The following is a 72089-nucleotide window of genomic DNA, read 5'->3' as shown; positions in this document are numbered from 1 at the left end:
ACCGCGTACTTTGTTCTTGGAGGCATCAGCTTCCATTCATTACTAGATACTAGTAGTAGTACTTGTGGGCGTATGTGATGTGTCTCGTCCATTTACAGAGCTGAAATTTGGCAGAAAGCATGGACTAGATTTTATGTGCCCTTGTGAATTCCGCATCCTTTTTACAGCACCTGTCGAAAAGGAGCTCCTGTGGGACGCAAGAAAGATGATAACCAATGAACAGCTGGATCAGTACAACTCGGTTGCCGAAACTGTCCTGTGAGTGGAAGGAGGTGCCTTGTTCGCCCATATTGATAGTTGTTTTTTCTGTTTGTTTGTCTGTTAATTATCATTCTGTCTATTATCGATCTATGAATTAATTTTTTATGCCCCGCAACGAAGTGGCCGGAGGCATTATGTTTTCGGGTCGTCCGTCCGTCCGTCCGTACGTATGTCCGTACGTACATGTACGCGTACGTCTGTACGTACAGTTTTTACGTCCGTCCGTCCCGTTTTGTTTTTGTCGATATCTCAAGAACCATGTGGTGGTTTTACATGTACATCAAACTTGGTATGAGGGTATATCCTTGGGGGATAATACTTTGTGTGGATTTTAGGGTCACAGGGTCAAAGGTCAAAGGTCACAGGTTATTTTGTGAAAAAAAAAATTGAAATTTCATGTTTTTCTCCATATCTCGCAAATGGTTCAAGGTATCTTCATGGAACTTAGTATATATGCTTGTACCGATGGGCAGTGATTATCTAGGGAAGTTGGGGGTCATGGGTCAAAGGTCAGGGGGGTCAAAGGTCAAGGTCAACTCCTCAAAATATCACTGCTTTCCTTATATTTATGCAATGCCTGAAGGATTTTTTTTAACTTGATGTATGCATGTATAACCCAATATATATTCTGTGGGAAGTTTCTTGCCAAAAGGTCAAAGGTCAAAAGGTCAAAGGTCGAGTGAAAGTGCTAAATTGCACTTCTTCCTCCATATCTCAAAAGTAACTCAAGGTATTATCATGAAACTTACATATTTATGCATGTTCTACCTAACAGTGATTCTCTTTGGAACTGTGAGGTCAAAGGTCAAAGGCCAGGTTTAGATAATACTATTTTACCATTTGATACTGAAATTATACTTTTTCTCAATACCTTGAAAATTACTCAATGCATAAACTTATAAAAGGGTCAAAAGTCAAGTAAAAATCATCAGTTCCCCCAAATACCTGCACTCTGACGTTTTAATCATTCATCCAATTTAACCTAGTTCTAGGAAAGTGAACATTCAGCACATTTGTGGCAAACCTGTCATTTTAATATTTTGCCAATTGTGTGAAACTTTCATCACACATTGTCAAGACATTGTACTATAGACCTATTAGGAGAACCATGCATTATGGCGGAGGCATACACCAGTCGCCGTAGCGACATTTCTAGTTTTTTCTATTTATTTGTATCCATCTTATATCGTTATAGCTGCATGTGTATATGTCTGTCCATTTATTTGTCTTTCTGTATGTACATTGTATCTATCCATTAATTTTATCCATCTACACTCTCTATTCATCTGTCTATCTATCTAGATCTATCTATCTATCTATCTATCTATCTATCTATCTAATCATCTATCACCCCTCTTCCCTTTCCTTTTTCTCTGTTTCTGTGACCTTGAGTCAGGATATGTACAATGTAAGTCTTTCTACAGTCTGTATATTAACAGTATATGTTTTCTCTTCTCCCTTGTTTTGTCTTGTCGATGCAGAGCTGACACCCATGTCCATATGTGGCATTCATCCGTTACCATAGCAACAGGGACAAGGAAAGAAACTGTAGATGGGCTCCATTTGGCTGACCAGCCTATTGGTGATGTAAATTGACTTCTTACTTCTGCTTCTTCTTTTTGATGACATGGTATCTGCTTCTGCTACATTTGCTCCGGTCTCATTTTCTCCAAGGATTTCGGGTTAGGGTTGTGATAGGATTTTAGGTTTAGTGTGATGTGAGGATTAGGATTAGGGTTAGGGTTATGTTTGTGGGTAGGTTTTATGTTTGGCTTAATGTGCAGATATTTCATGGGAGCAATTGTCGCAGGAGTAGATGTTATGAAACCCTTCTTTTTCCTTCTTATTTGCTCTACAAGCTATCCAATTGTAGGAATCCATGAGTCTTTGCACGGTGAGAGAATTTTAATCTGCGCAGATTCAGAGTGTATCAAAACAACTGTCACTCGTAGACAAGGCCTCTTTATTACACTAATAAGTTTCCCAAACTGTGAGAGCTGTATGTGTTCTTCTGTTGTCAGTTTCATTCTGCCAGATCTTTAACAGATTTGGACAACAACCTTTCGCCATGTGTCTTCAAATGAGGTGCAATGTTAACGTGTTTGCAAACATTTGCAGAATTGATCCATGTACCCTCACCAATGAAATTTCATTTCTCTCCTGCAATTTTTGTCTGGCAAATGAATTTCGAGAGTCAACCAGAAGAATACGGATAGACATTTCTGGATATAAAAGACATTACCTAAAATGCCCAGGGTGACTGTGAGTGACAATCCTCTTGGAGTAGTGACAACTTCTTGCCCTCCCTTGCTCCCCCTTCTCACTCACACATACCATCTATACTTTTCTCTTCCCCTCTCTCTTTCTTTTCTACTATCTCTCTCTCTCTCTCTCTCTTGTTCTCACATGCTCTTAATTTGTCTCTCCGTCCCATTTTCCTTTTTTCTTCAATCTCTATCATCATTTTTATCATCATCACCATTATCATCACCATCGTTACTAACACTGTCATCATCACCATCATCATCGATACCAACATCATTACCACCATCATTATCATCATCATCAACATCCCCGTCAACATCACCATCATCATCACCATCAATATTTTCATGATTTTACCACCATCATCATCACCATCATCATCATTGCTATCGTCGTTATCATCATCATCATCACCATCACTGTCATCACCACCATAATCTTCATCACCACCACCATCATCATCACCACCATCATCGTCATAATCATCACCATCATCATTACCACCACCATCATCATCACCATCATCATCATCGCCATCACCATCATCCCCATCATCATCACCATCATTATCAACACTGTCATCATTTATACCAACATCAACACCACCATCATTGTCATCATCAACATCGCCATCATCATCTTACCATCTTGCAGGATGTGCAAATACTGCTGAATAGATTCTGCAATAAACAGGTCAACCCAAGTGATGCCACATGCTGCGTGGATTCAAGCGCTGAAATGAATTTCATCCAACAAGCAACGTTTTGCTTCTTTCTGATTATGTAAGTTAATCACAGGTTGATCACTCCTCTATAAGATTGAAAGCAACCATTGACAACAGTAAATCAAAATCCAATATTGACCGTGCATCACAAAACCCACAAAAAGTCTCACAGGTTGATTTTTTTTTTTACATGTACGCCTGAAAAAAACATACATGTGTGTTAATACAGCTGATTTGGTTATACTGTTTCTTCTGACAGAATAACACTTTTCCAATCTGTATTTGAAGTTTGTTTGCATAATACTAGCTGAAATAGCATGTTTGTTTTAACATTTTGTTTTATTTAATTTCTTTTTTAATTTCAAGTATGTTTTCTCCATTTTCCACCTACGAAGTGGCATGAAATTGTCACTTAAAAACCCCACAGAGGCTTTCAAAATAGTCAGTAGTAGCTTTCACACTTGACGTAATTGTGAATAGAATGTTCCTAAACGAGTCTACTATAGTTATGGGTTAATCTGATAATCCCTCAACGTTGGTTGCAAGAAGGTTTTAATCTCATTCCTCTTGAGCTTGATTTTCCATCAGCTATTTTTGGCAAGTTAGGAACGACAAGCTTGATTAATTGTGCATCACTTCAGGGTTGAGAATCTCCTCTTTTGGAATATGACCTTGTCTCAAAAATCTCATCTGTTACTTTTCTTTGAGTGTCGCCATGCAGGGTCACATTGATCTACGAATATATTCAGATCGGTTTTGGAATCAAAAGATAATTAAGTGAATTTTGAGGTGTTAATTCATCATTAAGCGCACTTTGTTCTCTAGGTTTGCAAGTGGGAAAAGTGTCCCAAGTCAATAGAATTTCTTCTCAGGCTTGGTCCACAATCCTTAGTCATGACCATTGTGATTACGTGTACTACTATGAAATAAACCAAGCAGCTTTCTATCATTTAAAATTTATTCATGCCTTCTAACAACAACATAGCATGCCAAGGATTTGCCAGGTATAGCAACAAGTACAATGTGCAAAGTAGATTTCAGATGTTGAAATACATTTTGTATTTGTTGCCTGATGGGACACAGCTGAGCAAGTGATTCTTGTATATTTCTTTGGGAATTATAATTCAAAATAGTGTAATGGTACTTTATGGTAGTTTTGTGCATCAACTGATATTTGCCAAATTAAGAACATGCCAAAGTATTGTCTCCCATAACATGAATGCAATGTACTGTAAAACTAGAAACATTTGCCACATAGAAACTTTCACGAATTGGAGCTGATGGCCTTTTTTGCTGCATGAAATTATCAGGAATTGCCACTTGCGTTAAATGTATTGTGTAGACAGACACTGTCATGTGCATTCCACTTTCAGAAATCTTGGCTCCTCGCGAAATTTACAAAAGTTTCATGCTCACAAAAATTTGTTTCCACAGTACAGTATATTATCTTGGAATTGTGTGTCTAGATCTCGCCAACATCATTTTACAGTACCCTTTCAGGATAAATCATGCTCTATGATTTGCGGGTCAGCAGTAATTTGGAGCTGCATGTCAGTCCGATTGAGACTGCTGAATTTCTTTTTCTCTGCTTGGGCGCAGGTTTATCTTTGCAGTGTTCCTCAAGATCCAGTCCCTTCGTAGGGAGAGACTGCTCAGGTCTTCGTCGCTTAGCAACGCAGATGCCGAGGCAGCCAATCAGGTGGCAGAGGAGGGCTCGGCGAGCAAGAAGGAGGAGCCGCACTGGGTCGACACGTGGTACACCTGCACGAGTCACCTGGCGAGATACGGTGTTGTCATGGCCTACTTCTACATCTGTGACAGGTTGGTACCTTTGTGTCTTTGAGCCTAGCACGAATTCATTTTGATAAGGATGTGTGCTTAACCTGTTCCATACTGAATGTTGAAACCCCTATAGACTTAATACAGAGGTCACCAAGTTCCTGTATGGAACCAGTTAACAATGTTTGTGTGTCCCTTTTGCCACCCTGAAAATTAGATACCTTTCATAAGCTGGTACAATAGAGGTAGGTAATTTCAGACCTTTCCGTTTGAATGATAAAACAGAAAATGTTTTTATGATGGGCGGGGGGAGGGGGGGGGGACACTGCTACACATTTCTGGTGAATTTATTCGAATTCTGAAAAAAATTCCAACTGTTATTCTTGGTACAAAAGGGGAGGGAATTCTCAAGTGACGTGGGGTTAGTTTTCCATTTTTATTTTGAACACTCTGAGGTGTATTGCAGTAAGATTTTATACGCAATGTTGGGAGATGTTATTCTTCAACCATGCAAAATTTAGTGACGTTTGCAAAATGAATATTCAACCTTTAAAGGGAAAATGTGTATGCATGTGTACTTAATTTATAACTAATTCTTAAATTCTTTAAATTTTATAGGACTAAAGTTTGTGTCTCCCTCTCAAATCAGCAAGTTACCTTGTAGATGTAGATGCCGTAGCTCTCCTTCCTCTTTCTTCCTCTTTGTTTTTTGCAGCTTTAGTGAATTATGCTACTTTCATCTAATCATTCTCCAATGGAAGATATGGAGTGAAATTTAGAGATGCCATTTTGATGAAAATTTTGCTGGTGTGTTCTACTTATATTTCTGCATTCACTCAATCCACATATGTATTTGGGTTTCATCCCCCATTAAACACATCAGGTCATTTCATTTTGTCTCAGGTGTTAAGGGATAGTTTTCAAATTAATATCTGATACTTTGCTTGCCTTTTCTTTTCTTTTTTTCTTTGGTTTACATAGGACAGATCTGTTCCCAAAGAGGCAGAAATATTATTCCAGCAACTATTTCTTCTTTTCTGTCTCTGTGGCATTCCTGCTTTGCGTGTTCTTTCATAAAACCACCAAAAAGGTGAGATGGCCCCTCTCAGATTTTGTATATTGTTTGCTTTGAGCAAGAAAGGTGTTAACTCAGTTTTGTAGATATAGTTTTGTTGCTAAGTTATGGTAACTAATGTGTCCTCAACACATGCAGTGAATAAGGAGAAAAATGTTTTTGCATATTTCATATCAAATTTGCAGTACAACGTGTAGGTTCTGATGATAGCAGTAATGATAATTGTAATTAAATTAATGATTGTGATTATGATAACAACAGCGTATAATGTAAAGTATTTTTACAATGCAGTGATAGAATTGTCGTACAGTGTATGTATTAAATCTTAGATTAATCCTCTGATTATTTGAGCACAAAATTCATATGGCCATAAAGTGCCAATATGTGTAGTCCCACATGCATGATTAATTTGGGGGTTTTCTGTCTCTGCTTTGATTCACAGCCCAGTATTTTAAATCTGGACCAAACTAAGGAGTGGAAAGGATGGATGCAAATTTGCATCCTCATCTATCATTATTGTGGTGCAAGCAAGGTGAGATACCTACTGTATACGCCATATATTTAGCGAGTCTAAATTTTCGCGAGTCGGGACTTCCCAACGATTTCGTGAGTGGTTAAATTCGCTATCGTGGAGTACTGCACTGAACTGAGAAATGTATACCGGTACGTGTGCGTCACATTGAATATCAGGATCAGAGTCATTATTTTCGTGAGTCTTTAAATTCGCAAATAGCACCTGACTCGCAAAATTCATGAAAATGAAAACCTCGCGAAATATTTGGCGTATACAGTATTTTGGCCTCCGCCGTGAAGTGTCACCAGAGGCATTATGTTTTCGGGTTGTCCATCCATCTGTCTGTCCGTCCTTCTGTCCTTCCATCTGTCTGTCCTTATTCAATTTTGTTGACAGTGTAACTAAAAAACTGTTTGAGGTAGCCTAATGAAACTTGGCACATATACATTGTATGATTGATGAGTGGGCGAAATTGTGCCTTACAGCTTTTTGGGACACATGCTCAAGGTCAAAGGTTAATGTCAAATGCTCAAAATTTCACTATTTCCCCCCAAATCTATGCAATGCCTGCAGGTTTTTTGTTTGAAACTTAAGTGTATTCATGTATTACTAGATAGAAATTCTGTGGGAAAGCTTTTAGCCATAGGGTCAAAGGTCAAAAAGGTTAAAAGTCGGGTAAAAATGCTTACCTAATATTACTTCTTCCTCCTTGTCTCGGAAGTGGCTCAAGGTATCATTATGAAACTTCATACGTACAATGTACAAATGCATGTGCTGCCTGAAAGTGATTCAAAGAGTCAAAGGTCAAGCAAAAATTCTCCAATCCCTGAATACTGTATACGCTGTAATTTTCGCGTACATAAATTTTCGCGAATTGCCGCTGTCACACATTTTCGCGAGTGGTTAAATTCGCGATTGGGGGACCAGAGAAAATATGAAGTGGCAAAGAAAGTGTGAATTTTCAACTTACTAGCAAATAAGAATGATACAAGTTATACACTGCATGAAAAAAAACTTACCAAACTCTGCGAACTAGTAAGTTAGAATTCAACATTTTTGAAGTGGTTAAGTATATCGCACTAGATTTCTGACGAGTGGTACGACGGGTACGAGTAAATTCAGCAGCAACCAGTTGGAGCATACGAAGCCCCGGCCCCTAAAGTTGACATACAGTACTTGTAAAGACGTAGCGGCATGCAAACGCAAGAGCTATAGCGCACATGTAATAAAGGGTGACACGCCGCGCGTTTGTAACGTTGTGGTGCAATGAAAAAAACAGAAACAACAGAAAGTGGAATTTCTGGCAGAAATAGTATTGCGCCGTCTACTGTGCTGTGCGAATGCTACTTACAGCGACTGGGCTGTGTATACTAGTAGTTCGATGTGGACGTGCTATATGTACGTAAACAAGCTTAGCCAGTTTATATGGTCTGTTTGGTAAGCCGTGACATGGTATACTAGTACTGAAATGTTCGTATCATCAAGGCAAGGGATTCATTTTGGAAGGTAATATTTTTGCGTGTTGTTAATTTTGCGAATAGCTCCCGACTCGCGAAATTCACGAAAATAAAACCCATGCGAAATATATAGCGTATACAGTACCTGCTCTCTTAAACAATATAGCCATTCATCCAAATCAAACCTAGTAGACACTCAGTACATTTGTGACAAACATGTCTTTTAATTTTTTTTTTTTTTTTTTGCCAGTTGTGTGAAAGTGTCATCACACATTGTCAAGACGTATACAGACCTACTGGGAGAACCATGCATTATGGTAGAGGCATACCAGTCGCCATAGCGACATTTCTAGTTTTTTCCTTTCTCCTTATCTTAACTTTTTTTTTTCTTCCTCCATGGGTCAAATGATATGGCAAGCTCTTGTCATGATGATTTTCTCATGAACACACGCTATTAGAACAATAAGCACAATTTTCAGAAAATTATTACAATGCTTGTTGAATGGAAATATGTATTCATTTTATTGTATGTTTTACATTATGTATTTACTTTCAGTTCTTATCTTTCAAATGTACACTTTGTGTGTGAAGATGTGTATGTGAGAATAATTTGTACATAAGTGCATTACCGCTGTACTTGTGGTTACAGTGGTGTAACTCAAGCTTCTGGATGCGTAATCACCCAGTACTGTATACGCCATATATTTCACGAGTCTAAATTTTCGCGAATCGGGAATTCCCGACGATTTCGCGAGTGGTTAAATTCACGATCGGGGAGTCCTGTACTGAACGGAGAAATGTAAATGCGTACGTCACATCCACATTGGGATCAGAGTCAATATTTTCGTGAGTCTTTAATTTCGTGAATAGCACCTGACTCGCAAAATTCGCGAAAATAAAAACCTCGCGAAATATTCGTTGTATACAGTTTATCAATTTGAGTATCAATAATTAGGATACAGCAGTGCTGTTGTTGTTTTGATTACACGTGTGTATACATTTTTGGCAGCTTTGATACATATGTCTTTGTAAAGAGTACCAGGCATTTTTTCTCCTTGAATGGATGGTGGTATGTGATTGTATGGTCACCCTAGGTTTAGGTACAGTACTCGTGTGATAATTAGGAATCGCTCAGGGAAGAGCCCTGCAGAAGTGTTTTTTAAATGTAACAACATTTTTACTTGTCAATTTCACAGCTCAGGGAGAACTACAACATGCTCAATGCAGACAAATGTTGGCTGAAAATACTGTCACTCATTAATGTCTAAAAATGATTACAAAAATCCAGAGAATTGATCACGAGGATTTCATTATTCTGTCAGAATGTTTGTTTTCCAAGCAATTCCAGATAGATTCTGCCAATTGTGCAACCAAAATATTCACAGTAGAACTTAGTCCATGGGAGTACACTGTAAGGTGACATTCTGCTGGCAGTAATGTTGAACACCTCAGCTTCTATTTACGTACCTCTTTTTGTATTACTGCTTTGTCTGCTGTAAGATATCATGTATACCTGTTGTCATGGATATCAATTGGTACAGTAAATGTGCAAGTGTAATTGGTTTAATAGTGAAATATGCATACACCAATTGGTGTGGGGCAATTTAAGCAGGGACTTATGCTGAAACAGGAGAAAAACTTGTTTTCCTGACTTCTGCCTATTTGAGTGTAGGCCACTATGGGGTATAGACTTCAGTGTTAAATGAACACTATTCGAAGATAGACAACCAGTCACAATAGAAGGTTTATCTTTATTATGCTCACACAACACAAACTGCTGTAGGAGAGGGAATATGGCTGTAATATCCCCTCCCACGTCCTCCTGCTTTGTCTCCTTCTACAGACTTTCTACACTTCTCTGATTGACAAATTTCCAGATATTTTCACAGCAATAGTGTTCACCATTCATTGAATTTCAGTTCTAGAAATGAAAAAGCTCCCTCGAATATGGGAGGGGTATCTTGCCACCTTTAATTCCTGTATTTTTCTCCTTTTTTGGGGGGGGGGAGGGGGGCTGGAAAAAATGTTTAAGTATTTTACCAAAAGTTTGCTCCAGATGACTGAATTTGAGGTCTAAAAATGCAAAATCACCCTCATGTGGGAGGAGAAGTACAGTTGTACCCCTCCTCCTACATCCTCATTTTCATGCCTTTCTGTTTGATTGCTTAACAGACAGTGTTCTTGATAATTATTCCCTGTTACAATTAATACAAGAAAATTACATAGATTATAACATTTTTATATGCACATTGTTCTATAATAATCTACATTAAAATACTGCTTCCTTACTAAACCAATGGGACTTTTTCGAGTTGATAAAACATGCAAAACATGCATCAAATTGCACCATTTACAACATCAAAGTGCAAAAAGTCCTCACTGCAGGAGGGGGGACACCCCCCCCCCCCCACACACACACACCCTCTCCCCACCCCAAGATCAAATCCTGGCTACACCATGGTCATACATACAATGTACTTCTCAAACATGTCCTGTAAGAGGGCAGCATAACACACTGGCCCTACTGCTGGTGGTGGAGTTGTCTCCAAAACAACATGTCTCTCCTCATAAGATTATGATGCAATATTAAATTGTACCCTGGGGTACCAAATTAAAATTTACCATTTCGTAGAATTATTAATTTTTTTTAGCGTTGTACCCTGGGTTACCAAAAATGTGTAAAAATAATTTTTAGTATTATTATGTGCAAAAATGTGTCCTTCTTTGTGATTTTGCAACAATTAGTGCATGCAAATAACAACTTTTTTCTCATTGACACGCTCTTTTGTAGTCTTCACTGTTAGATATTATTGTACATCTTATTGTATATACTGATTTTATTGTGTTGACATTGAATGAGATTGGAAATTAAATTTTCTTTATTATCCAAGAAGTGTCAGTTTCTTTCACAAGTTGACATGGAAGGAAAATTGGCATTGGGATCATTGTTGTCGTGCCGATTTATGCTGGTGCTGATGATGAGAAAACAGTCGCCATGACAACATTGCTCAACTGTATGAGAATGGACACAAGATGATACAATGCAATGCCATACTTCGGGTTACAATGGTACCCCGGGGTACGGCGTGCTGAATCATATCTCTATGTTGTTGTCTTGTATTACTGCCAACTTTCCTCATATTCCCTATTTTTAACCAAAAAAAAGAACGAAAAAAAAAATACCTGCATGAAACATGTATTCCTGCATCATCTTCTCATACTAGAAGAACAGATCTTCCCATTACTTTGGTACAAAGGAGCACAATGTCAGAAGTCAGAGTAGGTAGATGTGAAGGTGACTTTCAGAGGATAGGAAGAGTTTGAGGATGTAGCAGAGACTCCAACTCTCCCGCTTTCGACGGGAGATCTCCCGCCGAAAGCCCATTTTCACAAACTCTCTCATTCTCCCGCTTGAGATTAAATTTCCCCCGCCCCCGGCTCTGTGTCTCCCGCTTGTGTGGTTTTGTAGATGCCAATCAATTTTATATGCATGCAAAATATATGATTTGAATCATTGATTTATCACTCACCTGTACAGTACTTTGTGCCATCGTATTGTGAAAAATAAGCCTGAGATACATGAGAGAGCTTCTAGAACCCTATTAACCCAAGGGACTTCGCACTTCTTGCACATCAAGTTGGAGTCTCCAGTTTGCGAGGGGTTCAGGTGGGAGAATTCCCAGATCAGAAGGTGCTTGGGGTTGTAGTCTCTGATGTGGGCATGTGTGAGAATTGTCCAAGGCTGTGCTGAAAGAGCAAGAACAGCCTTGGACAGTTCTCACACATGAATACGTCTTGGGTTTGGTGAATACCAGTCAGCAGTTGAACGAACTTGATCACATGAGGTTGAGCATCTGTTATGTCTGCCCACGGGCAGAGCTTTTTGTTAGCTATGTTCTGCTTTGGGAGAACACTAAATGTATGTACTGTAAATGTTTGTCATTTTTGCACGATTAAATTTTTGCACTCAATGGCTCAAAAACATTACTGTAAAATGGGGGAATGTTCGCGTGCATTTTAATTTCACAAATTTCGCGAGAACAAAGATTCACGAAATTAAAATGTACACAAAAGCTCTTGTATGCACCAGGGAGGTGGGATCTACTTCCCACTTCCCTGTCTACACTTGCCATAAGCACTTTGCGAAAATTTCATGCCGTGAAAAAGGCTATCGGCTCAAATTCGTGAAAAATTCTTGCCGCTAAAATACAGTACTGTATCATGTTTTACTGTATTTAAGGGTCCTAAATTTATGCTGCACATTTGCCCCGCTCTAATGTTTACTTGTATTTCACAGAAGAAAAAGATTGAATTTGATTTTACATTTCCATGCATCAAAATACATATGTAGATGTATTACTTAATTGCGAAACATGCATACCGATGTACATGTACACATATCATGCCTCACTTTAGCCAAGTACACCTGTACACATTACATACGTGTACACACATACATACACATATACATAAGTGTCAAGTACACACATATAATTTCAATATGCACATAAACAATCCATTCAAATTTACGCCTGCACAGAAAGCTACATCTGTACTTATTGCGTACACATATCAGTACATGCCCAAATGAATACTAGGAAACACACACGCACACATACACACCCAGACACACACATACAGTTGTATTACTACTAAAGTAGTATTTGTCAGCTGGCGAAGTACCTGATTCAATCTATTTGAAATGTGCATAAGAAAGGAGATATTTTCACAGGTTTTGAAATTCATGGTAGCCAAAAGTCGCACATAATCTGCAAAAGTTAACGTGCCACAAATATTTCTGCATAACAGTGAATAAAAAAAAAAGCAGCGACAATAAAGCTAGCACCTTGATGGAAGGTAGTTTTTGTATTCTGTGCAATGATAAAAATTAACATATAATTCATGGCACGTTCCAAGATGTGATATGAGAATATTAGTGGCACTTTGAAAATTGTAGACTATAAGGCCTGATAAGGCACATGTGCAAAAGCTGTTCTGTGAAAAAGCTTCTCCTTGTGGGGAGGGGGGAGGGGGGGGGGGGGTGTTCAAATGCTATGTCAGGGAGATAATGAATCCCATCTGTAAACCTTGTTTTGGGATTTGTGTCCTCTTTTCAAAAGCATTTGTGAAGTATGCTGGGAATCTTTGACCATACCATAGAAGTTACATTCACACGCAGTTGCCAAACGTGAAGTTTAGGTCGAAAACTTAACTGTCAATGATTAGCTCCACTTGTGAATTCATGATGCGAGTTAACACGCGCACATTACAACTTGTGAGCGAATCCCACTAGATGATTACACCAGAAGTGCAAAGTCTTTACTAGATGGCCTTATGCCCATACAAAATGGCGCAGCTGGAGGTTGACCTGGACGTGAATGAGAAGCGAGGTTCACGCTAATTCACAAGCTCATTGATTATTGTGTCCACACGGAGTGAAACTACAAGTGGGGACCCCCTGTGGCTCGTGGAGAGAGCATAAACCATAGGATGTCTTGTGGTTCTAATCATCGATTAAACTTTAAGATTGCTAACTTTCAAGTGTGTCTACAATGTGCTAAACTACAAGCTTATCATTGAGAGTTAAGTTTTCGACTTAAACTTAAATTTTAGGAACAGCGTGTGAACCTAACTGGAGACAGCACACAAAAATCTGTAGCACAAGGACGACAATGGATGCATTTGAACAGTCCAGTTTATTCTAACAGGCATGAACAGAGTTTTTTTTTCCCCCCCATTTCTGACCATCAGTCTCTCGTTACACGATTTGCCCCTCTCTGCTAAAAATGTAGAAATGTGGCAACCTCAGGAAGACTGTGATTGTTTAAAATAAAACAACAACAACAACAAACCAGTCGCTGGGTGACGAGGAAATAGAAAAAGATGAAAAATAACGGAAGCAAATAGTCAAGGTTTGAGGACATGTTTGAGCACAGTTTCCACACATTCAGCTTTCTGCCATTTGTACTTTTTCTTTTTTTTTTCTATGGCAGTAGGTGCCAAAACACAAGAAATGACCAAAGTGAGGTATAACCTTAACATAACACACACACACACACACACACACACACACACAACCCAGGTGCCCTATTGCATTTAAATATGTGCACATATATGTTGATCGCCTAAATGAACACGTTATCAAAAAATTACACAGAATTTTATAGTGCAAAAATATTTTGAGAAAATATTTTTTTAAAATCCTGAAGCACAATATACCTTCTCAAAAAATGAAAGAACATAAATACATAAGCAACTACTGATCTGAAGTAACTGCATAATCTAGCGTACAAAAAAAACCCTGAAAAAAGCGCTGTTCTGAGTGAAAATTATAGAAGATTTCACTATTCAGGGCCTCGTTAAAATATAATAATTTTTAGCAGGTGCTGTATATCAATATATAAAGATTCTTTTATAATTCATATATCTCTATCAGTTTATAGCTGTATATATTATTTTATATTTCAGTGCCTTGTACCTATATCACATAAGCATACCCTGCACCTATATCTCACAAGCATTCATATCCTTCGTACACCTCTATTTTCATTGCATATATATTGTAGATTATTGGTTTGTTATGTACATAGTATGAATATTAACTTCTTTTTTTTGTTTTTTTGGCTTTCAATTAAAATGCAAACTAAGAAAACTGCATAATTACGCATAAGACTGCACAGACTTTCTCCTCATCCCTCAGGCATGTGCATAGAGGTGTTTGTTATCAGCCTCTTGTCATTTCAAAACAAAATCCCCAGAACTAATTTATTTCACCAAAAAAAGTCTCTCCCTCTGCAAAATCATTACAGACTTGGAATATAGTCATCATGCAGTCTTTTTAGGGGGTTTGAAAGCAGATTTCACCTGAGTGCGTAATCCTGTTAAATTTCTGGCCAATCTGTAGATAGCCAGTGTTACAAAATGCCACTTAATCACAAGTCTGTGCCAGACTAAGCCTCAATATGAAATAGACACATAAACAAGATACCCGTAATATAAACATACATTTGTAGGTATGTTATCAGAGCCCAGTTGTATCAAAACTGATAATCAATTATAAGTCCTGGAAATCACTGATAACACTCGCTTGAAAAAACGGGGTCCGATTATACCATAGCACACTGAGAAAAACTTACAGATGATAAACATATTGCATGAAGGAATACTGAAAGAACCTACTAGACAGTACTAATTGCTTCCTGTCACCCGCGCATGGTTTGTGTTATTGATAGCTTTGGTCATTAGCCCGACAGGCACTTTGTGCAAAAATATGAATGGATCTGGATGATTTCTTCAAAGAAGGCCAAAAATGGGGGCAAGGCACGGAAATGCCTTTTTTTTTTTTTCATGATGCTATTTGTTCATTGCCTGACCCTTAGAGTGTTTTTCTTGGCACATCTTCTATTTCTTTGGGCTAGATGTGACCTGTATAGGAGAGAGTGTTGATGGTGGGTTTTCTGTAAGAGATAGCTGGCCTACAAGTAGACTTTCTTCTTGAGGTGGGCCTGTGGTGATTGGTGGGCAGGCAGCTTTCGTGGGCTGGTTCAGTTCAGATGTGTCCTCATCTTGCTCACTCATTGGAAGAAAATTGCACCTCCTCATCTTGCAGTCTGCACCGTTGCCATGTTGACCCATCTGTAAGCTGCATTGCAAAACATATAGAGAAAGCCCTATGGGTGAGGTTTCTTCATCGACTCCCCAACAGTCAAAAGAAAGATGTGTCTTGAAAATACACAATAGTACATGCACATGTACAGCAATTTTGAAATGTCTCCTTCATGGTTTGTACGTGCATCTAATGTTAACTGCCAGTGAGCTACTGTGTACACCATGTACAATGTACATGTAGACCTACTTAATGAGTCTAATTTTCTGTGGATCGGGACTTCCCAACAACTTCACAAGTAGTTAAATTTGCATACATAGAGTACAGTATTATACTAGGTGTTACAAAAAACATTTCCCTCTTTTGATTCTTAAAAGTTCGAAAACTACATATCAGATAAAACTGTCATTGATATGAGTAATAGCTGAATAGTGTACGATTTAGTTGGAGGTGATTTGAATATGAAAGCCTATATTAGTTTCATGAAGTCAATGATTTATTTCAATGTTAGGTTCCAGATTTTGATAAAATTTTAACCCTCTGTACAAAACTTGAACTTTACACTGGAACCAATGATGTGTATGTGAGTGTGTGCTTACAATGAACCTGAACAATGGACATGGCTACCACCTGTCCAGAGCTTTGCTCCAAGGCACATGAATGTTTTGTTAATTATTCATGTGGATTGTCCTGAGCACTGCTAGTCTAAATTCATGACAAAGGGTGAAATGCATACACATGAGATAAGTAAGCACATGTTCCATATGCTTGCATACACCACATTTCAGAATGAATAAAGACTAGCTGTGATAGTGGAATTCCTCATGAATATGTACATAGTAGAGCATTCCAATCCTGGTCATTGTCCAGGACCATTGTCTGGGTATCAACAACACACTCCCATACACACCAATAACCACTGTGCAAAGTTGAAGTTTTGTACAGAGGGTTGAAAATAGAGCAAAATCTGAAAACAAACTGAAAAACTGATGTTGAATTTAACGAAACTGAATCATGCTTTCATTTTCAAATTACCTCCAACAAAATTGTACACTATTCAGCTATTGCTCATATCAATGTTAGTGTTATCTGACATATAGTTTTTGAACTATAAAGTATCAAAAGTGGGAAATGTTTTTTGTAACACCTAGTAATTCTCCTTGTTCATGTATTGTGTACAGTACTACATTTATAGTATAGAATGCGACATGCATGCGTACACATTTCATTCATGCTGTGTGCGTGCGTGCCCATCACAATTCATGTCAGGATCAGAAGTTATGTTTTTACATGTTCAATTTGAGAATAGCACCAGACTCAAAATATTCACAAATAAAACCCTCTGATCTGTGAAATAATTGATTACAAGGGTACAGCTGCCACCGCATAATCGGGCTGTGGAAATACACGATAGCAATGCTGTATAGATGGGACACTATGTACATTGTTGTACTACCTAACAGCAACTTTTCTGAGGCCCTTTTTTTGTACTATATAAATGTTAAATTATATTGTGTTTAAGTTTGGGGGCATAATTGCTCTGTGTGTGTGTGGGTAGAGAGTGGCTGGAGGTTTGAGTATATGTCATACATGATATTATAAATGTCATACAAACATGTAAATTTTATATTCCACATAAATATGTTTGACCAATGGGATTACTTGAATTTGAAACAGGTGACCAAGAGATGTTTTTCTCTCAACATCGATGCCATGGTACTATCACATACATTCGGTATTATAAAATGGGTGCAAGAATGTAGCCAATTGGAAGCGCTGAAATGAGTCACGTGTGCGTGCATTAATTTTTTAGTAAATGCACTACTAGAAGAGTCTCTCTTCCACCTCCCTGGCCTGACGTACGTCACAATGTTTACACTAGCAGTGCGCACTCAATCAGTTGTTACAAGTGCGTCACGCGCTACTATACGCGCTGTCAATCCTGTAAACAACTTCTAGTTCGGGCCGCGGGCTGCCACAACAGCCGGCGGCCTTTCTTGTGCATAACACGTGGCGTACGTATACTCTTATACGTACGTACGTGTACAGTACTTATGTGCGAGATTTCCGAGTGCGACGTGCGTAAATGTTTGGGACGAACATCTTCGGACATCTTGACTTTTGAGCGAGTGCTACATGTAGCTGACTGGTATTGACCCACAAAGGTACGTGAATAATGCTGTTAGTTTTCGACCCATTTTATAAAACAAATGATGCACAGGATTATTTCGTGGCGTTAGTGAAGGTGCGGCGCACTCTCGAGTATTTACAACGGTTGCAAACATGCACTCGGCTGCGCCTCGTGCATGTCGCACCATTGTCAATACTCTCGAGCGTGCCGCACCTTCACTAACACACTCTATCCTGTGCATCATTTGTATACTATCACATACAATGTATGTGATAGTCTTTTTCGTTAGCACTTTTTGCATACCCACGACTGAAATCAATAAAGGTATCGCTCACATCTATTGGTCATGTGAGTAGCTAGCAAGTTCTAGAGGCACACATCCGTGCACATCTCACAGTTATTGACATGAGCATCATCTGTTTTGTAGAACGGGGGTGGGGGCACTTACTTTTGCCAGAAATCAATTCTTCGATACTATACCCCAATGACAAATATGCTAGATGGATATCTTTTTGGCTTGGCGTGCATCCAGTAATTACTGGATGCCTAGTAAATTCACTGGATGTATGGTCGGTTAGCTAGCCTAAAGGCTTCTCGTAGTGAATGCGCAAATACCTGCTATTACACATACAAGTGTGCGATAACATGTTTACTCTCAGGCTCTACTGTCAGTGAGGCAATGTGCAGCCGGTCAGTAAGAATCAACATACAGTTCTTGACCAATAAGATCAAAGGATTATCGCTACCTGTTCTATCATGCCCATATGCACTTTCGTGGACAATACCCATCCCCTCCCCAGTGACCACTGTACTGAATTAGCACCTATTTTTGGTGATAGTTCACATACATATGCAGAATTGCTGGTTATCAAACCTCAACAATTAGATACCAAAATATAGTTGGCAGCTTAGCATTGGTGGATGTTTTGTTTTTACCTGAGGTCAGTTTCCCCCACTCGCTGGTGTCCATCAGCAGTTCCGTTTGGTGGAGCAGTGGTGTTGATGATTACAGTATTGTTGACAGAACAACAATTCCCCATCTTTGGTGTCTATTGTAAACAACAGTGAGAGAAAGAGAGCTAGTGGTATGTGTGAGTAAATTGTCTCTTCCATGTGTGCATGTGAATATTTCATTGCCCTTGATTTGCTCTGTCCATTTTAACATAGTACAGACATGCAAATTGTCCTTTCAATCACCATTATCTTTGCTGAATACTCTCCACAGTGATATGAGCAGATTGAAAACTAATCTTTTGATACATTACATAAGCTTTTGAGGAACTGTAGATTAAACAGCAGTAACTAGAAAGAGTGTATAGAAACCCCTCCCCCATAAAAAAAAAAAAAACGACAATCATGAGGGAAATATGCATTTTTACAATAACTAGGAGATAGTCCATCAAATCTGACTTACCCCAACATATTCTTTCTGCTGTTAATTGCCCTAGCCATATATGATTCGTCTAAACAAAGTTATTTTAGTGGTTCCCCTGCGTGCAACTCAAGAAATACCTCTAAGATACACGTACTTGTATATGGGTACCGTACATGCAGTGTGACGGTGCATTGTTTCGTGCACAATAGCCTGTGACTACTCAGTATACTAAATGCATTATGATATCTAGTAAATATAGGAAATCCGTTCCGCATGATTTCTCTTTATAGAATTATGGAACACTACAGAAGTCAAAGTACAATTTAGAGCTGAATACTCACATTGTCAATGCAGAAAATTCTGTAAAAGGTCTCTAAATTCTTAAGCGATTGTGCGATCTTCAGCAATTCTTCGCCTGTGAATCTAAGTCCAGGGGAGGTGATACAAGAAATGGAAGTGCGCGCCCTCTACGGTGCATATGATCATCGTCACCACTTTGAAACATCCAGATGTTGAGTCTGAGTTTATGAAAATTTGCAATATAGATTGTACATTTCATACGAACAGTGATTATGCCTGCTGAATGTCAAATTCATGCATTTGGGGAGAATTATTAAAAATGAAAACCCAGGTCGATGTCTGGTAGTTTTTATGCCTCTGTCACAAAGTGTCGTCAGAGGCATAATGTTTTCTGGTTGTTTGTCCTTCAGTGTGTCCTTCCGTCATTCCGTCGGTAATGAATTGAATTGAATTGAAAAGGTCTTTATTAAGAATCTGACTGGTGTCCAAAGGTCATATTACACAGATGTACATCTCACCGTACAAAAATATACATCAAAATTGACATTTTGTGAACAGCATAACTTAAAAACTGTTTGAGGTATCCTAATGAAATTTGGTATGTGTATGTATGAGTGGATGAAGTTATGCCTATTAACTTTTGGATGCATATGGTCAAGGTCAAGCACTCAAAATTGCATTATTTCCTCATATCCATGTGATGCCTAAAGGTCAAATGTCAAGTGAAAATGATGAAATTTTACTTTTTTCTCCATAACTTGGAAATGGCTCCAGGTTTTATCATGAAATTTAGTACATATACATGTACTAAATTCAAAAATCGTGAAGCGTTCCATATTTTTTGCTAGTTGAAAAGCATCTTAATCTGACTTTTGACCCGATGACCTAAAGATTACCATGAGAATCATTGTCAGGCAGTACATATACATGTACTGCCTGACAATGATTCTCATGGTAATCTTTAGGTCATCGGGTCAAAAATCAGATTAAGATGCTGAAATTCTGTTATCTAATGCTGAAATTACTCATTTTCCTCCTTACCTTGTAGATTAATCAATGCGTAAACTTTATAAAACTTGGTATATACATGCATTACTGCAAAATGATTCTATAGGGAAAATTTTTGGCCGTGGGGTTAAAATTCAGGGAAAATGTTCAAATGTCACAATTTTCCCATGAAAGTAGCATAAAATATTATCACGAAAATGGATGTTACCAGGTGAGTTAGGGATTATTTGAAGAATTGTGGGCCATGGAGTCAAAGGGCCAGGGTAAGGTCAAGTGAAAATGCTCAAATCCCCCAATACCTGCTCCCCCTTAAACAATTTAGCCATCCGTCCACATGAATCCTAGTTGAAGGACAGTTAACACTCAACACACTTGTGACAAACATGTCATACATTTTATTTTTATTTTTTGCCGATGAAGTGAAATTGTCATTTCAGCATTGTCAAGACGTACTATTGAAAGACCCATGCATTATGGTGGAGGCATACCAGTTGCCATAGCCACATTTCTAGTTTTTTTTTTTAGTTTTTTTTTTAGTTTTTTTTTTTTTTTTTAAAGCCAATTATCCTATTAGAATTGTTCAAAAAAAATCACTTAGCTAGTAGGGGAGATGTTGAAATAATTTGGTCAAAATTCAGTGAGACTAGGTGTGCCATTTGAATGAGTCCTAGGTCTCTTGTGTTGACCTTGAAAAAAAAATAACGTAAAAAATCTATATGCCGCAAAGTTATACTGCCTTTATTCTTTTCTGACATATGTCTTGTTATGAAATAATTCATAGATGTGAGATCTTTATATATCAATTTGATTTTTGCCGATATGATGCATGTTGAATTATTTCAGGCATTGATGTGCTAGACAGGGGGCTAAAAGAAGTTTCTGGTGGTGTTATAACTCGAGGGGGAAGAAAGGCAGTCCCCACTATTTATACCTTTCATTTAAAACTCAGACAAAACAAGGCTATGTCACCATGGGGGTGTATGAGGAATCGTCAAATCAAATTTATTTCCCCATTCAAGTGCCATGTGTGTCTCTTAAAACTCTCAAAGCTTCCACCATGTGGGCTGTGCTAGCATACACGATTTGCATAAATTTTTGCATATTCATGACAGGCAGTGTGGATCGATTTCCACCTGAATCCTTTGTCATAAAAGCCTTCAAAAAGTTTGAAAACTTTACAATACCTGTCCATCCTAGCTTGTACAACTAACTTTTTTCGATTGCTATCAAATCAATGTGAGCATTCTCGCAGCTGGTACATTCAATCAGGTATGGAGTGTGTGACTGGAGTACCAATGTGTATACCCTGTAGACTGGCAGTAGGGTGATGTGTAAATCAAATGGAGGTGTCATGGCCGAGTGGCTAAGAGCGCACATTTCTGAATCACATGAGCGTGATTTGGGTTCATGGGTTCAAGCTCCACGAAGCCCAACACGTTTGCTCCTCAGCAAGGCACTTTATCCGCATTGCTGCTCTCCACCCAGGAGTATAAATGGGTACCCAGTAGGATGAGAATGTTTATGCTGGTTGATGAGCATGTACATGTACGTGCCTGTAAAATAGCAACAGGCTGAAATGCTCCCCAGGGAGTGGAGAGTGAGCACTGTCAGTGCTGGCAGGAAATAATGTATCCAGAGACAGGGGTAATGATAGTATGTATGACTGTGCTTTGAGCACTCTACAGAGTGGACCTGGCACTATAACTATATAAATTCATACAACATGTATTATTATATATTATTTAAATGCACAAACATTTTGCTTCCTTCCCTGCCCCTGCATCAGGTTGTTCCGATCTACATGCACCTCCGCCTCATGGTGGCGTCCTACCTGTTCATGACCGCCTACGGCCAGTTCTGCGCGTCGTGGGACAAGAACAAGTTCGGTCTGCCACGGGTGTGCAACGTGAGTGCTCAAGTCTTATAGCCTCTTAGAACGAATTGAATTGCAATGTGCCCAGGTTATGCAGCAATGACATGCACTTTTGGTTTGGTCTCGATAAAAATCAAATATATCATTTAGTGCACTGTTATTGTATGACAACTTTGTGAAAGAATGAATGATAAATTCGTCAAATTTTCACTGTTGTGCATATAAAATTTTCCTCTTTCTTTTCAAACCACTGTAGATGTCAATATTTTCACTTGATTAATTTTTCGAGCTGAGCTGCTCAAAATCATATTCACATATTGTTGAATTTGTGCTGTGCAATAGTCAACTCATTCACAACATGCAGAGAAATTTGTGAAGATATTTTCACAGGTTTTAGAATTTGCGCTAGCCAGAAGTAGCACGAAATACTTGAAAATTATAATGTAACAAACGCAAACAGAGGGAAACTGACCAGAAATGAATATAATTTATTAGTGAAAAATGAGCAAAGAAAATGGGATTCATTTTCCACTAATAAAATTATAATGTAACAGGAAAGTTTATATGTTTACAGTAACCATTAACTTGTTCAGAATTCTCCTTGACACGTATCTGTTTGTTCGTCTTTTATGACAAAGAAACAAAAACATTCCTATCCCCCACCCCTTCCTCTTATATCGATAATCTGCAGGTGATCTTCCGCATGAATCTCCTTGTCTTCTTTCTCTGCCTGGTGATGGACCGTCAGTACCAGCTGTACTACTTCGTGCCACTGGTCAGCTTCTGGTTCCTGGTCATCTATGGCACCATGGCCATCTACCCGCGGGTCACGAGGCAGTCGGCTGAAGGTAAGCGCTTAGCCTCTGCTGTTACTTCTTTTTTTAGCAGACGACGAGGTTCATGATAACCCTGGCTTAGCTCAGTTTCCTCTTACTGCCTATCATCCCAAGAGTGACAAGACCGTGTATTTTGAATAGCATATTACATTCATGCACCTTCCAACTTGATTACAAATGTAAAAAAAACTGATTTGAGCTTTTAAACATAACAATTATTGATGTAATTAAAAAAAAAAATGTTTCAGCGTCATTTGATGTCAACACCAAAGCTATGTTATGAAAATGTTGGGAAGTGAAAAGTTTTTTCGCTGTCCTGTAAATTCATCAGTTTGAGTGTTGAGATGCAAAATTGTACGAGGTCTTGTCGCCATAGATTTTGGCGAGCATACAATACTGCATACACAGAATGTTTTTCTCTATTTTTATTTTTTTTATAGTTCATGAATCAACCAACATTTGCAAATCAACAACTCTCAAAAGACAAATTGCCTCCTGTAACACAAAAGCTTTGTTTCATCATGTCTAACATGTAAAATTGCTGACTTTTACGTTGAAGAGGGATAACACCGCTTTCTTAGTTTGTTAGTGTGGTCCGAGATTACGAATTCATCTTGTATTACGTTGTATATCTGCTATCAAAGTGATTTATTATAATCAATCAATCAATCAATCAATCATCTGTGTTTCTTCATTTCTTCTTTTAAAACTTCCTGCAGGTGCTCCACGCCACTACTTCTACATGCTGGCCAAGCTTCTAGCCCTCGTCTGCCTCATCACATTCCTGTCATTCTCAAGGGTATGTATGTTACAACATGTGGGTGGAGGTGTAGCCTTTCACCCCAGTCACTTACATGGAGGAAAACATGTTGCCTCTAAGCATACTTGTATCATAAACATGTGTCATCAAAGTGTGATTTGGACAACATCGGACCAAAACTTCTAATACGAGAGCTAAGATTTCTGAGTGTGATTAAGTTTTCAGTGGATAGTTGTCTTGTCAAATATTTTTCCATGACAGTAAAAGAAGAGAGAGAGAAAAGGGGGAAAATAAAGATATTTCCCTTTTAGGATACATGAGCAACAATGTGCAGTTCACCCCACCCACACACCCCCCCCCCCCTCCCCCCCCCCCCCACCCCCATGACAATGCTTTGACAGTTTTTGAGAACTTGGAATGATTATTTGCTTACAATTCAATATTGTCAGAGCTATTTAAATGTGGTTTTAGCATTCAGATGATTATTTTTCATTTGAGTGGTGTAAGAAAAAGATTGGCTGGGTAAAAGCCTTACCGGGTATTTGCTTTGTCTTTTCTTTTCTTTTGTGTGTGTTTGTGTGTGTGTGTGTGTGTGTGTGGAGAAAGTAAGCTCACTATAAATCTGTATTAAAGGGATGGTACAGTTTTGGTCGAGATGGGACTAAGGTTTCAATCGTTTGTTGTTGTTTTTTTATGGTGATTTTTGAGATAATGAGAACCTCTCTAAATATGAAAGAGTATAGAATTCTATTAAAAGAGGAATTCAAAGTTGATTTGATGAAAATATATTGTGAAATGGCCGAGATATTTAAAACAAAGCTATCCTAATAAAAGGTACATGTACGACCCACCTTCTTTAAGGATCGCTTTGTTTTACTTTGTTTTTGGATATCTCAGCCATTTCAGAACCAATTTCCTTCAAATAAATTTTGAATTCCTCTTAGAATTGTATGCTCCTTGACATTCATAAAGTTGTTTCTAAGTATCTTGCAAAAAGTTAAAGGCAGAATCCTCACCTCAACCAATACTATACCATCCCTTTAAGATGACGTTGTCTTGATTTCCCTTTCTTGCAGGTCACGTTCAATCTCACCTTTGAATGGTGGCCCTTCAGTGAACTCTTCACCTGGCCAGGCAGCTCCCTCTATGAGTGGTGGTTCCGATGGAACTTGGATAAATATGTGAGTATGAAAGCCGAACATTGGCCTGAAGATCATGCCTTTCTCTACTATGGCCAAAATTTAATTAAGTCATTTTGAATCGAGATTCATTGTTTAGATTAGTCCATGCACTTGAAGAAATGCAAGATATGTGTATCTTGCATGACAGCGTGTGTTCATTATTAGATGATTGTTTGCATATGGGCTGCAGCAAGGGCATTTACGCCATGAGAATATGCATCCTTACAAGCTAGACTTAAATGTACAATCTGGTCTTTATGCCCATTTCAGTGTTTTCATATTTTGTTAATGATATAAGGACTATAACTGATTTGATTGAGTATTAACCATCACCTCCCCCCCTCTTCCTCCCTCCTCTTTTTCATCTTCCTCCTCCTCCTCCTCTTCTTCCTCCTCAACTCCCCTTCCTCCTCCTCTTCCTCCTCCTCCTCCTCCTCCTCCTCCTCCTCTTCCCCCTCCTCTTCCTCCTCCTCCTCCTCCCCCTCCTCTTCCTCCTCCCCTTCCTCCTTCTCCTCCTCCTCCTCCTCCTCTTCCTCCTCCTCTTCCTCCTCCTCCTCCCCCTCCTCTTCCTCCTCCTCTTCCTCCTCCTCCTCCTCCTCGTCCCCCTCCTCTTCCTCCTCCCCCTCCTCCTTCTCCTGCTCCTCCTGCTCCTACTCCTCCTCCTCCTCCTCCTTCTCCTCCTCCTCCTCCTCTTCCTCCTCCTCTTCCTCCTCCTCTTCCTCCTCCTCTTCCTCCTCCTCTTCCTCCTCCTCTTCCTCCTCCTCTTCCTCCTCCTCTCCTCCTCTTCCTCTTCCTCCTCCTCAACTCCCCTTCCTCCTCCTCCTCCTCCTCCTCCTCCTCTTCCTCCTCCTCCTCTTCCTCCTCTTCCCCTCCTCTTCCTCCTCCTCTTCCTCCTTCTCCTGCTCCTCCTCCTCCTCCGTCTCCTCCTCCTGCTCCTCCTCTTCCTCCTCCTCTTCCTCCTCCTCCTCTTCCTCCTCCTCAACTCCCCTTCCTCCTCCTCCTCCTCTTCCTCCTCTTCCTCCTCCTCCTCCTCCTTCTGCTCCTCCTGCTCCTCCTCCTCCTCCTCCTCCTTCTCCTCCTCCTCCTCGTCCTCCCCCTCCTCCCCCTCGTCCTCCTCCTCTTCCTCCTCCTCTTCCTCCTCCTCTTCCTCCTCCTCCTCCTCTTCCTCCTCCTCTTCCTCCTCCTCCTCTTCCTCCTTCTCCTCCTCCTCCTCCTCCTCCCCCTCCTTCTCCTCCTCCTCCTCCTCCTCCCCCTCCTCTTCCTCCTCCCCCTCCTCCTTCTCCTGCTCCTCCTGCTCCTACTCCTCCTCCTCCCCCCTCCCCCCTTCCCCCTTCAATCCCAACATCTCCTCCCCCCCCCCCCAAAAAAAAAGGGGGCTATGGTTGACCTATTCTTTTTTTCTTGATTCCACAGATTGTTCCGTACGGGATGGTCTTTGCCTTTGGTCTTCTCTCCTCACGGTCCTTCAAGTGGTTGGATGACAGTCATGGTGGCGACCTGTTCTCTCCCTTTAAGAGCATCGTTATTCAACTCATCGCAGCAGCTGTGTTCTTTGTGAGTCTTCTTCCAATGAAAAAACACAAAAACAGAGTTTGTCGAAACATCATACATTTTTCATCCCTTTTTTGAAGGCCCTATTGATTGCCATGATTTCACTTTCACAGCAAAAGCAGTAAGAAATCCTACATTTGAAATGAAAAATGTGTATGACAAAAGGAATCATGATTCACTGAAGTTGTTAGGTGTAAAGGTCCATTACGTCAATGTCAAGTTAGCAAAAGTTATACTAAGGTAAAGTGGAACTCACATTACAGATCCCAATTGTTTTGTTTAAAGTTTGGCATGATTTCAGACTAGCAGGTATACCATTTATATCTTTTAAGACCTACCTTTCTTGCTGCAGTTGCAAGTAGCGCAATGACCAGAAGCAGTGGCGCATCTTGGCTGTAGGCCCAAGTTTAGATAGGGCAGTGTATTTGATATTTCAAGGAATTTTCAAGTATTTGATATTTTGACCTTTGTTTTTAACTCATGTTTTGCTTGGTTATTTGTATTGTTGTTGTTGTTGTTGTTGTTGTTGTTGTTGTTGTTGTTGTTGTTGTTGTTGTTGTTGTTGTTGTTGTTGTTGTTGTTGTTGTTGTTGGTGTTGTTGTTGGTGCTGCTGCTGCTGCTGCTGCTGCTGCTTGCTGTTGTTGTTGTTGCTGATTTTGTGTTCATTTTTTTGGTGACTGTAGAGTAGATTTGGTGGTTGTTGTTCTGGTTGTTTTTATGGCAGTGAGAACCAAATCCAGACTTGTGTTGCTATTAAGGCAGGACAGCCGCTTGCAAGTTGCAACACCATTTCATGAGCCGGTTTTCCAAGCTGTAGCAATTCTGCTCTAGCATGCCTGAATTGTTTGAAGCTCTCAATATCTGTATCGTTGCTCATTGGTTTCATCTTGCAGTTATCCAGTGTCCACTTCTACCGCTGCACCAGTAAGCCAGAGTGCAATAGAATTCACAGCTATACCAGCTTCATACCAGTAAGAATTCTTTCTTTGTTTCGCCTTCACATGATAATAGCCTTTCTCGCCAGACGTAAAGCTGTTAGTAAAGTTACACATGACTTTACGAATGACTGGAATATGAAGTGCCAATATGAGTGCCCCTTCTGTTTTCCTTCTGTTTAACAAAGTATGACTTTATGTCAATATTTCATCTACATTGGGGCAAAAATACACTTTCAACTGATAACGTGTGTTAACATGTAAGAATGATCAATTATCATCTGCAAATTTCAGCTTTAGCTTTTGAAATTAATAACGATTAGAAAACCCATTTGGCTTGCCATATTCAAGTCGTTTGGAAAGTCGTGCCCAACTTTAGGAACAGCTGTGTGAAACAGGGCCCAGTTTTTTGCTAGCTTGTGTTTGATATATTTCATGTAAACAAGGTAGAGGGAGTAATGGAGTTTCCTTGGTGAGAACCTCTTTTTTATTTAGAAAGAAATACGGAAAATGAGAAATTATGAGGTGTCAGTTGCAAATCTGCAAAAGGTTTTCAGACTCTGACAGGGGGTATTTGTGTACCATACAAAGGTACATGTGTGCTAGATTTCTTCTGTTTCAACATCCAACGACTTGACACCCAAAGCCAGTATTCTAGTGTCTCTTTTATTTAGGCCCTGCAATGCATGTAAATCTAACTTCAGTCCCCACCTGCACCACCACCCCCCCCCCCCAAAAAAAAGTGAATAATTAAGTAAACAAAAACATTTTAGAATAAGTAAACAAAAGAGAAAAAGCAGAACAGCTGTCCATTTATGAAGAAATCAAATTTTCTTATGGATACTACATATTGTTGTTTGTTACTTTTCACATCAATTTAACTTCTCAGGCTTCACTCATTACCCTCTTTGCCTTACCCCTCTCTTTCCTCTACCCCCTCCCCCCCCCCCCCCCCAAGAAAAAAAAGAATGAAAACCTTGTTTGTATTCACAAGTCCACTTCTTTCCTTCCATGTTGATTTTTCTCTTAATTTCCTTTGACATAGTTTTTCCAATACCAGTGTTCCCCATTGTTATTCACTTTTTCTTGCATCCCAACAGATTACTGCCTTCATAGTACTCAGAAATACAAGTGGATTCATGCGCCAGAGGTTCAGTGTCTTTGCCGCCTGGTTTGGGGATATTTCCTTGGAGGTAACTGCCGCGAGAGAATTTCCTCCACATAAGATTATCATGAATAAAGCTCACCTTTGACAGACTAACATACAATGTATATCTTTGAATTTGATGGGTACCTTTATCAGAATGTTTATTTTTGACAACTGGAAGATTTTGTGAGGTGTGCCTGACAAGAAACTAACAAATGCATTCAAAATTGAATTGAATGTAGCTTGTCATGAACTCTTCAAGGAAGAAAATTCACTCCCCCACCCAAAAAATATAAAGGAAAATTGCATACATTGGTATCTACACTGTAACATCAGCATGCAAATGAGGACTATGATGTCTGTTTATGGTGAGACTATTTTGTGATGATCTTTGAATAGTGTCAAGTAATTCTGCCCTCATAAGAATTAGACGTTGCTCAAGATCTATCAAGCATACTCTTGTCCTTATGGGTCATCTGAAACAAATGAAGTCTCATCTGTTGGAGAGATGCCGAAAGGTGTTGCTGTTTGTCTGGAGTTTGTGCACTCAGAAAAGTAAGCAAGGGCGTACTGTGCAAGAGATATTAAGTCACATGACCAGGATGACCTTTTTCTTGTGTATGCTAGTCTTCTCTCAAACTTTTATATGCAAATTTGTTTTCTAAAATTGTGGGTTTTTGCAGTTGCTTTCACATCATAGGTATTCAGTTGATTTCATTAGTGTGTACTTCAAAGCTAACCTTCTGCTCCCCCCTATCCCTCACCATTTGCTTGTGTTTATTCTGCAGCTGTTCATCGCGCAATATCACATCTGGCTGGCGACGGACACCAAGAACCTTCTCGTCCTCGTACCGGGCTTCCCCCACCTCAACCTCCTCGTCACCTCCTTCATCTTCCTCTGCGTCGCCATCGAGCTCAAGGACCTCACAGGGGTGCTGACAGCCATGGCGATCCCCGGCGACGCCTGGAAACTCTACCCCCGCCTCCTCGTCTTTCTCCTCCTCCTCTCTTCCCTCCTCATCTACTCCGCCTACCTGAGATGAGGCAGAGATGGTTATCATCTTCTGAAAAATGGTCTTTGTCTCATCTGAAAAACGATCTTCGTTTCATCTTCTGAAGACGGTGTTGTTCTTGTGCGTAGTACAGATACAGCACAATGATTATATTCAGACAATTAGTGTTTAGTTTATGTTTGCGATGTAGTTAGTCAACTCTTTGCTTCCCGACTCAATTTTGTTTTCCAAATCTCTGCAACTCTTCCTCTTCACTATTGACATTTCCAGAATAATGTCCCAGTGTGAACGCAGCACTGGTATATAATGGAGAGAACTTGAAGGAACCGTTCCATTTCTCCTTCCCGAACCAGCCAGAATTACGTGAGCTCCTTTATTGCTTCTTGTACACAGATGATGCCATCGTGAAAAATAAGAGTTGACTGAAATACGCAAGGCATCATTGAGTGGGCTGTGTACAACATAAGATGTCTTTCAGAGCACGTTTTGCATATCTTGTGTTTGTTCAGGTTTTTTTTTTTTTTTTCAGTCATGTTAGATCATGTTTCTTCTCTGATTTTCTTGAGTGAAACATCTCTTTAAATTCCCTACCCAGGGTTGTGATACCCTTTCCTGAAAATGGTGTGTCGTGCAATACCGAAAAGAATGGTAACGTGATAAACAGAAATGAACAAGATTTGTGCATGATGTCATGACATCAGGATCACATGACCGAGATGCCAATTTGAGGCCCCCCACGCGAGGTGATTCGCTAAAGATCCACATCGTCCTACTTTCTCATTCAGTGCTGGTTTTGCGTAAGTTCAATACTTATATCAAGACAACATTATGTATTAATAGCTTCAATACTTCTATCACTATTATCGATCTAATATATTGTATATGCTCAACATTAGCAGTGGCCTAATATAGCCCAGGGCCACTAAAAATTGATGTCTAGCCACCAAACTTCCAAAATGATTATCTTTTGGTGACCTGATCGTTCAACTTAGATTCAAAATGAACTGTTATGTTTCATCTTATTTTGGGCCTCCAAAATGTCAAATTTAAGATCTTAAGATTTTAAAAGATTTTATCTATTTAAAATTTTAGTAGCTCAAACAGGCCACCAGAGAGAAAAAAAAAAGAAAGTGAATGTTTGAGCCCTGTATCTCAAGCCATCAAGCAGAGTGCAGCAGACATATTGAGGAAAAGACACTTACTGAAAAAAAAGGTGCATCACAGTGTTCCAGTTAATGTTCAGTCACACGCCCCAAATCTCTAGAAATTCATTTGAAATACATATACCAGTACGTAAGAATACAGTATATGTGACCCTGCATCACAAAACCAACAAAAAAGTTGCCAGTCATGGATTTTTACTTAAGGGCGGATTCTAAAAGAGCAGACTTTAAAGCTTTAAAATGATGGAAAAAAACAACAACAACAAACACATTTCAAATGGACTCTCCTCACCTATCAAAATATTGGAAAGAAAGCACACACTCTGGAAAAGTGTAAACTTACATGTAGTGTAAGTGTAAAGTGTAAACTTACGTGTACGCAGAGTGCAGTATAAGATCTTACTGCTTACTTATAAGGCTCTCCATAACTTGTCTCCTGGCTACGTGTCTGCACTTATCAGTGTACGTCAGCGACGACCAGGACTACGTTGTACTGGCCTAGCTGACTCTCCATGTTCCCAGTACCCGCCTAAAGATGTATGGGGATAGAGCCTTCTCTTCTGTTGCACCACGTCTGTGGAACTCTCTACCAGTCCATCTTCGGAATTGCAACAGCCTCGATACCTTCAAGTCTGAACTGAAGACTTATCTTTTCCAGCAACTTTGTGGATGATGTGTGACACTTTGTGGGAGCTGGGCGCCTTTGAATGTTTCAACAGATAAATGGCGCTATATAAATGCTGTTTCATCATCATCATCATCAAAAGATGCTCTGAAGTACAGGGGTCTATTCAAGCACTTAATCTTCACCAAACTGTGCTAGCTGTGCAATGAATGGGACAAAAAACAGGATGTAAACCACTGGAGCAACAATAATGAAGGGATTATTGAATTAAGCTGAAATTTAGCATGCTCTATTTATACATTTTGTCCATGATCAATGCCAAATTTCAAAGTAGTAGCATTATCCTTACAAAAGTTATTAGCGTTGAAATTGAAGAGTGTGAAAAGGATTTTCAAGAAATGAAAAGGGGCATACTTTATCTCACTGCTTTATCAAAAACTGCTGCAAATACACTTTCCCATTCATTTTATGATACCAAACTTAGTAAGAATGTAGAATAAGAGTAGCTCCTTCAGGAAATATGAAAAACTCAAGATTGACTTGGGTGACCTGCTCCACCTTTTTTGAGTCCTCACGTAAAATCAAGGGATGTGACTTTTTGTTGGTTTTATGATGCACAGTCACATTTGGTTTCTTGCATTGTAGGTTGATTGCCAACATATTTATGCAGCCCAATTCTCTGAAAGATGGTCTGCAATCAGAGCCATATCTTTTCCCATTCATCACCTAGTCACCCTTGTGTGGGTCCTCCACAGGCCATATTTCTTGCCTTATCTCACTCAAATTCTTATTAAGGACGTGTACTGTGGAGAAAATCTGAACTGCAAATTATATTTGGTGACAGCGCCCTCATTGTTCTGATGTTGAGATCCCAGACAAATAATGCCATTGATGTTCCATCTCCTTAACAGAATAGAGGCGTGACACGTTGCACTGCATTGCCCCAAACGTTTCTATTATTTTTTTGTATAAATGTCAAAGTTAAATTGTTTACATTTTTGCCATACATAGTACTTGTAATACATTTATGTGTGAGATTTCTTTTTTTAAGATTATGGCTACATTATGTTAGATGTATGAGGGGTTTTGAATGGTGCGAAGAGTGTGGCATAATAGCCAATTTATGCCAATCAGCAACCGTTTTTGATAAAAATGAGTAGGAGTACCAATGCTGTCATAGTGCCACTTATATTTGCAGAAGATATTTATTGTAATGTCAACGATATAGCTTTTTCTCTAGAAATCTATTCTATAATGTATTAGCGTGTACATTTGATAAATTTTTACCATAGATTCTATTTGTAGATAAGTCGTAACTAATGATGCTCTGATGTGTAATGTGCTGATGTTTACAAAGGCGAGACACGTGGCGACATGTCTTTCATTAAAGTGCAGAGAGCATCTGTTACTTTGACAAACGATACCAAAAACTGGATTTATCAATGTAACATGAGGTAAAACTGAAAGTTTTTACATTGCTCATCTTGTGTGAGTACTTGACAAGATATTGGTATCTGACAAGACAGCACAACTTAATGCGAGTGAGTTTGATGTTGGAGTTAACTGGACATAAATTTTTGTACCTGGATGTATAATTATGTAGCTCAATCTGTAACCTGTTGCTGGGAAGTTGTATCGCATTCAGACGCAAAGTTTTTGGCAACAGGGCACTGGTGCAAGTCCCCACTTTGATGTGCAGGTCCACTCGAAATTTAAGTTGGTTTAATGGAATGAAATGGAATGAGACAAACAAGTGGGCAGAAGTTTTATCGAAGTCAAACTAAGACAAGCAAGCTATGGAATTCTTATTTTTAAGCATTGGAAAAGTTCTCCACAAAACAGCAATATTAGGAGCAACCACACACATGTTGACAAATAAATAATGCTATTTATGTCACAAAGTTTCCTGTTGACCGTTACAAATATTTTCACCTAATTTTCTCTCTCCCCTCACTCTCTCTTTTAAATGTGAAATTTATAAGAGTAATTTGTACAGTGTACATCAAGTCATTACAGTCTCATTAAAATACCGTAGTGTCGGTGACTTGGGGGGGGGGGAGATGGGGTTGAAGTTCCTAAAATTGTAGACCAAAACAGTACTCCTTTAATGTGTGTTGATGTGTACGAATCAGTGGATGGGGGTAAACATCACTGCCTGTAAAAATTTGCATGCGCCATTGCGACAAGTGTCACTATTTTGTGAAGACACAATGAACTTAGCAAGATTCCATATCAGTCTCGTTTCTTGTCCGATTTTGATGAAACTTCATCCATTCCTTTTTTTTTTTCTTTGTCTGCATTTCATCTCCGTTTGGTAGAGTGGATTTGAGCATCTTGTAGAATTAGGCGTGAAGTGAGAATTGGAGAATTAAAAAATGCACCAAGCTGGCCGGAGCGAAGCAACAGCGCGCCTCATTCTGAAGGGAATTTTTCTCCCAATTTTCCCAGAAATGCCTTATACAGTTGCCAAAAGTGGTAGTACATGTATATCTGTAAAATGGAAGTGGATTTTAAAAAAAGCCATACCTATTTTCTGTACAGAGAAGAAAAGGTATTCTTTGATAATGATAGCGATATTCAAGAAAATTGAAAAGTTTTCACAAAGTAAGATATGTCTGTGCTCCTTATATGTATATAATGTTGCAGTCCAACTTCTGGGCCAATTGTGTGTGTGTGTGTGTGTGTGTGTGTGACTACTGTGTGTGTATTTTGACAATCATGTATGTAAATAGGTAAATTAGAGAAATTGGGTGTGATCAAAACCCAACTTGAATGAACTTTGAAGTAATATTACCTAGCCGGTAGAAAGCCTGATGTAATTATGGCTGGAGTTGGCATGGTATTCTATGCCCTGAAGTGGCAGACTAGCTAGAATGCACCCCAGGGTGTGTAGTGGGGGCTGCGATGGTGCATGATTGGGCCCAGTGACTGGAGTAACGTACATGTTTTGAATCACGAGTGCGCTACGATAAGGTGGAAAAGTAACACAGACTTTCCAATCATTCTGACTGTAAAATAGGGATGATTTGGTTCAGAAGTAGGAAAGAAAGTGCAGTTCACATACGTACATTTAGGAGTGTGTAGAAAAATTATCGAGAAAATATGAAACTCCTCGTGAAACAAGAGCTGAGAATGGTCAAAATTCAGATTCTTTCCTCCAAATTCAGAATGGTTGGGAGGTCTGGGCAATATAAAGCCAGTGCTATATGGGATCAGAAAGTTTACTCAAATATATGTGAGGATTGAGTGAATGCAGTGATATTAGTGAGAACACATCTGTGAAAGTTTGAGGAAAGTCGGACAATTCGTTCAAAGTTATGAATTTTTAGCCATCGCTGGATGAGAAGACTACAATATACTAGAATGTGTGATATTGCATATTTACGACAGAGAAAATGTAAAGAGAATTCCACAAAATTCCTCAACTTCTTAATGACACATGTTACGGCTAATATTGTTTTCCCTGCTTTCTGAAAGAGATAAGTGAATTGCTCTTTCATTTTGCTTGAAATATGAGAATGTTGTATGTTGAATTCTGTTTATACATGTATCTTATCTATATATCGTTGTCCTGGGGGGCGTTTCATCAACGAGTTCGTCGGAGATTTCACCGACAAATTTGCTATCAGCCAATCAGACCAAGGATTTCATTAGCTTTTAACAGTTGTCAGTGTAAATTCTTGCGTCTGATTGGCTGATAGCAAATTCGTCGGTGAAAACCTCCGACGAACTCGTTGATGAAACGCCCCCCTGAAGTGACATCACAAACTTGTAGTGTCCTCATCCAGCAATGGCGGCACTGAGCTTTATAAATAAATTCTTAATTTATGAACGGATTGTCCGTCAAACTTTCATTGATGTGTTCTACTAATATCGCTGCATTTACTCACTGCACACAGATATTTGGGTGAACTAGCCCTTTACATACTGCATGCTTTGAACCGCCGAAATATAGTTCCTAATACATATATATCAGATCTCATATATTTATCAGAGTTTGTTATTCTTTTTTTAATACATATGACTGGATATCAATACATGATTAAGCTTCATGCCTGTCACAAAGTGACAGATGGGTGCTGTAAAATAAGTCAAAATTTATTTGGGAATTGGTGGCATAATTTTATTTGCCAAGACCCAACTTGTGCTGTGGTGGTATTTCATTTGTGGTTTTTATGAATTGTTATCCTTTGCTGAAATTTGTCTTGAGGAAAATTATCTGTCATGTGTACATCTCTGCATAGAAAAATAGTGGAATGTGTTAAAGCCAAATCTAGCCAATCTTTCTTGATATGCCGGACTTCCCGTAGTTGTGTTTATCTTCACAAGTCAGTGTGCCATTTAGTCTCTGAAATACAATTTATTTGAATTGCCAGGCTCCGCTTCTATCGATGCGTTTAATTCCATTTCAATGTTTTCATTGTTGCTTGAAAGAACGAAGTTTTTGTTGCTCCCATGCAAGATAAAAACTAACACCCCAACTTCTCATGAATGTGCTGTAAAACTTGTGATGCGCCAGTATGCGAGATGTTACATCACAATGAAGTCAGAAACGATCACACTGAATTTACTTTTTTAGCTCATCAGTTGTTTGTTGTGTTTATCCTGTGGAATGTGTGCATTCCAGAAGAAACGTGCCTTGTCCGAGCACGACTGCTGTTACAGCAAAGACATTACCTTGATGAAATAAATGGGTGTGAACAGATGTTCATGTTTTAGTACGCCAAATGAGCATCTACACATTGCTTCATTCTGATTACCGTTATTTCCCTCTTCTCTCTCTCTCTCCCCCCCTCTCTCTCTCTAATTCTATCTTTATCCCATAAGCCAGTTTGTAGTTAGCTCATTTTGATTACCGTTATGTCCCTCTTCTCTCTCTCCCTCTCTCTCTCTCTCTAATTCTATCTTTATCCCATAAGCCAGTTCGTAGTTAGCTCATGTGCACATTATGTACAAATTCTCTGATTTTTTTTTTTCTTTAATAGCAAACTTCTTCCAGTAATATTGCCAAGTACCAGGCTTGCTGTCAGGGGATGTGCTGGTAAGCTTTATTTGTAAGGATTATACAAGAATATGGTTGCAATCATTATATCGCAAATGCTTATCTCATGGAATATTTAAACCAGTGTGCCTGTTGGTACAAATGACCCTTTTCTGCTCAGAAGGAAAATGGACTACAAACTGACTTATTTGTTCATGTCTGTCTGTATGTTGTATCTACACTGTACTGTATCTCAAGTTAGTGCATTAGTGATTACTGGGGTACAGTACTTGGAACCTCATTATTATGAGATCAGATAAAACAAAACCCTCTTTATAATAACAAAGCAATTTTGTAGATCCAGTTTCTTTACATTTTTTTTTTTTGTATTTGTATCCTGCTTCAGTGATAAACCAAATATAACGAGGCCACAGTCGTGGTTTACTTTTTAGGACCTCATTTAAGACAAGGTTCCCCAGGGCCTGTATGCACGTTAAGCACAAATTCAAATTCAATGTCTTGATTTTGATATCATTGAGAGAACAAACTATTCCCCCCCCCCCCCCAACTTAATATTTATCCCCCTGGGTTTAATCCTCTGCATGATACCACACAATCCTGTGCACTTGAGTCATGTAATCATGCAAGACCAGTGCAGTCACAGACTGTTGTGAGAGATAAATAAAAGGGCACACCAAGTTAAACTCCTCATACGCAAATACATCGCTCAAATGGAAAATAATACTGTAACACAATGATGAACAGACACACACAAAAAAGGGCAATTGTATACACAATGAATTTGCACTATTTATTCTACCGAAAACATACAAGCCACAAGTGCAACATATGTGTACAAAGAGCTAAAACTAGTACGAAAACACAAGAAAACATAAACGGGACTGTTCCAAATTGCAAGTACTGAAGGGCGAGTTTCTGCAAGAAAATGTGTTGAAGTGTGAATCACGGCATGTGTCATAGTACTTCTATTACGTTCATCATGAGTGTTATCTAATTGCTTCATTCCTGATGATTTACAGTGATACGCTTCAAAACTCATTATTCTTTAGAGTAAGAAATTACATTGTATTCCATTGGCAACGTTCAAATTTTAATGTACCATTGACCTCTGACTCACACAACCTCATTAAAATATTTAACTTAAAATCTGATTAACAGTCTTGATATCCTAACAAACTCAACATTTGACATACACATTAAAAATAACATTTGACATTGTTTTATTTTTCTTACCCTTGAATACCTGTGCAATAAAAGCTAAAAATATCTACAAGCAGACATTAACCACATAGGTAAATACAGTAGTGTAATGAATTTATTTTACAATGAATACAAAACGGAAAAAAACAAAAAACGAGTAGCACTAATACTGATGTTCCCAATAATACATCACTATAAAACAGTATCATGAAACATTCATCAACCGTATATTGAGTAAAAGCGAATTTCATCAGTTAGAATACATCTAAATCAAGTTGAGCCACACTGTTTTAGCATCCCTCGAGATTATAAAAATATTTTCTTTTTCTCCTTCAGAAGGAAACTGAATGGCTAGGGAAGGAGGAAGAAAGGTTTTCTCAAATCTGGTGGTTTCTTGACTCTCTCATGAAGCGGATAAGAAGAGATGGTAGTTGTCCATCTCGTGATACAAATTCTACATATGTACAGAATTTTCAACTGATCCTCTGCATAATTTTAGACTCTTTAAATCTCTTTTAACAACATCAAAACAATTATGGAGAGGAAGGAATCCCAAAGACGCCTCAAAGCTCGTGGAAAGAAAAGGTCAAAATGGGAAGCTCACACCACTCGCAATACTGCGCACAAAAAAAAAAAAAAAAAAAAAATGCAAGAACTTGTTTCGAAGACTACACAGGAGCTGGCAATTCTGCCAACATCACCCAAAAAGAAAGAAAGAAAGAAAGAAAGAAAAAAAAAAAAAAACAGAACTGAAATCGACTGCTGCAAATTTCATTTCGAATTGAACAAATACCACAATTGCTCTGATGCAGAATGCTCAAACTTCTGGCGTATCGGCTATTTCTGGCTTATTCATGCCGCCTCGCACATTCAGCTTCATAACAACTTCAACCTCGTACAAATATACATTGGGTAGAAATCCACACATATGATACTGTACATTTATATATCCCTATTTGAGGAAAAAAAAAATAACAGAAAGCAAACGAACCCCAATAAGTATGTATGTTGAGTCAATATGCATTGGTGGAAATGATTTCAAGAGTGACTCTGAGAAAATTCCCAGCAAGAAATGAATGCTTTAATAGTAAAATACCAAAAGTAACTTGCTGATCCCACGTTCGAGTGAAACGAATGGATACAGTGCTGGCAGTTGTCAAACGAAAGTAACAATGAATACCACTGGAACATCAGAAATTTTAAAGTGACCATTGAATACTTGACTGCACCCAGTAAATGTTGGAGAGAGAAAAAAATGAATTAAACTCACATTTGCATCACTTAATTACACTGATATCTTTCTTGCATGGCATCTCATTCTTGAGCTTTTTTTTTGTGCTTTTTTTAAAAGAATTTTGTCTTTCATTCAGATATTCACAGGAGTAAATACATATTTACAATTCATGATAAATACAATGACTACTCGCTCTTTCCTACTTTTTAAATTTCCTCCACACAGTAGAAATACTGGTAACCTTGACTGCTGTTTGGAAAAGCTAACTTTTACGCTCTGAAACACTATTTGCTATTTGTACCCTGGGACAAGATATATTCAGAATCTCTCCCATTCGCAATCATCAATCATGAATATCAAATTCAAGCAAACATTATGAACACAGTTTAGAAAGTTTACAGTTTGTACACATGAATACAAAAAAATAAAGAAAAAGAAAAGTGTGCAGCCCTCTGACAATGTATGAGAAACACAATGAGGGAATATCCAAGTGAATCCTGCAATTTTCCCTTTAATCCTCTTGCCGCCCAGCAATACAGATGTTGAGAAACATTTAATGCATGAAAGGAGTCGCCAGGTTGGGAGAAAGCTCCAAAACTTTCTGCAAGACCACTAAGACAAGCATCGAGGGACGCTTTTCAGTCGTCTTGTAGCAGAAGCCCAGGAAACTTTTCAGGTCACTCTGGCAAACTGTTTCACAGATTGCAAAGGATGGGGTTGGGGGCAGTGTTGAGATTGGTGTCATATTATTTCTGGTCTACACTATTCTGGATTGAACAATGTTCTTTCAAATGTTGTGTTTCATGGACAAACTTTATTCTTTGGCTTAGTATTGCTATCATTGTACATGCAAATATCCTGAGAAAAAAAGAACTCCGGCCAACACAGCTGACTCCAAAATGGCTATTGAAAAATTCATCATTTTGCAACACTTGTACACGCCTTCAACAATTTTTCTTCAAGATCAGACAACTCCTAATTAATTCGAATTAAATTTTGGAGTACTTTAAGGAGTACTAACTTAAGGGCAGTGTGCTACTTATTAATGAATACAGGAAAATAGTGCACCTAGCTCTCATAATGAAATAATAGAATTCATTACTCTAACTGTTGCTTAGTACTGAAATATTCAACTACATGAAACCATACACAATATGTTTTTGCTCAATTTTTTTTTCCTTCCTTACTTTTTTTTTTTCTTAGAAGAAAAACATGGCCTGGTAAAAAGAAAACGTACATTTTGTGAGTAGTCACTGGCAAGGCAGTTTGAAAACATTGGTGTCAAGAATACAAGTAATTCGGCAGCTCGGGAGGAGGCATAAAAACTGATCAAAGAGATCGGCAATGCTAAAACATCAAATGGCCCATGGCAAGGTACAATGTAACTCTAGTACTGGCAGTGCTCTGCCAAAAAGTAAGAATGTTAAAAAAACAAATCATGGAACCACCGTGGGAAAGAATGAAATCTCAGTTTCTTCTGACACGTTTCATGTCCTACTTTCTCTACTGTCCTGTTTTGTTTTTTGTTTTTCTTTTCTGCATTGTAGGCTGTAAAATCATTCTTTGCTTTAAAGATCAAATTTACTGTTCAACATTGTAGGCAGTAAAATCATTCTTTACCTTAAAGATCAAATTTACAATCTCTCACAAATAGAAACTATGTTAAAACTCGCCTTATGAAGGCGGCAATTGTAACACTGCATTTGATTCAAATTCGCCCCGGCTATCATGAGGACACCTTCCAAAGCCTACACTAAAATGTTCATGAAAAAAAAAAAAATAAAAGAGAGCTCTTCACCCTGATAAAATGAACAAAAGAAAAAAGAAGAAGGAAGTGACAGATGAGAAACGTTAAAGAGAGAAAAAAGAACTGAAGAGATACTACTTAGACAGAAGATAGAAGGTCAAAGGGCAAATTTCCTCTCTTGCAACCGACTGTCCAAGTTCTCACAGGTCGGTGTCGAAGAACGCCAGGCCGGTGTTGTCGGCGGGAGGGATGTTCTCCAGATTCAGGTCCCCGGTGGGCGGGCCCATGTCGGACAGGCTGGGGTCCATGCCAAAGTCCCCGCCTCCCCCGAGATCCAAGTCCTGCATCATGGGCTCAATTGGTCCTGTGGCGTCATGGTAACCACCTGCAGAGAAGGTCACGGGAGGTTAGTGGTCACCGCAATTCTTATGACAGCTAGTGAATATACTCAGAATGAACAATGAAGATACGGTCCCCCGTAAGCAAGGATCACCAAGAGGTGACAAAATTCTGCCACTGCTCCTTAATGATAAAAAGAGACAACTTTGGGAGGAATAAGATTTTAAAGGCATGGTGCAATATGTTCCTTCAACACAGAAATTACTCTCCAGCTTGCAGAGGAACTGTCCAAAGTTCTGCTTACATGAAATACAATGAGAAGTCTATGATTTGATTGTAACCGTAGGTACAAAGAGAGCATACATATAATATATCATACCAAAAAGGACACATTCATTTTTTAACAGCGATAAAAATCTATGGCAAAAATTTGACGTTGTCAACGAGGACAATTTCCAATTATCATTTTTGTGTTTCATGCTGAGTCAATGTGAGTCAATTCAACTGGTTGGAACTTACTGGTTGGAACTTTTGCTCACAAGGGCATTTTTCTACAAATTTTGTTATCTCAAAAACAATAAATATGTGTTATTGCACTACTCTAGAAGATTGCTAAATTGGCGAAACTTTTCGCCCAGCAAACTATTCCATTCTTTTACGGCAAGTGGAAGAACCAACACCATGAAATCTCACCTTGCATAGGAGGTGGCGGCTGGCGGTACTCCCCCTGGTTGCTATGTTGATGAAGACTGTGGGACGCTGCCCTGGTGTTGGTAGGTGGGTCCGGGGAGGACCACCCATGGAGCTGGGCGGCAGGATGGAATTGTCAGCGGGCATGTCAAGAGGCTGCAGAACAGACGCACAGGGGAAAGTAAGGACATGCATACAGCTTAATTTTCTTGCTCGACTGAGCACCTTTTGTTACATGATATTAGGCTCATCCACCACAAAGGGGATTCTCCCTCCAAACACACAAACACATGCAAAAATACACACACACACTGACACACACATACATACATACACAAATGCAAGGCTCCAGCAGCTACTTCGTAGACTGCTGAACTGCTAGAACAGAATATGATCCCTTATTTTCCTTTCTTTTTTGGGGGGTCTACAATATGTACATTGCTCTGCACTTTTGAATGTGACACGTTCATGAGTTTTGCTGTCGACAGTGGTATGCTGTTTTTTGAATTTCCAGCAGACACCCTCCACATCAACTTGGCTAACATTAGGACCATCCACTGCTATCGATGACAGAGTTTGTGAAATTTTGACAGGTCAACTGAATTTAAACTAACAAATGAGGCTGCACTGATTACAAAATCCACAATTGCAATTTTTTTACTATGTTTAGAAACCACTTCACTGTACATCAAAGTGATTTGTTGTATGTCAAACCTTCTCTCTCTTACACAACATGCATGAGACAAAACATGATTAATATCTTCAACTCACCTCTCCCCAAGGAACAGAATCTCCCCTGAAGAGTGAGTTGCCCAGCTCTACGGAAATCCTCTTCTTGTAGTCTGTTGGCTTGTCGTCAGACATGCGGTACAACACGGCGGCAGCATAGGTGGCTATAAAGACAGCAAAATGGTGATTCAGTACAATTGCAGAAATTCAGATGCAAGAGAAGATGCCATGTTCTTTAACACAATGACAGAATGACATACATTAATAAGAACTAATCTATGCCCATCTAGATGCAAAATAATTTTTGTTCAAAGTGTGTACGGGGGGGGGGGGGGGGGGATTGCATGTAATGCTAAGCAATTATTTATTCGCAACAGAGTTACATTACTGACAAATATATGTAATGAAAATGGCAAAACCTCAGGGTTCGAAATTGGCGATGGTCCGCTGGCCATTGGCCACCCAAAATCACATCGGACTAGCTAAAAATCGTAAAATTCTGAAGTTACTAGTCCATCTGGCTAGCCAAAATATTGCTTCAGTGTCAAAATTGATTCTAAGTAGTCCGCCTGGCTAGTTAAAAAAAAAAAAAGTTAAGTGCGACCCCTGAATCTTAGCATCACTAATCAAATACTTCCTAAAATGTTTGTTTGGTACCTTTCCCTCACCTTCCCCAACAACACCCTTTCCCCCACACACTCACAAACAAGAGTTCCATAGCAAAGAGACATCATGCATCTATCCATCTGTTTGTTGGCTTCTAAGAATGGGAGGTTCTTTCTTCTGTGTGAACTATAATATTAATGATTAATAAAATTAAACTAATTCAGAAATAGCAACCAGTAATATGCAAAATTTGGGTGTGTGTCTGTGTGTGTCTGTATTCTAAATGGTTTGAACTTATTACCTATTGTGAGTCTAACATTTTACATGTAATGCAATCCTTCAGATGAAAATCCTCGCATGGAACTGGGATATGGTAGCTTAGTGCATTAAAGGTCCACTTACCGACACCCTCGTTGCGAGAGTGCAGCAGCTCAGTGAGGGGTGCGGTGGCGCCCTCCTGTTCAATCATCTCGGCCCCCTGCTTGTCTAGGGAGACCTCGGAGAGGACTCCTGCAGCCACACGCTGGATGTTCTCTATGTTGGAGTACAGCAGCTAGAAGGGGCAGAACGTACAAGGAGCACAAAGAAATGGTTAGCTGTCAATAAACTGGGTGTATATACAAGTCATTTGTGAACTTATGCAAACTTACAGGAGGAAAAAAAAAAAAAAGAAGGAAGCAAAGGTACCTTTGTAAGGGTTAGCCTAAGTCACATAGGAGATTTTTCTGCAAGTTCCCTGAAAACAACCTGGTAAAAAGTTAACATTTTCTTTACTGCACTTTTCACAAATTAAAGGTTAATTGTGTAACACCTGAAAGTCCCATTTCTGTACTGGGCACCACTAGACCACTTTCCCTGGTAGCACCAGGCAATTAAAACTCAATGTCCAGCAAGTAAACTGAATGGACACGTGGGTGTTCAAAGTATAGGGCCTTTGACCACTTAGCAATTGGCACAAACTGTTACAATTAATGAAACAGAAGAAGAGATGTTGGCTGTCATTTGCAAATACAACATCCAATCATAAAATGCAACAAGTAATGCCTCAACATAATTTGTCCTCTTAGATGGAGAAATGGTGGTGGTGGAGGTGGTGGCAAGGGTCACAGTAGTAGTATGGGTGGTGATAGTGGTAGTGGTAGGGGTGGTGGTAGTGGTAGGGGTGATGGTAGTGGTAGGGGTGGTGGTAGTGGTAGGGGTGTGGTGGTGGTGGTAGGGGGTGGTGGTGGTGGTGGTGGTGGTGGTGGTGGTCTTTGTGTTGGCAGAGGTGAGGGTAGGGATGGCTGTAGTGGTGGTGGTGGTGGTGGTAGGGGAGGTGGCTCTGGCGGTGGTGGTGGTTGGTCAAGGGCTATGCGAAAAGGAATTGGGTATTAAGGTAAGTGGGCGGAAACCAATCCTACCTGGACAAAGAGAGGGATGCAGTTGAGACCCTGGATGAGAGCCCTGTTGTGGGAGTCCCTTGCCAGGATGTGCAGTGCCCCCGTGGTGCCCTCCACAATGTCCTCCATACGTACTCCATCAGCATAGCTGCCTCCCTGGCTGCCCGTGCTACCCATGGACGACCGCTGCATGGCACAAGAAAAACAGTCAGAGGTTCATAGAAAATGCATAATATTAGCAGCAACATACCCATCACCTAAATATGCCTTCAATATACATTTCAAACAAAGAAGGTTCTTGGAGAGATATTGATTTGATCCAAGATGTGTGCATCACTGTCTAGTTATTCCAGTATGCATAATTTTCATCATCATGGTAACTTTCATCACTGTCGTCATCATCATCATCACTTCCACCACAGCCATCAGCCCCACAATCCCAACTAAAACCATTGTCACCAACATCGCCATCATCTCGACTCCATAATATAGATGTTGTAATAATTTTAGTCATCATCATCATTATTGCTACTATCACCCTCACCAGAACCATATTCATTTTGACTATCACCATCATTGTCACCAGTGCTATTACTCTCATCATCATCATCATCATCATCATCATCATCTCATCACCACCACCACCACCACCATCATCATTTTCACCATCACCATTGTCATTCGGGTAATAACTGTCACCAGTTTAATAACTCTCATCATAGTTGCCATCGTCATCATCATCATCATCATCATCACCTTGGTGATAATCATCGCAATCACGATCTTACCCTCTGTGTATCTTGGTGAGCTCTCATCAAGAGCTGGACCAGTCTGTGGAGCGCTCCCTGCTCTCGGAGAGGGGCGTGGTTGGCAGAGCACAGGGCCAGGTTTCGCACCAGCCCAACAGTAGCCTGGAAGGATGGGGGGGGGGGGGGAGTAAACACAGGAGGAACTCATATCAACATTGACAGCTGAAAGTCTTTTAAGAACTGATTACTCTATCACTGATCTCTAAAGCTTCATTTGTTTTTGTTTTTTCTTAGCAGTAAAATTGACATATCATTTGTTCTTGACCAGAAACCAAATAGCTAAAACCAAGATAGAGCTGAAAAAAGAGGAAATTGTAGGAGGCTTCCACTGATCTATGTCTGTTCACGACATCATCTGCAAATGAGGGTAACTACATTTTTCATAAAACAAATAACACGTAATTGAAATGCTAAACCCCCCTCACCTTGATAAGAGGCCACTTGGATGGCGGGTGGAGGAGCTTGACGACGGCTGGGATGCCAAAGTGGAGACGCACTGCATTCTGGCACAGCTCCGCCCCTGGGTGTCGGCTGGTCAGGTGGCGCAGGGCACAGACCTGTATGATGATAAAGAATTGTGAGAATATTTACATAGTGATATGTCTGCCATGTTGTGACACTCTTTCACATGGTCATATGGTGGACAGAAAGTCATCACTACATATAGATACTCTGTGTGTGTTATTCTTGCAGTCTTTGCATCTGAACTAAGCCAAGAACAAGAGGCAACCATGAAGTTCCACTAATGTGTCAAGGCAAAACAACACAATTGCTGCATTCACTGGTCATCCTGCTATCATGTGAATTGTTTAAAATAGTGTGATTTTTTTCATGAGTATTTTCAGAATGGACATATCCTAGTGTAAGACCTGTGCAAGCTTCTTCCACTTGCAATTCGTTACAAGAGGAGAGTGAAAAACAGACAGTAACCATTATGGGAATTCAAGTGGCAATCATGTAGTCAACATGATTATCATGAAACTGAATTCACATTGCAACAAGTCACTTGTGGGCTTCAGACACTTTCCAGATAATTTGATAGCAGAAAAAACAAGCAAACAAACAAGAATCAGACATTCCAACTACTGAGAGAACACAAACTCTTTCTATCTTCTGTTGCTTTCATTTTCTGTTGTGCCTGCATTAAGAATCTGATTATTTTGACCGAAAATATATCCATTACAACCAAATACTGAGCAATATCAACAAGTGGTAAGATTTTTTCCCCCTCCCTTCCCCCCCCCCCCCCCCCCGCAAAAAGAAAAAAAGGACAACAACAAGGCTTAGAAAAGAATTAAGACCAATACTGCTACAGACAAACAAACACACACACACACACACACACACACACACACACAAAGACACAACAGAAAGAATAATAGCCAAGAACTGACCGCCGGCTCTGTGATGTCCTCCCTGTCCCCGGCCTTCTGGATGGTCTGGACGAGGGCCTCGATGCCGCCCAGCTGACTGACCACCATCTTGTTGTGGCCATTGTTGCAGGTCAGGTTGGAGAGGATGCCGCAAGCGCAGGTGACCACGTTGATGTCGTTCGACGCCAGGAGGTGCACCAGCATCTGGAGGAGCGGCTCAATGTCATCCTGGCCGTACAGAGGAGATAACGTCACAAGAAATTATTAAAGATTATAGGTGCATCTACATCTATCTTGTTATTAGCAGCAGAGACTCCAACCCCAAGAGTCTCTTAACTGGAAGATTCTCCCACCAGGGCCCCGTTTTAACAAAAGATATAATAGATTATACATTTCCTTACTACACACGCTGCCATAGACTTACTATAGAAATCAACTTTATAATCAATTATAAATCTTGGTAAAACAGGGCCTTGGACCCCATAGTAAAGTGGAGACTCTGACAACGTAATTATGCACTCAATATCATGCGTGTATTGCGGAAATCACAAGTGTGACGTCCCTGAGGGATTCTAGGGGATGTTAAAGGGCCCTGGAAACTCTACAGAGTTGTAAATGATCTCTTGTGCTATCCTGACTAAATAATTTAACATTTTTTAAACGATGAATTGGGCGGGGAGAAAGCTAAATCTCAAGACAAAATACATCTTACAACGTAAGTGGGGGAGATTCAAACTCGATAGCGGCAGAGTGGCATATTTTGAGAAAATGGCCTCAAAATTGGAGAGATCTCCCATGAATAGCGGGAGAGTTACAATCTCTGCAGCAACATTTATGCACCCATCAAAATCATCACGCAGATTCCAAAGAACAACTAGGGAGATAGTTGTATTTTACATACGCCTCAATGGGGAAAAAACAAAAATCCCAAATCAGTGCTTTGTTCATAATCTCATATCCAGACATGCAGACATAGTGCAATTTTCAGGAAGCCTCCTGCAGGATCAGGGAGACTTTGCAGCTCTCTATCAGGTGGTTCCAGCATCATGAAGGTTAGTAGAAATCCTCTTACATAACGTTTCCTTCGCTTTACTTTTCTTTCCTTTTTTTTTCCCTATCATCTCAGGAGCATTCAAGAATGAGGAGACATTACAAGTGTTCATGGACAGCATATGATTATTGCTCAGCGAAGGCACCAAGACAATAGTGCAAGCAAAAATCGAGATCACATGAACATGACAAATGCCCTAGGTGTTAATAGGACATCACATCCAACTGAGTCAACGACACTCGAGGCATCATAACTGCCATAAAGTCACTCTGCTTTGGTTTGCTCTGGACACTACACTCAGAATATACAATCTCCCCCTTGGCTGCAATCTCCTGTACTTGTCTTACTGTTTCTTGTTATTCCACAAATGAAAGATCATCAAATGCATACTTACATTTCCATTTGAGCAGTCTGAAAGATTACGGAGGGTCCAGAGGCAGTTCTGGACGAGGCGGTTGCTATGGTGACCGAGATGAAGCCCGAGGGCCGACATGCCGCCTGGAATAGAGAATAGATGAGAGCATTTGCAAGTTATTGCAACCTTTACTCTGACATCCAAACCACAATCTAATCTCAGACAGCCATATTCACTGTTAGAGGCTTTTAAGACGAAGACTTGATCACTGAAATCTAGTCTGTAACTTCTTACTTGACTCTTCACATGGTGCATTTTTTTTTTTTTTAAGTGTGAATATTTTCTATTCACTGCCCATTTTAGGGGGATCAGCACACACTTGACAATAATGATTTACTCATGACTGTAAATATGGTGACAGCAACAAAGCAGACAAGGAATTGCCACATATTAAAAAAGAATTCTACATTTAATGAGCATTCTAACTACAGTCATAGAGTGTTAATAATCTCTTTAGAATTGATAAGTCTATTACACACTTCTCAAATGCTGTTGACTTTGCAAACAAAGGATGTTCCTGCATTGTTTTACAGTTTGTTAAAAAAAGGCACCATCATGATCTGTGCACTCAAGAGCGATCTGCGGTTCATACCCCTTTATCCAAAAGGCCCACAAAGGATCAAGAACTTATTATAATGACATCATGAGACATCATTTTACAAGCTAGCGCAACATACCTGCTTCTACGATGGATGGCTTGTTGTTGGGACAGACAGAAAGGACCTTGAGGACCCGGCTGGTGGTCCAGAGGAGCTTTTCGTACTCATAGGTTCGCATGATGTGAACGAGCCCCGCGGGTCCACCACTGGCCAGGATGATCAGCTGAAATCGTGGCAAAGAAGGATACATGTATATATTTCATGTTATGCATACCGGTAATTGTTTGAAAAATATAAATATGATATAACAATTTATAATTCACATGCAACCTGATATGGGTCAAGATTGAAGATGTCTATGGTCATTAATGCTTTACTATATCTACTAAATCAGTGGAAATAGATTGCTAATTTCTGAACCTACACACCTACTATGCCTTGCACCCTTTGAGTTATTTTGCTATTATGAAATGGCCATTTATCATAATTCTATGACACCTAGATCTCCTCATTTCTAAATAGAGCATTTGTATTTTTGCAAGAGTGAACAGCCTCTGTGGTTGTGTTCTTTATACCTTGTTAGCGTGGTTTTGCACGCTATAAAATATGTTCATAAATTGCAAGTGTGAATGAAACAGTGCACCCGTCGCTCAATACATGTACCTAACTCTTTTGATCTTCGCTGGACAAAAAAAAATGTTGCAATATTGCAAGTCTGAATGGACTCTACAGTTATTCTACTACATTTTGTTCTCCTGGTTTCATTTGACCAAAGACTGTGTTCTTACTTCTGGGAAGAGTGTGATCTTATTCTAGGAAAGGGTATGTACTTCATTTTGTGAATGGTCTCTACAGATGCTCCACTATAACGTACCTTGCTCTCTTGGTTTCCGTAGGCCAGGATCTGGAGGCAGTCCGTGACAATGGCCAGGAACTTGGGGTTGTTGCGGGACAACAGCGCCACCATCTTCTGCAGGCCGCCAGCCAAGCGGACGGCCATCTTGGAGCCCTCCTGGTGGAGCAGCAGGTTGTGCAGGGTAGTGATGGCATAGAAGAGCACAGATTCCACTGGCGAGCTACGGGAGGGGGGGTGAAGGGGCAAATATTTGCATAAAACATTATTTAATCTCTGCTCAAAGCTGTTGTAACCGCAACTGCAAAATGTTGGTGAGTGATAAATGTAACTTTGCAGAGACCACATAACATGTACATCATTTATCAAAATTGGAAGTTTAGTTCCACATATTTAGTTGATCTGGTAGTACAAAGAGGCAAAGAGGACATGGGATGTACAGATGAACAGAGGGGCGGAGGGACAAACACACAGACAATTTGAAACCCACAAAATGCTTCCATACCTTTCAGCAGTAGAGGCATTAAAATATGTACAAGCATGAGCAGAATATCAACGACACTATGAACATGGAGAAACACACAATACTTCTGCTATGCTGGTCATCTCAACTTGAAACATAAATAAAACATAGGACATGGGATACAGGAGCATATGATATCGTCATTATTGGTCCTTTACCACTACCCAAGATAGTACGTACCTGAGCAGCTTCACCAGGGCGGGGATTCCCCCACTCTTGAAGATCTGGAGCAGCCCTGCCCGGTGGTGGGACAGGTTGTGCAAGGTGCCGGCCGCGCAACGCGTCGTCTCCGCGTCGTTGCTGTTGGACATGGCCCGTACGAGGGCGGCCACCATCTGCGGCGAGTTCATGATGGCGTGGCGGCTGGCCTCCTTCTTCGAGAGCTGATGGACCATCATGGCCGCCTGGTTCACAACCACCTGTAGAGGGCGCCACAAGCAAAATATTCTCATGAAAATACAAGGCATGGATACCAATATTTACATCATTCCAGATTCATGTGATTTGTCATCAAATAAAAAATGAACACTGTGTAAAAATAATTCCTGTATGACAAACATGGCAGGACTTTCATATCCCTTATCTATACATTTCTCCTATACTACTGAGTATTTCTTGTCATACAAAAATCACATGAATTTAGAGTAAATTTGATGACATGTTGATAATCCCAAAGAGGACACCAATAAAGTTTTGTTTTAAATGAAGAGGTTTTCACTGATGAATACTCCGCACAATTCATGAAAATTTGGTGATGTATAGGTTAATTCAGAAATGCAAGAGCCATCAATGAAAATTACTGTTACTGAAAATAAGCTTTAAAATAATTGAAATGAGTTTCAACACGAGTGTCCCTTGCACAAAACCTATGTGTACTACACATACATGAGAACACACTGAAACACAAGCAGTATCTTTTTAATCTTCACACAGCACAAAAGAGATCATCTTTTGCCAACTGCCAGGTGAACAATACATGACAGAACATATTGGTCTGAGGAATGACACAGCTACTGTTCATAAGCCCTGGCACCGTGGCAGCCCTGGCTACTATAGACAGAGAAACAACTCACAAGATCGTCATCGTTGAGGAGCTTGGTCAGTTCTGGGATGGCGCGGGTAGCCAGGTCCGCATCGTCCTGGTAGTTGATGAGGTTGACGACGGCGTGCTTCAGCATCTGCGACGGCTCCGAGAGGCGCTGGACCGCCGTCGGGTGGGCGGGGTCAAACTGGGTGGAGGGGATCTGTACCCCTTCCTCCAGGGTCTCGGGGAACATCGCCGCCCGTACTCGCTGGGAGCGCGTCTGGGTGAGCTGCTGGTTCATCTCTGCACGATATTCAGGGACAAATGGAAGGATACTATCAACAAAAGTCACAATATTCACGATTTAGCACACATCACCCAAACAAATCACACGTGCAGATGTGGGAAGATTTGTCAAGGAGATGAGCGTTTTCGGGAATAAAGGAACAGACCATTAAGGATACACACATTTTCATACGCAATAAAACATACATACTGGTACATATGTTGTCATATACATAATATGCATTGATGACTCTTGCAGGTTGATACAGTTGTACAAAGTCTCATAGTACATAGCCAATGAATTTTTTAGTTGTCTAGTAATTTCATGTACACTTAAAAGCTATTACTCCATGCAATTCATCGGTGCTTCAAAGAAAGTCATAACACTCAACTAAATGTCCATACATATGTAGAAAACTAGGTGATTTTCCTCATTTTGGCAAGGGGAAAGACCATGATGGACATCTCGGGCATGGTATTTTGAGAAACATTCCAACCTCTTATTTATTCTAACTCATATAAAGATAGTGTCTAGATGGCTACGTAGCTCTACAGTGCTTTAATATTACTCAAAGATGTTTTCTAAAAAAAAAAATTAAAAAAAATGATGTCGTTTCCTCACCATCAACTTGCTCCTGTGTGTAGGCCTGGCCGTAGCCAGCATCCCAGTCAAACATGTCCTGTGGCTGGGCGCTGTCCAGTTCACCTCCATCGTCGTGGTGCGACTTGCTGCTAACAGATGGCGCCTACGAGTGTCAAGTAGAGACGAAAATTGGAAATGTTTACTCAATCTTTTTCTCCAATCAAGAAGTTATACAGTAAAGAATCTATTCTTGATGCAATTGTTCCTTCTTTTATTTCCAAAGTCATCCATCTTTCCGGAAATGAGTCGGGCAGCTTGTATAATCCAATTATACAACATGAACATTAATGTAGCGGTGCATTTTTTTTTTCAAATTTTGAAATGATTCAGTCCATGATGACAAACAGATATTTATCACAGGCTTTACATATACAGTAACTGTCATAATTTGTTCACATGGTAGAGATCTGAACAAGGTGTGAAATTCTACAGTGATCTCTAATCTTGATAACATGGTTTGCACATGTCGCATTAACATTTCACAGGTCCCTGACTACTGCACATTTCAGGCTCTGACTGAAGTCAAGTCAACTACATTATTTGCATCATATTAAGGTTGTCATTACAAGGAAATGATTATCTCACGTTTGTACAGTGAAAACACTTACATAGCCTTAGATGACACTCCTCATGATAGACTAGGAGAATGGACTATAGGACAAGGAATGTAATACAACTTATATTCCAAAGTCTAGCATACACATACAGTACTTTACTTCCTCTCACAAGAGAGATAAAGCATACATTTGGCATTCCAATGAAGTGATCACCGACAAAACAATGCGTCACAGGATCTCAAAGTGCAGGCATGACAGCCAAGTGCTGATGTCGTGGACGTATCGCAAAAATCCAAACTATGGCCACCTTTTAACTGATGAGAGACAGTGACATGCACACACACTTACAGGCAATCAACTTTGCCCGACTAGATATGAAGAGCAAAGGGTTCGACTCCAGTAGGGCCATTCATTGCTTTGCAAATAATTATGTGAAATACCCATTCAAAGCGTATCCTCAATGATCATAAAGATCCAACTCCTAAGTGGATTGAAACAAGATATAAATTGTATTGGCATTAGCTAACACAGCTGATGAGTCACAACCAACAATCGATCCAGTTTATTCTTGTTTGGTCTTCCTTATACACACTGTATCTCTCATTTAAATCCAAATTAATATGTGATTGTAAGCAACAAAACAGTAAAAAATATTTTATTGCACAGGTACAGATTAATGTATTAAGTGCCAGATAAACCTTCAAGACAGCATTCCTTGGCTTTAATGACAACAAATGCACTGAGAGATATCAAATTGCAGTTTCTATGGCTCTGGTTATATGTAATCTGGCCTGTATTAGATGAGCTGAATTTGCAACAATTAATAACTTCTTCCTGTAACAAAGACTAGCTGTATAAGATTTCTACTTCTCAGAGGGATAAATAAAGTCCTTCGACTCCCTTTCAATCAATTGTTTGCAATAATTGCACATCGAAATACTGTAAAAGTGGAAATTTTCATGCATTTCGCACACCCAAAAACTGACATGAAAATAAAAGCATGCTAATATTTTGCTTGCCGTAAGTTCCAGTAGCTAATGTCTTGATTATGCAGAATTGAAAAATCCACTCTAAATTCATCTTACCTGGCCAAGACCAAAAAATTACTCTCACAAAAATTTCCACTTTTACAGTAGTACGACAGACATCATAACACCTCAATTGCTCACACATGATTTGTAGTATTCTGGCTGCTGCTGCTATATTAACTTGATTCAAATCATTGCAACAAACAATGACAGCAATGTTCGTAAATGAATTAGTCCTGTGATTCCGATAAGTATAAAGATCCTGCAACTGACAAGCGCAGGGGTCTTATCAATGAAAGGATCGCAGACTCACATGTGAGGTGGCGCTGCTCTGGAATCCAGAGTCCATGCCGTAGCCGTGGTGCTGCCACTCCATGGCGTTCTGCATGGGGTCCTGCTTGGGGAGGTCCTGGAGACCAGAGCCGCCGTACCCCTTCTGCGGCTGGTTCACGGGCTGCTGGGTGTTGTACTGAACGATGCAAAAGGGTGGGAAGGGAATCAAATTAGATCAATGTTACAATTTGGGGCAAATGGTCAAAACACTTTTAAGTTCATCATCTCTGTATTCAACTAATGTCTCAAATTTTGTCAGTTTTATTCATTCATTCAAACATATGGCACAATTCTTATTTGTATTCCTGATCTTATGTTTTTCTCTCATTTAAAAAGGTGTTTCAAGAAACACAATTACAAATCAGTGTTTCCTACATATACAAAAGCCCTAATACTTGGGTTAGCTCTTTACATTCCTTCTGTATCAGTCATCTTCTCCAATATTGTCCATCACACATATTTTCTCTCATTTATGTTAAATCCCTAGCCCTAATCCCTTGATGTTTTTTACATTCATTGCATCATCTTGTCATTTTCACCAAAACAAGAAACCCAAAATATCCAAACTTTGTAAATGCTCATTTGTAATTATTAGCAAATGCAAACTCTCTATCAACCAACATACTACCAAACATACCGGAAATACGGTAGGAACTCATAGTTTGTTGATAACAGACATCACAATTGAGCTTCATCTCCTTTTCCCCGAATGAGTATTGATGGTGAAAGTGCCCTATATGCAGGCAGATGTCCATTCATACAGTTGTAAGTTGGTCCAACATTGAGTTTTAGTTGCCCAGGTGCAAATAGGGCAAATAGGGTTTCGAGGCACCTACATGTATGTAATATGTACAAATAATACTCACCCTAGCTTGTTCCATGGTGTTGTATTCCTGTTTCCTCTTCGCAAATTACTCTGGAAAAAAATAAAATAAAATTCAATCATGTTATATACTAAAATGTAAAAGTGCAGGCATACGCATGTAAATAATATACAATAAAGAAAGAGAGAGAGAGAGAGAAAGAGAGAAAAGAGAGTTCAGCTTCTTCAAGCATGGTATGGAGATTGTATGGAGATGGTACTGAGAAAAAAAGGGGGGGGGAAATACTGATTTCTGAAGAGTAAGAGTTGACCTCAAGTTTTCACTAAAAATGTATTTCTTGGCAAGGATTTAAAATGATTTTACATAGAGACCAGATATTTTTACATGCATGAAATATTCACAAATTTAGCAAACCGCCAAGATTTCGGAAAATTGAAATGCATACGTGAAAGTTCTTCTCTACACTATACAGTGTATAGAATGCCAGTAGCAATTCCGCCCCCCCCCCCCCCAAAAAAAAAAAAAAAAAAATATGATGCAAAAAAGGGCATCAGCTCTAATTTGCAAAAATTTCATGCCACAAATATTTCTGGTTTTACAGGACATGTGTATGGACCTGGTTATGTTCAAATAAGTAGCAAATTGAATGCAAGATGATAACAACACCAATTTGCATTGTATAACTTCAGCATCAATGCACTACATGTAAACCTGCCTAGTTGTACATGTCTGCATGCCTAGTGGTACATGTCTGTGTTGTACAAGTGTGTAATAAGTGTTCTAACATTATACCTTGCAAACCAAGTCTGTGCACTGCAGTACCCCTAATGCATACAGGCGTACACTTGTAACCCTGTGTTTAATTTCTTGCAGTGGATAAACACACAGAACAATGTTGTGCCCAACTCTGCTCACCGCATCCCATTGTACCTGCACAAAGCACCTCTCCAGTGAACTCTCGGGGTACAAAAGACCGCAAAGTATCCCCCCCCCCCCTTCTTCTTCTTTCCCAATACCTCTCGGTCTGTTTAAAATGTTGAAGACTCCAGACAATACATACTGGTCTCCTACACATCATATGCAAGCAATACACATTAGGTACATTGGGTGACTCATACTCTGTAGACACAGACACACAAAAATGTACAGTGTACATACATGCACACATACACATACGTGAACACACGCAGCACACTCAATATAAAGGTACTTGTACCGTAATGATCATTGCATGGTGGGGAATGGAATGAATTTTCAAAGTGTGGTTACCACCCAATGACCTCGGCAGCTGGAATGGATGCACTCTCATTCATAGACACATGGTTTGTCAATTAATTATATGAGCAGAATAATGAGAGGGTTATTCCATAAGGATAAAACACGTAAAATAAAAAAATATATATTTTTAATACTAACAAACATAATACTATTCAGCCATATACTGTATACAATCTGTAGGTGTATGTCATGTATGACTGCATGCTACATTGCAGAGTAGAAGCAAAATCTACAGCTTGTATGTACACCATCTCTGGTAACGCATCACTAAAATCGTCACCAGACAGAAATGCATTCATTCATGATCGATAGGCAATTGTAATTTCATGATTTTCATATATACTACAGCCACGGGGATACGAAACTGGCACAGATTTTTTTGTTGTTGTTCTTCCTAAAGTTCCTCAATTCCTAAAATTTTCTGTTTCTCCTCAAGAGAAAAATGTTCAATGAAGGCAGAGAAAATCTCCTTTGTCAACTCTTGAAAAACTCTGACACACACACACACACACACACACACACACACACAATCATGAAAATGCTCATATCACAAGAATTTTGAAAGTTCCCTATCATTTACTTTCTATCTTTGTGCATGCAAAATCATGCATGTATGAAAATAGAAACACATTGAAACAAATACCTAATAGCACACAGTGTACACGTATACCTATTGCTGTACACATCAACCAAGGAGCTACCGTTCACTGGTAACTCCTTGCATCAATACCAACAAACACACCCAAGTGACTCACAGAGTTAATGTATAAAATCACACATACAGTTGTATGTGCATACAATACAGTAGTACACTGTAGCAACAATGCAGATGCCCACTCGGATCCTCTCTATCTCTATCAGAGAGAAGCTTTTTGATCCTGGTGTGACAAGAATTTGAGGAAATGAAAGCCGCGAGACTGCCCCATTAAATCTGCAGTCAATCTGTGAAGAGTGCAATTGAAACGGTAAATCTTGTCTCAATTGGTACTCTCAATCACTTCAACTATGACACAGGTTTTAAAAGTAGGCCTACTTCCTGAAGATGCAATTAATCTTTCTGGATGAAAATTCCTTGAAATTTAACCCCCCCCCCCCCCATTTTCGTCTCAGACAGCTAATGTATCTTTCTGATTATACGATTATCTCCCACATCAACTTATTGTGTGACTGTACAATATAATTTCATCAAAATGACATTATTCTACAATATTCTATAATGGTAGAAGAAATTTCCAAATGAAAGTCTCTAAAATTCCATGCATTTCCACAAAAGGTGGGAGCTCTGGACATTTTAATTTCTCACTCAAGTTTGCAGACATCTGAACGGATAAAAAGCTTCAGTGCTTTTGGCCAAATAAAAAAAATAATGAAAGATATGCAATGCAGTAAGCACAATAAACATCCCCCCCCCCCCCCCGTCTTGTACATGTAAATATTACCGCCTCTCATGTTCTTACTGTCTGCATACATTTATGCAAGTTTATGAAATAAATCATGCCAATGACTATAATGACAAATCACTGCCAACTTGCATCCAATTAGAATGTGAAAATGTTGCATATTAAACTGTTGTAAACACATTCTACCTTGAGCCTCAAAAGTCCATCAGACATAGCTTGACATATCATGGTGTACTGTAAAATTGATGCTTTGCAGACTATTATTGTCTGCTTATTAAACTATGAGCATACAGTGTAGGCTCACAGATGTGGAGGATGACAATGTGTAGTGAACATGCACAGATGAATATATACACACACCAAAGGTGGAATACCAAAGGTATGAGTAATCTTGACCCTGTCACATCGAGTCATTTTTCATTGGCCCAGAATATGGTGGTGGGGGGAGGGGGGATGCAATGTTACCACCACCATCAGCCGCCACCCATACCCCTCCCCCCCCCCCCCCTTGCCTCCAGTAGAATTCCAAGCTCCATGACAATGTCAATCACTCCCTCGCCCAGACGGATTGGAAGAGGGCATGACACCAGCTAGTCTGGGCTCCCGTAGACGCTGCTGGTCCACCCAGGGCACAACATGAACACATGTATCCACATTGCCCGTCCATTGATTCAGACCATCGTTTTCCCACCTCAACCCAGCACCAATTCGAACCTCGCCCAACAACATTATTACCCCCCCCCCCCCCCATCTGCAAAGAGTAATAATCAATTCCACCTATTGTACTCACTTAAACCCATTCCATTTGGCTACTCGCCTCTTCCTTTCAAACATAAAGATACACTAAAGAATTGTTTTATCAGAAACTGTCAAATTTCTCTTTACAAATTCACCACTTAAAAATCTTGACATACTTTTCATCATACTGACAAGCAATAATACATCAGATTTACATGTATGTAAAATCCTAGTTGCTTAAGAACATTGACAGATGAATCTTCTATGAATACTGGTATGAAAGTTACAATGACCATCAGTTTCAATAACTGAATTATACTTTTTTATTTAACTTAAAGATAGGCATTTAAAAGGATTACTTTGCTGATGCAATTTGCATTGTAAAATGTGTGGCAGATATTTTGGACATGTTACAGATATCAAGAAAGCTGTGTGAAAGACACAGTCATGGATACCTTTAGACCAGCAAGAAGGTTATACTGTAGGTGCTGTGATGCACCTCCCAACGTGAGTAAAAACTGTGCTACCGGGGCATCACAGTTTCATAGTGAAATGTAAAGTGCTTGCACAAAGACGGTGGGGCAACTTGTGCACAGAGGCTTTCATCGGGAGACTAACGCCCGCCCTGCATGTCATTCCAGAGGGCTGGCTGGCAGTTTGTCACAATTCGGCAACGAGACAGCTGTCACGGCTCGGCAAGCCGTACATGCGGGGACTAATAAAACCCACTGGCAGTTAATGGAAGGGTAATCGTGACATCTCACTCTCAGCAGTTTTAACTTGCAAGAGTGGATGCTAGTCTCACACCTGTAAATAATTCCCCATCAACTTCAGATATGAATCTAAAATAAAACCCAAACAATTCTTCAATCAAAAATACAATGAAAATTCAACGTTTCATATAATTTGTTTATTGCTGTTGAGGTGACAAATCTTCATATCTCAAAAAATGCTAAATATTCTGGAGAGCAAAAAAAACAATGCAGCAAATTCAAGTGGGATTGCCTTTCCTTTGAAATGCTGTGGTGGCTTTGGACAGGACATCACTTGACTGATTATCTGACCATTAATCCCCCCCCCCCAAAAAAAAAAAGTGATTTTCACCCAAATTTGAGATAAAAGGTCTTGTCACCCCAGTGACGTTTAATGATATTTGGCATCCAAGTAAAGCTACAGTACTTGTCCCAAAATAAAAAATTCTGAAGGGATTTGTTTGTTTGTTTGTGACAAAGCTCTGCCTTGAGGCCTCAAAGGCAAATCATTCTTTTCTCAGGCCAAAGATGCATGTTTTGTAAATGATATTAATAGGTAAAATAAATACAACCCATCTAGGATATAAAAAGCAAACATGTCCAGCCTCCAAAAGGGGCACATGGATAGGAAGATATCCTCAGTCTCACCAATCATATTACACAGCAGTATAATGAGAATAAACTAGTGATTTTTTTTGAACTAATTCATTTTGACTTTAAATGGGTTCAGCTCCATGTTCCTCTATCATTTTCTGTATTAATACCAAAGAGCGCTATGAAAATAAATACATTCCCTACAAATAAAACAATATGAACATAATATCACAATTACTGATTCAATTACAGCACTGTAGTACAATGATGCTAGAGCACAGTTCCATCTCTAGAAAAAAAAAAAAACAACAACAACAACAGGTGCAATGTCAATATATCGTAATAAACACTCCAGAGTGAGGAATCACAGCATGAAATATTATTTTGCTGGCACCTGCCTCAATCCACTGTGCAAGTACACACACTTTGCTCGATTGATTAATTGGACCAATCTCTTCTGCATTTCAAGTACACACTTCATACCATGATTCTACAATGTATATGGTGTGCTTCACAGGCAATCAACGAAACTAAGGGTCTGATTAAAAGGGCTCTTCCTAATAAACCAATGATTGCGCCTGACAAAAACATGATCCAAGCAGAGCATGAAATGTGCCTGCAATTCATGAGCTCAGCTGTATCACTGTTTTATTTATCTTGAGTATTCATCTGCTCCATGTACAACTGTATGTCTGTCCTGTGTGTGTTAAAGGGTGTGTACAGTTCTGGTCGAGGTGAGGATTTAGCTTTTAACATTTTGCGAGATATTCAGATACCACTTTATGAGATGTCAAAGAGCATGCAATTCTAAGGGGTATCAAAAGTTTACTTGAAGAAAATCGGTTTTGAAGTGGCCGAGATATCCAAAAACATGGGGAAACAAAGAGATCCTAATAAAGTTGTGGCCTGTAGTCTTTTGTTATTATCACTTTTTTGGATATCTCAGCCATTTGAAAACCAATTTTCATCAAATAAATGTCGAATCCTTCTTGAAATTACATGCTCTTTCATATTTCATAAGAGGTTTCTCATTATCTCACTTAGGAATGTAAAAAACATGAATCCCCACCTCAACCAGTACTGTACAGTCCCTTTAAACTGTACAGATGTCTGCATGTTTGTGTTTCTGTATGTACAGTGTTTACAATCCGTACATCTTTCCTACTTTTTTTTTCTCAAAGCTATTCATTTCCTGGTAATTGTACCTTCTTGGCCAATGTAGCAAAAAGGGGGAAAAAATATGAACTATACAAATTCAATTTACAATTATAAATTGCTTACAATGTCTGAATGGAATGCATGTGACTATAAGCACTTTCAAAACATATTTTTTTTCTTTTCTTTTTTGGTTGCTTTATCTAATTACTTGGTGAAACGTTTCCTCACCTTGTAGGCCCCTACGCTTGTAATAGTGTGACTTTTGACATATCATTGTACAGTGCACATTAATGCAAGTGAGATATTTTTTTTTTTTTTTTCAAAAAGAGTTTCTCTTTGGCATCCATGGCAGTAATCTATGAGACTGTGAGAGATTGTAAATACTACTACTACTACTACTACTACTACTACTACTACTACTACTACTACTACTACTACTACTAATAATAATAATAATAATAGTTTTGAAAATAAAGAAGGAAGTTCTACTAGTTCCTTTCAACCTTTGTCTGTCAACGAGTTTTATACAATTACAAGCAGAGAGCTGAATAAAACTATCAAATCAATTCACATATCTTTCAGTATGTACAGTGTATCATAAACGTGCCAGTGACTTTGGGGATGATGTAGATATGCAACATTTAACACAATACAGTGTCAATAAACCTAGGAAATGCTAAAGGGGGATAAAATGCTGAGCCTGATGGCAATTATGAAAACACACACACACACACACACACACACACACACACAAACGCAAATCTGATCATTGTCTATTTTGGCGGAAAATGGCATGAACAAAAATCAACAACCCATTTGAACACAGGGCCATTCTTTCCACTTCACTCCCATTTCCATTTTCTTGTGCAAATGTCACGAGCCAAGCAGCGATCAATAGCAGACGCACTCAACGGCTCTCATATTTACTCTTTCTCTTTTTTATGCCCACCATAAATCAATTGCCGAAATAAAATTCCAGCATCACATATCGCTCAGGATGAACCTCATCTCTCATTAGCAATTCACGGTGCTACCATATCCGACATTACAGTCGACTGACATCATCTACTTGCATCCATACAAAGAGATCAATCCACATTTTTTTTTTTTTTTTCAGCATGGCAACCAGCTTACGATTCGCCCATAAGGGTATCAAGAAAGCCCAGCTTGAATCATGCCCATGTACTCAATACACACAGTGTGTGTGAACCTGCACGCCCACTGACATGCTACATGCACTTGCGCTTTATATACATGTACACGGGGGCCATACAAGAGAGAGAGACACACCAGTGCATTCCTTTGGTATGAATAGCAATGCTGTACAAATACACACAAAAGCCACATCAACTCCCACACACAGGGTTTCACAATGACCCCTAGGTCTAAAAGCACACACACAGTCTCTTGCACAAAGACTCTTAACCACAGATGAAAATCAATCACTGGTTTTTCTCTCAGGCTGCGCTCAGTTCACTTCGACTTGCTCGACATATGTAACACTATTTCACAAAGTTCTTTAGTATGAAGACTTTGAAATTGACTTCACACTTTCATTCTGGCCTGGTTGTCCTCTCTCTCAGTTTTCAAATCCTGCATACAGTCAAGAACATGTAGTACCAGGGAGGTATCCCACCTCCCTGGTAGTACGTTACATACATTGTACAAGTGTGTGTACCGTGTGATAGCAATACTGTATGTGTGCAGTAAGCAAGTCACCTAAAATGACAAAAAGGTCTACTTTTTCAAGACTATCCATACTCATTCCACTTGCTCATTTTAACTCCGTTCTCCCTCTCCCATTGTTGAGGACTTTGCGGACTGATTTGGTCATTTCTACGAAATTGAACCTGTTCAACTTTGCCCTTCACAATTTCAAATTAGCGGGGAGTACATACCAAACAAATGACACTCAGGACGGAAACTCATTTTATATATGGCGGCCATTTCTGCTGGCCGTCTGTCCTGAATATTGGCAATCAAAAATAGTTAGTCTGTGACATTTTCTGCAACTTGTCCTCATCAGTTTCTATTCCAAGCATCGTCACCCAAACAGGACACTTATCATTACCGATGAACACAAAACTCCTGGTGATAGGTCACCTTTCCTGATGTTACAAATTCTGTCAATGGTCTTTTTTATCTTCTACCTTTGTGATCCATATCAACAAAAAGAAATAAAAGAGAAATGTAGGCATAATACAACTACTACAGCACTAGTAGGGCCTATTATTCTTTTTATGTCAATTCTAGAGTTTTATCACAAAACTAAAAGAATTTTGTAAAAATAGGTGATGTCAATCACATAATCTGAATGGCCATATGAATGGGTCTCAAGAGTTGAACTACAGATCTTATAGGCAAAATCAAATAATGGCAATTAATTTGACTTTTCATTTCTGAGTTTGCTAAAAATTCAAATAACTTGTTAATAATTCTATATCAAAATGTTTATCCAACTATTCTAATGCCTTGTCTCTGCAAAAAGAAAGGCTATGATGCAAACCGAACTTTACAACATGAAAATTTTACATTGTACCTCCCAAAGGGCTCCACACAAACTCTCTTCTCTGTAGGCCCACTTTTCAGGCCAATAAAATCTTTAAATCTGAAATTTTCGCATGCCGAAATAAGAGGAAACATAAATATCCATTTTTAATCTACAAAGTTGTCCTATCGGGCCACCAAAAGATGATCTTTTTGAAAGTTCGGTGGCCCAACAACAATTTTAAGTGGTTCCGTGGCCACTGCTAATGTGGAGCCCTGCCCTGTCTCACACTAAATTGCTCAAATAAGCATATGGTTACCAAGTTAGTCTTGCTGGCGGGGTCCAGGGCCCGCTCAAAGGCCCTGGAAGTTCTAAGGTTCTAGATGCTCTCTCATGCTATCTCAGCTGTATTTTGCATGTTTTTCTTGCATTTTCGACAGAGGGTAATTGGTATATTTAATACAATATATTTGCAAAATACATGATTATTAATTTCAAAGGGAACGATGAATACTTGTATATCTTGTCTTCAGCGCTGCATGCAGTTCCAGTGGAATGATTTATATATGTACAGTAGGCCCTAAATTTGAGTCACCTAAGGAGTGATGTGACTGAAGAAAATCATGAATGCAGTTCACTAAAGGACAGAAAAACTGGTACTACTTGCTACTTGTCTTCCTGATTTTTCTTTCCATATGCAGGCAAAGCAGTAAAATTCATTCAGCTTTATATCCAAGAAGTTAATTGCGAACTTGATGAGAGCAATCACTGCCCCGAATAGTGTGTGATAGTAGTATGAATCATGACAGATACATGAAGTCCATAGACGAAGTAAACAGTAAATACTAACATATCTCTGAATTCAAAACAGATTTCGATGATTAAATAAATTCCCATTTTGTGTTTAGGCATGTAGTCCCGTAACCCCAGGGCATTCCATTATATAGTTGTACTGTTTCAGCGCCCCAAGTGAATAGCCTGCTATCTTTGTTTGTACTATGAGAAAAATCAAATAAATGAATATATTCAGCCACCTCTAAAAATGCCCTATTTCACCAGCATGTACGCTGGCGATACTGTACAAATTTTTAAAATCTAACTTATACCTCACGCTCGCGGAGAACTTGCTCCAGACTGTGCCAATGGTCGTGAAAAGACTTTTTTTTTTTGTGCGTGTTTATCTCCTTTCTGCTGTTTATTTTTAAAACAACTTTGTCTTGTGTGGCATGAATGAATATAATTTGTTCATGATTGGTAGTAATGGTAGGAAAGGAGTCACATGGAACTTGGCCTTTGACAAGGTCCTCTGAGCTCTCGCTGCATGGTGGCGAGTGAGTGGGGTCGAGTAAATCGAGCCCAGCAGAGAATGATGCCAGGGCACCTCGCTGTCGCACTGTTGTACTCGGCTGGGCTCAGTTCTTTGCTCGCCCAGAAAGTGACACCATATCAAAAGTAAAAACATCACTTGTCAAAAGGCTACACTGCATTAGATTTTCGTCAAAATGCATATAACTGATGAACTGCCAGTGTATCGCATGCACACAGTTTCCAAATCCTTCAAGTGAATAGTTGTCATACTACTACTCTATGTACGTGCTAGTCAAAATATTACAGTTTACCCTTGACCTAATCACACAAAAAAATCATCAATTCGGACAGTATAAGGGACTACTGAAGGAGCCAAATTTTACCCTTTGTGAGTTATCAACAAGTGAATTACATCTGTATGTGTTCAAACTGAACATAATTCAGATTTTACAGTTACATTTCATGTCTAATACTAATACCACCAACCACATAAAGAAACACCAAATGCTAACCCAGGGGCCCTGTAACCCGACACGTCCGTGCTGGGGTCGCCGTAACTGCAACCAGCCCGAACGTGAAGCTTTCGGGTTGTGGATTATAGGATTTGGGGTCTTGTATGGGGCAGAATCCAAATGCCAACTTAATTACTAAAAATTGCTTCAATTTGAATACATACAGATGTAGTCCAAATATTAAAGTTGAACATTTGGTGTCTCTTCTGGCCAAATTAATGACTTAAACTCATTCGGTCACGAAAAATCTGCGAATGACAACTGCTCCGCAAGACGGATTTGAAACCTGTGCAAATTCAATGCGCTGGCCGGTAGCAGTGTAGCCTTTTGACCAGGCACTCTTGCTGTGCGACATTGTGTGGCGCTTGATCGCTCTCTGCTGGGCACGTTTCACTGGAACCCTTTCGCTCGCCACTACACAGCGAAGGGGCCTTGTGCAAGGGCTAAAAACGTCGCGACTGTCATGCATACAACGTATAAACCTATATTCATTTTGCCAATGTGCAATGTGCCGTGCAAAGGTTGTTTCGAAAATGAAGGAACAGGGGGTATGGAGATGAACTTGTAGAAACGCTAAACACATCTTTTCAAGGCCATGGGATTAACCTGGAAATGAGCAAGTGCACAACGGGTATGAATTAGATACTGAACGTATGTACATGTACATTGTATACCCGGTAGTTTAAAAGTAAGCTGTTGGCTGGTAAAATAGGAGTCACTTAGGACACTTTTAGAGGCACTTAAATTTGTGTTTCTTTTTTCATCATACAATTTGTATTTCTTTTTTTCATCGCACACCACTCTGTTGACTCGGGGCACTCCCATACCCCACAGTATAACTGTGAAAAGGGGTTTAAACAGGGTAGCCGATGGTGGTGCAGTTAATAACCAAATGCTATAAACATCCACAATCTGCAGCTCCAGTCAATTTTCCTCAATCCCAAGAGTGAGACATTGATAGTACACACATAACTAGCTAGACAGAAAAATCCATCTGTTTGGGGGAGTTTTCTATGATTACCCATCAGTATTTTTTTTCTTTTACTTTTACGGCTCTCCTCCTAGAGAATTCCATGAAGCCACACATACTCTTGGTGGACTCTACTACGGAATATCCCTAACGTCAACGACAAGATCGACTGATCTTTCTCCTTTCGGTCAAACAGATAACCATCAGGGCATCATCCATGTAGATTTTCTACAAGCATTGGCAAGTCAATGTTCACGTTATATCTAAAAAAAAAAAAACAAGCATGACAGCAACTAGACAGAAAGATCCGTCTGTCCAGAGGAGTCTTTTATTTTTTTGATGGTATCGCTCTCCTCCTCCGGAGAGGGGATCCGTGAAGCTAGGGGCAGTAGGGCCCTGTCTTGTGATAGAAATCAATCATTATTAATCAATCACAAATCTCTTGAAAGTTGTAATCAATCGCAACCTGTGATTGATTGATTGCAGTTTTCTGTCTTAATTTCAATCATAATTTCTTTATAAGATGGATTTGTATTCAATCGTAAAGTTGCGATTGATTTGAATCAATCACAAGTCTTTATAAAATGGGGCCCAGATGCAGTCTCCGCGGAATTCCCGGAACTAGACAGAAAGATCTGTCTGTCCAGAGGAGTCTTTTATTTTTTTATGTTATCGCTCTCCTCCGTAGGCGGGGATCCGTGAAGCCGGGATCCGTGAAGCCAGATGTAGTCTCCGCGGAACATATCCCCGACGACCAGATGATACAGACCAATTCTTTCAGTCAAGACAGCAACCTCTTTCAGCTCTTTCATCATTAATTTAGAAACATCGTGACTGATGTTGCAAGTTTCCAGTTAGACTCCTCTAATAAATAACATTATAATATGGTAGGTTTCTGTACACATCACCACAACATTTACATGCTAACATAGGTATCTACAGCACACGGCCTGGACAATCTCTACCACTGACACACCACACCACGGACTGAGTGATGTTGTTGTGCAGAACCACTGGCACTGCACTGCACTGCCACTGCACTGGTAATGCGTAGTGTTGAACGTGCTTAGTGTTGTGTATGTAAGCAAATTGTATACGGTAGAATATTTTTCGTATAAATTTCCCTTTCTCACAGACACTTTACACACTCTTTCCTCCACTTACCTCCTTCAGAAGGGCTTAAAACCCCTCCCCTCCAGCTTACTCGTTATGTTGTGCGTCACTTTCCGGCAGTTTCTCATATAAGTTTGAATCTACTCTCCGTCAAGAATACACACTGCATTGACTTTACAATACGCTAAATCTCCGCTCTGTGATCTAAAGATACGCTCTTCCCTTGGCCCTACGTACGGTACGTGCATCGCGTTTCATGGGTACGGTTGGGGTATGCACAGCACAGTACACCCCGCATCAGGGCAGCGGAGCAGCGGAGCAGGAAAATCTCCATAGCCGAAGCCAACGCTCAGCAAGACTTCAAGCTGTCAATCAATTACGAATTATCAATACGCATCTAAACAAAATAGTTACACATTTCTTATCGAAAGGATTGAATATAACAATTCTGAGTATATATCAGGGCAGAAGAGTGAAATAATTTCGATTATATTGAATCTAAAAATATGTGTCTAGTTTTGTAATTAGTTTAAGAATGAAATTATAGACGTCGAAAACAGCGCGGATTGTTTTACTTGAAGCGGTGATGCGGTCGGGAGAATCGCACTCATTCACTTGGAATGCTTTTATTGTCAGTGGAAGTCAAAAGGTGCATTGTGAAAACACAGGTGGGTCGGTTTATTGGGCTGAGCAATCCGAGATGATTGATAGAACTGAAAACTGAAAACATTGTCGAAGAAATGTTTGCACGCGAGATAAACAACATTAGTATTCTCGGGCGGGGAATGATCGACTCTCAAAGTTACACGTATTGCGAAATTCTTTGCCCTTGCAGAATAGCTAGCTTGAACAAGTAAGCGCTGAAAACCCAGGAAGAAAATTGTTTGCTAATTTATTTTTTTTTTAAATGAAGAATAAGATGAAATAAGATCTACTGAATATTTTGTGTTTGATTATGTATGTTTTATGGGCGTGATCTGATTTCGTTTCTTCTGTCCTCACGCAGTTCTGTTCTATGAATAAACGTCATTCCAAACGTAATGTTCTTCTCTTCCTTCTGAATTCTTATATTCTTCTTCTTGTACTTCTCCTTGGCTGTAAGATATAACATATCTGATATAACCAACTCAACTGGCGTTCCAACTGGCTACAATTATTCAAACAGCTGTTAGTTTGTTTATTGTTATTGATGCTCAAAATTCCACGTGTTCGGTTCGTGCCTTTGATGTGCGGTGTTTGGAGCCGTCATATCTTTCTGGCAGTCTAAAAAAAATTAATTTTGAATTCAAAATACATAATATCTGGTATATTTTACTTATTCATTCATTGAATGAAGTTTATTTATTCCTGATGATGATATTTATAAAACATAAGTCAGAAATATCTATGTTTCGAGAGCCCCGGGTTTGAAACTATAGTGTACCCTCCCGGAAAGCCCATTATGGTGCACTTTGCTGTTCAATTCCGACAATGAAATTGATATGGTATATATAACCTTCGAGTATATTTCTTTATGAATTGATATGTCAGATAAGTGCCCGCGGACGTGTCCAATCGAGTATAGGTCCTACATTGATTTTGTATTTTGGTAAATCTTTTGCGCAACTTCCGTTCGAACATCCCTATCTTATCGCTTTAATCATCATTGTTGCTCATTATAGGGCCTACTGATGGCGAAAAGTAATTACCAACATAAAAACATTATCTCCCTTAGAGAGTGGCTGGTCCTTATACAGTGAGACATGAATCATAATTGTCTTGCCATTGTTATGTGAGGCAGATCCAGTTTGACACATAAGTCTACTGCATGCAATCATTTCTGATTGGCGGCATCGAACATGGATTCAAAGGGAATAAACAAGGCAGTCGCGACTTCAAACTCTTTTTAAGAGGAGGGACAGGATGTGGTTTTTTTTTTTTCTTCTTTCACAGGCATGCATACCACGAGAGCATAATATTGATTCTTAAATCCTATTATATTTGACGACGATGATACATATTTTCTGTCGTTGTTATGAATATTTTGTAGCTAATTTTGGTGTTTTGAGAAAGTTCTTACATGTTTTGGATACAGAAGGCATGCATGATTATGCGTATTTATACGAAGGTCACGGATCGTAGAACTCCATTGCTAGCTTCATAACTTGTTTTATGGGATACAGCTGCATTAACTTCAATGATGAGTAGCAATTCGACAAGAGTAAAGTGAAGTAAAGATGTATATCCAGTCCTATCCGTGGTTAGCTGTCGAAGTCTTGCTTACATCGGTGCACTGGACGCTGGCACTGAGACGACAGCAATTTCACACAGTCCAAGAGAATTATTGTATTTTATTTTTCTTTAATAATTCAAGGTTGACACATAATGGGGGACTATATATCATAAATAGTCTTCAAATAAAACAAGGAAGGTGGAGACAGTCATAACTAACAAAGCCAAAACTAATAAAGGTCCATCACTCTATTTTGAAAAGAAAATGGATAGCCTTGCTTTTTGAAATTCAAAATGTGATCATGCATGTTTCGTTCAAATGTTTAAATGATTTAAGTTCTTTTTCAGCTTCTTAGCACGTAGCCTACTTCAAAACCGTCACAACAATAACTCCCACTCCTATGTTTTCTTATTAACAGATAATAGACAGATCACGCATAGACTGCAATTCTTAGGCAAATCATCATTTCATTTTTTTTTTCAATTTATAATGTAACCCGTTCGATGCATACCGAATTCTTAACCCCTTAGATACACAGGCCACCAGGTTCCTGTAGGGAATGGGTTGATTAGATTGTAAATCGAAGTAAAGAGCAAGAAAGCTAAACAATCGTGTATTGTATTTGCCTGTTTGCTTTGTTAAAAGAAGGTACACTGTTCTGGGAGGCCCACTGTATGGCCTTTCGAAATATCTATATTGCGTATATCAGAATTCAATTCTCTAATTACGCGGCGCACCAGCGTTACATGACTGGTCCTTCAACAGTAGAGGGCGGACGACCATACCGTCTGAAAAGTCACTATCTTGCTTCTTCGGTTATCGTCACTGATCTGGAGATCAGTGGTTATCGTTCGGTTTCCAAACGTGTTGCGGCAGCAGTTTCCACAATAATGTTGCTGCTGGTTAGAACCACAATCTGCCGACAATAGTTAGTACGATGTTTCTAACACAGTTAAAAAAGAAACCGTAGAGGGAAATTATAATTGGGTATTTGTATCAGGAGAGGAGGTCCATGTCAAACCGACACGAAGATTGATTTTTGCAATGCTACTTATCCCTCTCGATCCTAAACTCTTTTTCTTAGAAACTATCAATTTCCTAATGATTGATTCTCCGACGGTTTCAGGTGCCTAAGCTATTTCTCTGAACTCATAATATTGCTCCCTACCCAAATCTGCCAACCCCAGACAGTGTTTACCGGTAACCAATCAATACATCACAGACATTCGATTGGGAGGATGGGCTTTAATTCTTCAAAATGTTTCCCAGATCGATCTTTCAATACTCAGGGCAGAGGCACTTTTCAAGGTATCATGGATGTAGGCGCTGGACTTTTAAACAGAAGATCCACACGGAACAACCCCTGCATGCTGACGTTTACATCCCTGGAGGATATATCCTCTATACCTTCTTGATCTATGTGTCAAAGTGGACACATAACAATAATAGCCTACTTATTGGCAGGGCCCCCTCTAAGATAGCGCTACACAAAATAGGGATACTTTACTAAGACCTTCATCAGTATGTAATATGGATTTTTGTTTGTTTGTTGTGTGTTTTGTGCATCGTATTAAACAAAGCATAAGAATTAAAAGTATTTCAATCAAATGTATTAGAATTGTTTTAATCAAAAGTATTTTAATCACAAGTATTAAAAGTAATTGAATCAGGATCGGATTTGTAATCACCCCATTTATTCCCCTTTCTATCTCCTGTCTTCCCCTCCATTCTTGATTTTTCTCTTTCCTCCACTTCCACCCGCCTCTTTCTCAGGGAACATTTCAGGGTATATTATAAATTCATTTTTGTTCAAATAATGATGTATGGTAACAATAATATTGTTTCAGAAAAAAATACATTCATACTGGTAGTGGTTTGTAATGAAATCCCACTCTATCAATCTAACACATCTTTTGAAACAGTTTATAATTTTAGCATACACATCCCTACAGTTGTATGCTTGGCATTGTTGTGGTTGTTGTTGTTTTGTTTTGTTTTTTGTAAAGTAAGAAGTCCTGATGAATGTCATAAACAATGGGACAATGGGACATTTGTAAACAATGGGACATAACAAGAGTATGTGTGGGACATGGGTCTGTACCTAGCCAATCCCAAAAGATATGTCAAGGACAACCAAACGCCTACATCCTCCTTCAAAACTGTCATCCTCATGATGCACCAACCTCCGTGATGACACTATATCAAGCGACAGATACAGCTAAATTGGTCACAGCTGAACGATCATCACCTCACTGCACGTTGCCTTGGGGTAGAAAGATGCAACCTTTTCATAGCAGATGCCATATTTACTCTGTTGCTATTCAAAATCAACAAGCAGGTTTGGCAACGTATATCATTCAAATTTATGAAAATGCTTATGTATTTTTTTTCAATTTTTTCAATTCATTTATTTTCATACTTCTCATTTATGAACATTACAACAGAAACCAGACAAGTTCTTTTACCTTGTGAACAATGTGCAGAAAACAAACAATATACAAGGTGATAACACAGTAATTACATGTAATGATAACTGGTCAAAATCGAAATCGAAATGGGGTTGATCAAAGAGAAGTATGACGGGACCTACATGAAAGCTAGCTTGTTTGGCTGTAAGCCCCGAGTAATCAGTGTTTGTGAAAAAGAAACGGAGAACGGATAGAAGATAAGACCAGAATGATGATGTAGGTTGCCAAATTTTATGTAATAAAAAAGAAGAAGAAAAAGAAGAAGAAGAAAACAAA

The 72089-nt window shown here is 39.3% G+C and overlaps 2 protein-coding genes across 2 annotated transcripts in view; one reads left to right on the top strand and one right to left on the bottom strand.

Moving 5' to 3' along the window:
• Nucleotides 1-29821, top strand: part of LOC140245139 (N-acetylneuraminate (7)9-O-acetyltransferase-like) — a 60814-nt gene extending 30993 nt beyond the window's left edge. Inside the window, exons 8-21 of the mRNA XM_072324738.1 lie at nucleotides 168-258; nucleotides 1743-1848; nucleotides 3181-3308; nucleotides 4850-5071; nucleotides 6011-6119; nucleotides 6547-6636; nucleotides 22282-22401; nucleotides 23060-23216; nucleotides 23924-24003; nucleotides 25041-25145; nucleotides 26559-26699; nucleotides 27590-27667; nucleotides 28732-28824; nucleotides 29567-29821. Coding sequence (XP_072180839.1) covers nucleotides 168-258; nucleotides 1743-1848; nucleotides 3181-3308; nucleotides 4850-5071; nucleotides 6011-6119; nucleotides 6547-6636; nucleotides 22282-22401; nucleotides 23060-23216; nucleotides 23924-24003; nucleotides 25041-25145; nucleotides 26559-26699; nucleotides 27590-27667; nucleotides 28732-28824; nucleotides 29567-29821 — 1775 coding nt within the window. The remainder of the gene's footprint in view (nucleotides 1-167; nucleotides 259-1742; nucleotides 1849-3180; nucleotides 3309-4849; nucleotides 5072-6010; nucleotides 6120-6546; nucleotides 6637-22281; nucleotides 22402-23059; nucleotides 23217-23923; nucleotides 24004-25040; nucleotides 25146-26558; nucleotides 26700-27589; nucleotides 27668-28731; nucleotides 28825-29566) is intronic.
• Nucleotides 29822-40806: 10985 nt separating this feature from the next.
• On the bottom strand, nucleotides 40807-67385 carry LOC140245630 (catenin beta-like). Its single transcript, XM_072325192.1, is given in 18 exon segments — nucleotides 40807-41147; nucleotides 41795-41887; nucleotides 41890-41947; nucleotides 42563-42684; nucleotides 43529-43679; nucleotides 44527-44691; nucleotides 45294-45416; nucleotides 45740-45871; nucleotides 46709-46915; nucleotides 48133-48236; nucleotides 48831-48975; nucleotides 49627-49828; nucleotides 50309-50547; nucleotides 51202-51455; nucleotides 52060-52183; nucleotides 53979-54134; nucleotides 54865-54914; nucleotides 67185-67385. Coding segments are annotated over 17 exon segments (2475 nt in total). The 5' UTR covers nucleotides 54880-54914; nucleotides 67185-67385; the 3' UTR covers nucleotides 40807-40962.
• Between the last annotated feature and the right edge of the window lie 4704 nt (nucleotides 67386-72089).

This window comes from Diadema setosum, chromosome 22 (assembly GCF_964275005.1).
Source record: "Diadema setosum chromosome 22, eeDiaSeto1, whole genome shotgun sequence".
NCBI classification, from domain to species: domain Eukaryota; kingdom Metazoa; phylum Echinodermata; class Echinoidea; order Diadematoida; family Diadematidae; genus Diadema; species Diadema setosum.
The sequence above is the reverse complement of the archived record's forward strand: the minus strand, read 5'-3'. Positions and strand labels throughout refer to the sequence as shown.